This window comes from Leptonotus elevatus, chromosome 1 (genome assembly GCF_054856555.1).
Source record: "Leptonotus elevatus isolate MCC_2025b chromosome 1, RoL_Lele_1.0, whole genome shotgun sequence".
NCBI lineage: Eukaryota > Metazoa > Chordata > Actinopteri > Syngnathiformes > Syngnathidae > Leptonotus > Leptonotus elevatus.
In genome coordinates this window covers 8,504,573-8,570,206 of record NC_141239.1, presented here as the reverse complement: position 1 = coordinate 8,570,206, position 65,634 = coordinate 8,504,573, and the positions used below count along the sequence as shown (strand labels likewise).

At 38.9% G+C, this 65,634-nt stretch overlaps 4 protein-coding genes across 5 annotated transcripts; all 4 read right to left on the bottom strand.

The window, feature by feature from the left end:
* Positions 1–17,872: 17,872 nt before the first annotated feature.
* LOC147180588 (alanine aminotransferase 2-like) lies at positions 17,873–45,995 on the bottom strand. The gene is made up of 11 exons (XM_086072784.1): positions 45,366–45,995; positions 36,315–36,404; positions 35,621–35,729; positions 34,532–34,665; positions 33,982–34,225; positions 32,566–32,645; positions 32,360–32,496; positions 27,288–27,462; positions 27,041–27,196; positions 21,336–21,448; positions 17,873–18,339 (listed from the first exon to the last, which is right to left on the bottom strand). Exons 1-11 carry the CDS (start codon positions 45,687–45,689, stop codon positions 18,249–18,251), a joined length of 1,653 nt encoding a protein of 550 aa, XP_085928910.1. The 5' UTR covers positions 45,690–45,995; the 3' UTR covers positions 17,873–18,248.
* Positions 45,996–46,574: 579 nt separating this feature from the next.
* Positions 46,575–50,188, bottom strand: fuz (fuzzy planar cell polarity protein). Its single transcript, XM_086080656.1, has one exon. The coding sequence runs from the start codon at positions 49,219–49,221 to the stop codon at positions 47,917–47,919; it is 1,305 nt and encodes a 434-aa protein (XP_085936782.1). The 5' UTR covers positions 49,222–50,188; the 3' UTR covers positions 46,575–47,916.
* An 882-nt stretch (positions 50,189–51,070) lies between these two features.
* Positions 51,071–54,093, bottom strand: LOC147180586 (guanine nucleotide-binding protein G(I)/G(S)/G(O) subunit gamma-5-like). The gene is made up of 3 exons (XM_086072800.1): positions 52,741–54,093; positions 51,228–51,371; positions 51,071–51,148 (listed from the first exon to the last, which is right to left on the bottom strand). The coding sequence occupies exons 1-2, from the start codon at positions 52,819–52,821 to the stop codon at positions 51,246–51,248; spliced, it is 207 nt and encodes a 68-aa protein (XP_085928926.1). The 5' UTR covers positions 52,822–54,093; the 3' UTR covers positions 51,071–51,148; positions 51,228–51,245.
* A 134-nt stretch (positions 54,094–54,227) lies between these two features.
* ssx2ipa (synovial sarcoma, X breakpoint 2 interacting protein a) lies at positions 54,228–64,937 on the bottom strand. Of its 2 annotated transcripts, none has more exons than XM_086072768.1 (14): positions 64,761–64,937; positions 63,437–63,577; positions 63,140–63,300; positions 62,711–62,917; positions 62,495–62,605; positions 62,296–62,431; positions 61,681–61,756; positions 61,425–61,605; positions 61,003–61,150; positions 59,383–59,510; positions 59,094–59,267; positions 58,880–58,997; positions 54,832–54,991; positions 54,228–54,700 (listed from the first exon to the last, which is right to left on the bottom strand). In XM_086072768.1, exons 2-14 carry the CDS (start codon positions 63,477–63,479, stop codon positions 54,553–54,555), a joined length of 1,791 nt encoding a protein of 596 aa, XP_085928894.1. In that variant the 5' UTR covers positions 63,480–63,577; positions 64,761–64,937; the 3' UTR covers positions 54,228–54,552. The 2 variants fall into 2 exon arrangements, with proteins under 2 accessions (XP_085928894.1, XP_085928904.1); XM_086072778.1 differs by lacking the exon at positions 64,761–64,937 and adding an exon at positions 64,101–64,218.
* Between the last annotated feature and the right edge of the window lie 697 nt (positions 64,938–65,634).

Genomic DNA, 65,634 nt, shown 5'->3' with positions numbered 1-65,634 from the left:
AACACATTACAATTTTTGTGTGTGCAAACTTTAGTTTTTTTGCGAGGCTTGAACAGATGAATGGTACTTACATTCATTTCAATGAAGAAAGATGATTGATTTGAGATAGGAGAGTTTTAGTTACGAGCGTGGTCAAGGAATGAATTTAACCCTTATCTCAAGGCACCATGCACTCAAATTTTGTAATTGTTAACTTAAATTGTCTTCCAATCATTGTCTTAAAAAAACTTTTTGAGGTCTCAATTGTATATTTTTGACAGCGGTTCTTAACCTTTTTGACCTTGAGACCAACCTTTCCTATACAAAATGGCCGCCCATGATTTGCGTTGACTGTTATTATGTTTGTATTCAATAACAATCAAATACACTTAATGTTTAAAAATCTAAAACAATGTCCTAATAAATAAACGTATTCTATATGATCAATCAAAAATACATTTATTGATGTTTTGTAAACTGACACCCAACAAGATGCCAAACAGGAAAAGAATTGCTGAAATAAAATAAGCTTAGAGTCTCAAGCTTATTACCACAATAACTCATAATTTGATTTTAGCTCAGCAAAAAGGATGCCATTTTTTTTGTCTTTTAGTGAGTTTTGCCAAAGCTTTGGTTTCGTTTTTTCTTTTCAAATTCGTGTCCACAACTTTCATGGTCGTATTTCTTCTTCAACTTAATGTGTAAATGTAAAAAACTGACTGATGCCTTATCACCACCTAGTGGCAGAAAGCTATATTATAACTGCGCATCTTGTACTGAATTAATACCGACTGCCCCGTGGCCCAAAGGCGTTAAAAAAACGCAACATTTTTAGCGGCCCACTAGTTGGCGCATGGGCCAAGTTTAGGCTACGGCCCTAAAGTCAAGAATGACTCATTTGAAGTGTTAACACACTCTTAAAACTGCTTGGTTAAAAGTAACCCAAATTGGGTGAAGTAGCTAACCGAGCGCTAGGTCCAAAATGAGCCAAGCCCATGCTGGGTTATTTATACCCAGCACATTGGGTCGAGGATTTGACCCAGCACTTTGGGCCAAGATTTTGATCAAATGACCCAGAACGTTGGGTCGCGAGAGCCCTTCCTGGGTGGGCCTTCCACCTTACCATGATCAGGATTTGAAACCCAATCCCCGTTTCCAAAGTCAGCAGTGTTACTAACTGAGCCCGAAATGTTACATCAACCGACTTCAACTATATGCAAAACTCAAAAATGGCAACCAGCTTTAGCTCTTCAGCCCACCCAAATCAACCGTCAACCCAATCTGATGGGTTGACACAATTAGCCCAATCTTGGGTAAAAGTAACCCAATTTGCTCCAAATCCACAAGCTACCCTGCGAGTAGGTCAGGAAAACAAGCCAGCATTTTTTTAAAAGTGTTTTACAAAATTGGTCATTACCAATCTGTGAAGGCCTAATTAGGGACATTAAAGCAAAAACTAAAACTAAAAATTGGGGAAAAAAACGGAATCTGTGCTGGTCGTCTGGCACCGGGTCACACCTCAGCGGCTCCCTGAGTCCAATTTATCATGTGAGGAAAATCTATAGACTAAGTGAAAAGAAGGAGGGAGTGACTAGGAAGAGGCAGTGAAGGATGACTCGGCACAGACGTGCGCATGAAATGAAAGTCAAATCAAAAGTGGGCCGTCACTTGATCAATTATGCCACTCAAGTCGGCCCGTGGCTGCTCGCTCGCACCCAAACTCCAACGCGACCACTAAACGCCACCAAATCTCATCGACTTTATACGATGATGCCACCCGCCCACATCGATTGTGCAGATTAAAAACAAACGTCTAAAAAAAAAAGAGGTTTTTTTTGTCTTTGTAAAAAAGTTTGAGTGATGAAGGGCCAATTCTTGTTGAGGAGGGGAAATAATGATGTGCCAGCGGATGCGCGGCCCGTCACTCACCTCGCTGCCAGGTGAGGAGATCGATGGGCACAAAACTTCACAGCACTCGCCACCAAATGGGCTTGAAAAGAAACGCCTGTAAAGTTGCACAAAATGGCAACTAGTCATCAAAATCGTTTTTTTTTGTCTTTCCTGATTTGAATGGTGGTTAACTTCTTTCTTTCTTTTTTATGGCTACAAAGTGGATCATTTTGACTTCTGTTTCTGTATTTCCTGTCGGAATACTACTACTACTGAATGCAGAAAATATCGAATCGCTACTGCCACCTGTGGCTGAAAAACGAAACTGCACACCCACTTCTTCACATACGCAATACATACATGACGTCACATCCGCAGGAAGAGGGCGGGAAATTCAAACCCGAATCCAGTGTGAAGACTATTGGCCAGAGGCATACAGGAGTACCCATTATGAACAGCTAAGGTGTTAATCTACAAATTAGAAAATGTTTGATAAATAGTCAAATAAAAAGGCTATTTTTGTTAAATTGTTACAAAGAGCAGCTTTAAAGATGAAAAATAAGTTTATCTTACATTAATTAAACAAGTAGTATTGTAATAATATGAATTAATTATGAAATAAAATTAAAAAAGTAATTCATATGGTCTTCAACAAATGTATACCCGCAATAAATGAAATCCGCAAAGTAGTTAGCTTTATGTTTTACATTTATTACAAATGTTTTAGGGCTCTAAAACCCCTCACCACACAGTTTATACACTTTTCTCATTGAGGCATTTACATTTTCTCGCATTTCTCTCTTGTTTAAAACATTCTCAACGTTAAAACCTTCATACATTTTACAGAATAGATATATAATTGTTAAAAAAAAAAAATGCATGCAAAATCCGTGATATAGCGAGGCCGCAAAAAGTGAACGCCGTTATAGCAAAGGAAACAATATCCATATTTTTTTTGTCAGAATTATTATTTTTTAGACTTTTAACACAGTATATTTTTCATGTATTATATTTTGGTTTGATGTATTTTATCTTTATTATTTTTATTTGTTATTATTAAAAATTCTTTATTATTTTTTTCTATTACTTATTTACTTCATGTATTTTTAAATATTTCTTCACTTAACTGTATTTTTTTAATTTCATTGTATTTTAACATTTTATATTTGTTTTGTTATTTTACCTTTTATTATTTTATTTGTTATTATTTTCAGTTGTTATTACTTTTAATGTTTATTGATTTTTTTCTTTAGTACTTTAGAATTATTTTCCATTTAATTGTGCATTCAAAACAATTTATTTGATTTTTCAATTGTTTTATTACAGTATTTACATTTTATTTATTTTGTTTTGTATTTTTGGGATGAAAAAAAAAAAGCTCAAAGCAAATTAGAGCATCATTTCGTCTATTAAAGGCTGATTTTTTTATTATTATTATTTTTAAATCGGACCTCATTTGTACCTAATGAAGTGGCTGGTGTCTTTTTTTCCCCACCCAAATTCTGTCACTGCTAATAAGCTTCGTCATCCAGGCTGGTCAAGTGAAGGAGATGGATGCCCCATGAATAATGTAGCATAACTTTTCAAGCAGCACTAATCAATGTTGCATATGACAATGGGAAGAGTTTTTTCTTTTTTTAATGGCCTCAGCAGTGGGCTCCTTGCTTCAAAATGTTTTCACTTTTTGAATCCGTTTTTTCCTCTAAACGAACAGAAACTCGAGTCAAGTTGTAAATTTGAAGGCCAAGTGTGCTGTTCTTTTGCAGACCAGTAGAAATTGTTTGCTTTATGGGCAAGTGCGGGAAGTGCCCCAGTAGGACCAGCGGATGGCGCTGTGGATAGAAAACATGCTTCTTTTACAAAGTACAGTATGTTAAAATCCCTTGTTGCTCGGCAGGTTTCACGGTGCTTGATCATCTCTGCCCCAGGCTAAATACTAGGAACACATATATATTTTATTACTTGTAATGGTTAGTAGTATTAATAGTAAAATTTTTACTATTATGGGTCTTTTATTTATTTATTTTTTACTTTACAACCACTTGTTGCTAGGCAGAATTCACAGGGCTCAATCATAACTGCCCCAGGCTACAAACTACAGGGCTTAAAGTACTCCGGCACGGTGCCGGATTTCCGGCGTAAAAAGAGCTACTAGCGCAATGACAAATCCAGCGAAATAAACCGTTTAACCGTGGGGAATATTTGACACGTCTGGCAAAACACCGGCAATGCGGAGAGAAGGCAAACTTCAAAATAAAAGTAATATTGCGTTGCGGGGCTTTCCCTGGTGTCTGGGGCGGCGCCGTTCCGGTGCGGTCCGTCGCTCGGGGCCCGGCGACGCGGTTCGGGGCCTGTGGGCCGCCGGGGTGCCCGGTGGTTCCCTCTCCCCTCCCCCTTCCTCCCCCTTGCTGCCTCTCCCTCCTCGCCTCTCCCCGCCCGTCCTCCGCCTCCCTGTCCCTTCTCCCTCGTCACCCTTCCTCCTCCTCTCCCCCTCTCTCTGCGGCCCTGCCGCTGCCCCCTGCACATTTCCGAATGAACAATACTGAGCTCTTTAAGAAAAAAAAAAAAAAAGAGAAAAAAAATAAAAAATAAATAAAAATAAAAATAAAAATAAATAAAAAAATAAAAGTAATATGTGGAGCGCAATGCCAATGAACGCTTGCCACCAAAGTCAACAAAACAAACTTCGTACAGAAATCACGTCCGATCGCCAATTAAGGGCACTAAAAGAAGACTTAATTACGCTGACATTGTGTTGCACGGTGCCTGTTGCCAGTGTTTAGGGCATCTTCGGTGTTAGTGTGCTAACGATGCTAGCGGCTGCAGCGAGACTCAATCGGACTACTTTTCAAAGGCAGTCTAATAGACGTGATGATTTGCGCACTTTGATGCTGACAGCCGGACACAGTTGCCGTTCCCGGAGATCAGTTTATTAAACCGAGCTCACTCAATTGTGCAGTTGACGGTCGGCAAAATCACAACTGTGGTTCTGACGTGACTTTGTCTCACAGACCAAAAAAACTACTCAACTCGGAATTTCATTTCATACAAGATGCTGCTGTAAAAATCAGTAACGGAATAAAGACGGGTAAAACAAAAAAACACACCGAATCAATTAATAGTTATCTTATGTGGGTAAATGCATAAAATAACACAAGTAGTTAAGTAAATCAAATACATAAATTAATAACAAAATACAGCAGGCGCCATAAAACATTGAAACAATGATGAGGCTCATGCCGAGTCAAACGCCAAAGAACAAAGATGTGTTTTAAGATGGATAGAGAGGGAGGTTGCCTAATATTTAACCGAAGGTCATTCCAAAACCCATGAAGAGAGATTTGTCTAAAATCAGCACGTTGGACACTGCACCACTGCTTCCCGGACAAAGTTCAGGCTCAGGATTTTTTTTTTGCTTTAAGCCCTAAAACTATGAAAATTGTAACAAAGGGTTTGGCAGTGAATAAGTTAATATTAGTCATAGTAGTCACCGTAGTAGTAGTAGCAGCAGCATGAATCGCTAAGGAGCCTTTTTTTTTCCAGTCACTTGTTGCTAGGCAGAATTCGTGGGGCTCAACCTCAACTGCCCCAGGCTACGATAACCTATATATTATTCTAATTACTACTAGTGTTAGTAGCATTGGTTCTAGTAAAATTAATAGTACATAATAATCTTTTTATGGGCCTTTATTTATCTCATTTCAAAGCCATGTTGCTAGGCAGAATTTGTGGGGCTTTTTAGTACCTGCCCCTTCGGCCTGTGTAAAAAATGGGCCCAATCGTAATTGCTGCTCTACATGAATACAAATCACCTCTTCTGTATGTGTTGAGGTACTGCAGCTCATGCCGAGCTGCTTTCCTAACAATGTTTGTTGACATTTCGGTGTTGTTATCATATAAAAACGGCAACATTAATCACCTTGGAGAAAAGAACACATTTTCAGTGGGTGAGGGTGGCGAGCGAGAGGGAGAATATAGTACATAAAAGGCGCTGTGTGACATACTGCCGTGGCTGTGAGTCAGTCCACGGGCACTTGTTAGCCTCTTTTTTTTTTTCTCCTTTTTTTTTTCTCCTCACGTTGTGGCTCCAGCGAGTCAGGCAAACCTCGTGGACCGTCCGCGGCCGTGTCACTACAATCACACACGCAAAAAAAAAAAAGCAGTTTTCCAAACAGCAGCAAAATTACGGAAGTGTCCATTGTTGACTTTCATGTGCGGCAAAGTGTGCTCCCCTCGGGCCCAAAAGTCATGAAAGATTCCTCCGGCGGCCTTGACAGCCGCTTTTGACGTTCATTTACAGCCAGTCAAGGCAGCGGTCCCTGGAGGAAGGGGTGGGGGTTTGAGGGGGGGGGGGTTGTCTGATGATTCCTGACATCTGGACAAGCAGATGTTCAGAGGACATGAATAAAACATGGAGCACGGATTGTCTAATAGAATGTGTGAGGGTGCGAGAAGTCCACAAGACGCAGATGAGAGGGAGAGATGCTGCATGAAATATGGATGACGTGTATGAAGCCTGTGGGGGGGAGGGGGGTTCTCTCGTTTGGGGGGGGGGCAGAGTTTAGTGGATCTCGAGTGGGTCTTTTATTACACCTGAGAGGTGGACATTTCATTAGGTACACCTGCAAGATGAAAAAGGGCGTCTTTACTAAAAATATGTCAGTTACTATTAGCTATTAGCATTTTAACATTATGAGGGAGGTCAAAATATTAGGAACAGCTCATATATTTTTGTGATGCAGCACAAACACGATCATAAACTTATTGTTGAATGAGCAAAACGGAACATGATCATCTTTTGACATTTATTGTACTTTTATTGTATATGGCATTCAAATAAATTTCCCTTTAAAGTTTAAAAATTCTAGGGTTAAATTAATCAGAAATACAGCCTGAGGTCTGCAGACTCGTTCAAAGCAAACATGGTGTAGCGGCATTTACCTGTTATGCTGCACACAAATGGAATAAGCTGCCAAAAGAAGAAACATTTTACCAAATGGATTCATAGTGTGTGTAAAGTGGATGCGAAAAGTCTACACACCCCTGTGTTTGGGGCAAGAGGTCATCATCCAATCGAAGGGCTCAATTATTCACGCTCAGATGACTATGACTATGTACGCTCAGGAGTCGACTTAGCTGTTGTAATGGTACGTCGTGATTTCTTTGTTATTGTAAACCCAAGAAAGTGGTCGGACGAATATGTACAATATGAATTCACATGTATAACGGAATGTGTGGTGTTCCACAGGGATCAATTCCGAGGCTTCTGCTGTTTTCGTTGCATCTGCTACCCCTGGGTTCCATCTTAGGAAAACGGGGTTGGTCGTTTAAAAGTGCTCTATATGCGACGAAAAAGGCTTACTCTCCCTGGTCCTTTAGTTCTAAATCAATTTTTATATCAATATTTAAACGATCAACAATATCAATGTACTTATCGACAACATAAGGCAAGACGTGTCACACAGTAGCAGGAAGTAAAGTTCTCGCTGTGTACCTAATAAAGTGGCCTGGAGAGAGTCAAGGTGGTCCGCGTTTATTACTGCATGTGATGCACCTGCGGACATGATGACAGAAGGTGTTGGAGGAGGTGGTAGACAACAGAAGGTGACACTGCTGCTCTCTAATAAAAGCGTTGAAAGATGCCGTATAGATGGAAAGAAATTAGTGTGCGTATATTTATTGAAGGGGCGCCGGAGGCTTGTTTACTGTGTAAAATGTGAAAATCTACGATAAAGTCGGTATGGATGTGCAGGGAACGGAGTAGCAGGTGCGTACTCCGTTCTCAGCAACAGAGGTTCAAACTGTTGTCACTATAACTTCTCGGAGCGTTTTTGTAGATAGGAGCCTTTGCTCAGCAATTTTTTTTTTATTGTCTTGAGTTGAGTTACGAGTGAAAAAATATTTATTCAAGCTGTTTTTTTGCATTCCCAGTTTAAGTTTAACATGAACTCATTCACTGCCATTGACGGCTATAGACATCAAAAATTTATTTGAACTATTTCTATTAGTTTCACATTTTTTTCCCCACTTTTGTTAACAAGAGTATGAAAACCTAGATTTTTTTTTATTGTACATTTAGAACAGATATACAATTTGTGATGAATCGTGAGTTAACTATTGAAGTCATGTGATTAATTATAATTTAAAAAAATTAATCGCCTGATGCCCCTAATTAAAATAGGAAAAAAAAGATTATTACAAATTAGGGGCATCAGACGATTACATTTTTTTATTGTAATTAATCGCAAGACTTCAATAGTTAACTCACGATTAATCACACATTTTATATCTGTTCTAAATGTACAATACATTTTTTTCTCTAGGTTTTCATACTCCTGTTAACAAAAGTGGAAAAATGCGAAACTAATAGAAATAGTTCAAATTCTTTTTTAACGTCTATAGCCGTCAAAGGCAGTGAATGAGTTAAAAGAATACATGATATAGCTTAAAGCTAACACACAATGCAAAACAGCATAGAAGCTAACATAACTAGCACTAATGTGCTGATACTTATAAAGCTTTTTTATAATGGTGCAGCAACATATATTGAAACAATTACTGTAACAATACTCACACGCATGATTCTTTATGTTCTGTGAAAAATGACTGATAGTAATGAAGGTAATTATTTGTGTCTTTATGTAGATCTAGTGAAAGTCTATGACAAGGGAAAACATTGGTAATGCACGGGGAAGTCAGAAATGGCAAATAATATAGTCCAGGACATGTATGAGAATAGCAGAACATTCATGAAGGGTGACAGAGGAGTTTAAATTGGAGGTGGGAGTACATCAGGGATCCATTCTAAGCCCCTTCCCTCTTTACATTAGTGATGGCAGTTGAGGTTCGACACGAGTCCCCATTTACCATGAGGTTGACAGATGGCATTATGATGTCCAGAGAAAGCACAAGGAGCAGGTGGAAGAAAAAAAATTATAATAAAAATAATTTATTTTTATTTTAACAAATGTTTACTTTGCGTTATTGTTAACTGCCTCATATGATACATTGTATTCATTTCCAAAGTGATTTAAAAAAATTAAATAAAATTATGCAAAGCACACCAAACAACACATCATAGGCGCGATGTAGCGCCGTGTTCTTGTGTCGCATGCTACTCTTTCATAATTGTCCTTAAACCCCCCCCCCCCCCTCTCCCTCATCCCCTCTCTTGTTCTGCTGCGTGCAGAAAGGCCAAAGCAAAAGGCTGGACTCGACAGCGCCGCTCCGCAGGGGGGAGAACAGATTGCGATATCACGCCGCCCACTCAAAGCTGCTCCTGCGTCCTCCGCCGAGGAGCAATCATGGCGGAGGTGGAGCAGCTTTAATGATGAATGTTTTTGCTTTTTATATTTAATTATTTGTTCATTCCAGAGGCAAATCAAGGCAATTGTGTTTGCTCCACATGCTGGTTTATATCCAACTGCTACATATTTTGAGGAGTTCATGTGCACACAATGACCCTCTTCAAGTGAAATATGTGAAATAATGATTTCTTTAATGAGGTCTCATCAAAAGTTGAATGATTGAGCATAATTATTTTTGCAAAGGCACATTAGATAATTTTTTTTAATGAAATAAAAAAATATGCTGTATTTGCAGTTTTTTTAAAACTTAAAAAAAATTATGAATTAATAACATTTTAATAATTGCATTGAAATATAATTTGTTGTATTTAATTATGCATTATTTTAATTATGAAGTAAATATTAGCTTGTTAAAGTATATTTCAATTATTACTTGCATCTCTTCTATTTATTGTTATTTACATTATTAGCGTTATTTAATATGTTTTGTTATTGTCATTAACATTTTACTTACCAATATTAATCATGATGAGAATGTTTTAATGGGTATATACTAATGCGTGCAGAGCCTGAATGTATTATGCAAGATCAGAAATGAAACAGAAATAATGAAATTAGTAAATTACATTTTTCTTTCTAAGCGCCATTTTAAATGATTTTTTATGTACACTGCTACGGATTTGATAAATGTGTTCATTTAAACCACAGACTACACAATTAAACATAATACTAAACACATTTACTAAATTAGACAATAGATAAATACATACAAATAATGCATAATGCATTTTTTGCCTGAAAAAATTTAGCATTATTTTTCCTTCTAAAGGCAGAATTTCTGTTGAATGGATTCTTCGCATGTTTTCTTTCTTAAAAAAAAAAAATCTATCCCACATTATTTAATTTTTTTAGTATTCAGGCCAAAGCAATTGAAGTCAAATTTTGTCGCCATTTGACGGAATGTCGCTGTCGGTGCGTGGGCCATTTACTGCCCACGTCAGTATTTAAATTTTTAATTCTAAAACGCTAAAAAAAACTTTGAAGATCTTTTCTAACAAGCAGAGGTGGCAAATCCAGGTCCAGAAAATAAAACCTTGCCACCGTTTGGCTTTAGCCCCAGGTGCTAGCTAGCTAGCTAGCTCCCTAGCAGGTAAACGAGCACCATGCTAGCTAGGTCCCTAGCTAGCACCCATGGTGCTGAGCCAAACAGCTAGCTCCCTAGCAGGTAAACGAGCACCATCGGAGCTAGCTAGCTAGCTCTCTAGCTAGCTCCCATGGCTAGTTCCCTAGCTAGCTCCCAGGGTGCTCGTTTACCTGCTAGGGAGCTAGATAGCACAAGGGGCTAAAGCCAAACTGTGGCAGTGTTTTTACTTTCTGGACCTGGATTTGCCACCTCTGCTAACAAGTCACCCAATTATGTTCGTAATGTAAAATACTAAAGATTGAATGGCCCTTGAAGGGCGTCCATGTATAAACAAAGGTTCTCCTTCCCCACTATACACACTCACCGACAATGGCACTGATTGCCAGGAAAACTGGGCCTGCTTTCTTTTTCTAGCCCGGCCGGCTCCAGCAAGCGCGACTCACGTGGTGCTTCCAGTTACAAACCGAATTAAAAGATCAAGTTTTTTGCTTTCTCCAACCCGCGCGTGTCATCTGCCTGGCAGGGAAGGTGAATCATGCGACGCACTTACACGAATCTGGCGGCACCGCTCTTATCAATGAGCCTTTTAAAGTCACGTGGATTATGAGTCACATTTTTTTTATTGAAATAAGTTGACTATGATTAAAAAAAAATCAATAAATAAAGAAGAATAAAACTGGTTAGCAACCTTAGATACTCAAAGAGCCATTTTGACCGACGTACCAAAAAACAAAATGTATAGCCATTGTTTGACGTTTGATTCCTGTTCAAACTGGTTAAGAGCCTGCTGAAATCGAAAGGGTCCGCATTAAAGCACTTCATCATCAAATCCTTTGTGTCAATGTTGATCGGGTAAATGACGTCGCTCGACGGGGGCTCGCTCGGTGACCACAACAAAAAAGTTTGTGTCGCACGATATGACCACAAAGGATTATGATAAGACCGAAAAGAAGACAGAATAAGTCGATTGATTTTCATGGAGATGTCAATCGATGGCTTGTTTGGTTTGACGGTGTCCGAGGGCACGGTGTCACAATCTGCCGCCGGTGAGATTGAGCAGCGTCGAGGGGCTTAGTGGCAAACACAATCGAGGAGTGTAAACATACTGAGAGGGCTTGCGAGGGGGGGGGCGATCAATGGCCGCAGTCTGGGATTGATTAATTACCCCTGGAAAGAGAGTGAGGGGTGAGGGCACCAGAGAAACCTGATCAGAACAAGATTTATCACCCAATCTGCCGCGCATCCCTCCCTTTCTCTCCACGATTTCACTTCTATTTCAACCGTGCCCTTCTCGCCTTAAATTGTACACGGACCCCCGTCCCAGATCAGACACCCCCCCCCCCCCTGCCCGCCCCTTCCTAATAAAAGTCACATATGAGCATCTCATTGGACCGCCTCTCAATCGCTCTTGCGATTCATCACAAATCAATGGCGAAGATTCTCATGAATCCATTTTCTTACTACTTTTTTTGTTTGACTATTTTCATTGTTAGCATTTTTAGCTTTCAATGCTAATAGTAAGTTTTATTGTAATTTTTAGCGTTTATAAAACCCCGCAGTACGGCTATTCTGCAGATTTTTTTGTACAGTTAGTAACAATTTTGTTTATACTGGGTGTAATTTTACTGTTGACCACAACATGGCGGCGTGGGACACTGTTAATCTGAGATGGTGTTAATTTGAAAGAAGAAGAATGAAAGCAGGAAGTATTTCAGCACATCTTAGTTTTGATTGAAAATCATAAATGTAAATGTGTAAAGTCGAAACCTATATTTTCAGTCCATCTCTACTTTCAAAAATAAGAAGGCTATCAAAAACTTAAATTTGTGTTCTCATTTTGGTGTTTTTAATATTTCTTAGTTTAAGACCCCTGGCATATTTTTTATTTTACTTTATTTTTTTATTATTATTTTTTACTTTATTGTTATTGTGAGATTGTTGTGTACTGTGATGATGTTTGTTTGCTTAATGTTTGCCATGTTTGGCTTGTGATTTAAATTGTTTAAATAAAGCATTTTTTTAAAGCAAGTTTTGATTGAGAATTATAGAATGTCATCCTCTGCAATCCTACTTTTTACGCCTACAATAACAACTGTAGCTTCATTTTGTAATCAGAACTAACTTTAGTTAGTCAATTTATAATAATTTAGAGTTAGATTATAATTAATGTAAATGTAATGTAAATTATATTTATATAATAACCAAATTCTTGCCCCCAATCCTTAGGACACATATAATTATTTTTATTTTGTTTTATAATTGGACCAAACGCTCTAAACTCCTACATTTCATAAATGCCCCTTTTCCACTGCACTCCATTCACATTTATGAAAGGTTCTAAGAACTGCTGGTCACTTGTTGGTCAAGCAACATTTGAAGACATGCGGACATAAACAAAAAGGCTAATGTTAGCTCCAATTTTTTTCTGTCATCAAAAAAAGACAATTAATCCATTATTATGTATGATATTTTACACTACATATTTTTGTCAGCTAAAATGTAAATATAAACATGACAAGAAAAATTTTGATATCAGCATTTATAGTCAGCTAATCTAAATATGAATACATGTAAAATTATATCCAAATTATACTTAAAAATAGCCACCTATAAAATCCACCTAAAAAAACTTTATACCCATCAGTCCAATGGAAATTCCTTCATCTTCGACCGATGATGATCATGCCATGAAAATTTTTGCTCGACGAAGGTGGGAATGTTGTGGGTGCGCCCCACTCAGGTGGCTACCCTGGGCATTGTCCCCTCCCTCTGCCCGCCCATGTAGCCACGTAAATTAACTCATTCACTGTTTTCACATTGACGGCTATAGACGTCAAAAATTCATTTGAATTATTTCTATTAGTTAAATATTTTTTTCTACTTTTGTTAACAAGAGTTTGAAAACCTAGATTTTTTTATTGTACATTTAGAACAGATATAAAATGTGTGATTAATCGTGAGTTAACTATTGAAGTCATGCAATTAATTACAATAATAAAAATTAATTTCCTGACGCAACTTATATATTATTAAAAATTCCGGGCGTCAGGCGATAATTTTTTTTAATAGTAATTAATTGCATGACTTCAATAGTTAACTCACGATTAATCATGCAGTTATGCAATTAATTACTATTAAAAAATATATATATCGCCCGACGCCCGGAATTTCTAATAACATATAAGTTGCGGCAGGCAATAACATTTTTTAATTGTAATTAATCGCATGACTTCAATAGTTAACTCACGATTAATCACACATTTTATATCTGTTCAAAATGTACAATCAAAAAAATCTGTTTTCAAACTCTTGTTAACAAAAGTTTAAAAAAAAGTTAAACTAATAGAAATAGTTGAAATGAATTTTTGACGTCTATAGCCGTCAATGGCAGTGAATGAGTTAACGAGGTGATAATGTTTTTATCACAACAATGAACAACTTCAGGGCCTTTTCTCCCGGCTGTGCGTGTCGTTGGCATGGCGACCATTGGCAAGTCCAAGTCCCCTTCCTCCTAACACACACACAATCCGTCAGAAAAAGGAGTGCAGAGCGAGTAGAATTGCGCTGGTTGTCATAGCGGAGACAGCCACATGACAGCGCTGTCTCTCCCCGTGTGTCCCCTTCCATCGGCAGGCCCGCTAATGATGACCTTTGGTGTCTGTGGGCGAGCCACCCCACTTAATTCGGCGGGGGCGGGAGGGGCTTCGCTCGGAGGGCCTCCAGGTCCAGAAAAAAAAAAAAGGGCCGACAGACACAATTAGGATTCCGTGAGCCCTTTGTCAACTTTAATTGAAGCTGACAGCCACTGTGGAGGAAGAAGAAGAAGAAGAAGAAGAAGACAGCCCAAAACCCCGCCAAACTATATGATTCACTCTCTCACTCATTCACGCTCTCCTCGTAAGTCTATCAATACACACGGACCGCAGTGCCATCCGTCTTGGCAAAGTGCATCCTGTGCAATAAGGAAAGATGATGGATTCATTAACAACGCGCTAAGTTGTATTTTAATGACACATATTGTAACATAAAGTGTACTTGAGACTTCAGACACCTGACGGCCTCACTCCTGAAAGATACAATACGCAATAGTTGACCTTAGTTAAATAACACGTTCACTTCAAAATCCATGCACTGTACAGGGATTTAAGAATGGAATGTAGATTTGTGTGAAAGGAAGGAAACAAAGATGGTATGAAAGGTCGAATGGAAAGAAGGAAGGTTAACAATATATTCATATTTCATGTCAAACAAAACCTGAAAACACAAAAAGTAGCAAATAATTAATCTATTTTTATTTATCTGCTTCTAAAATATACAAATAAGAATTATATTAAATATCATCAATTTCATTTTCATGGATCTAACGTAAATATGAAAATTAACTAGCAATACAGCATTTTTTAACTGACATTTTAAATATCACCAAGAAAAAATTATATTAAAAATACTAAAATAACAAAATACTGTCAGTTATTTAAAAAAAAAAGTTGTTTTTATTTTATGTCATTAAAAAGACTTTTAGGAAAAAAATCAATATAATTGTTTAAAAATGTTTATTTTCTGTCATTAAAAAATATCAACATATAATAATAAATAAAAACTAATTCTGCTTAATATTAGCCAATTTTTATTTACCAGCAACAACATATACATATAAATAGCTAAATTACATTTTTGCTCGGATACAATACAAATTACATTGGAAAAAAAAGTTTTAAATATTATGCAGTCCACAAAAGTGAACTGCCATGAAAATAATGAATCAGTTGGTTTTTTTGCATTACTTCCTAAGATAAATATAAAAATACCTTGTTTTTTAAAAAATAGTTTATTTTTAATGTCAGCCATGAAAATGGGTGTCACTATAATTTAAGGATGAAAGGAAATTTTAGGCAAGATTTCATTGAAAAGCATATCAGTGTACAAAGTGAAAATATGAAATTGTTTATCAGTTGATATTAAAGGTAGTAAAAGTGTTGACCATTTAAAAACTAATTTCAAGAATGAAACATTTGGAAAATATGGATTGGATAATTATACATTTGGGGAAAAAAATTGTAATAAGTACAGTAAATGTTCATAATTAAGTTGCTATTGATGTTTTTAGATCCAGACGTTGAAATTGTATGCATGATGTATTGGCAAATGCATATGCAGCATGTTTACGTAAAAAAAAATGTTTTATATCAGTAATGATGAGGGAGTATTTGACAGAATTGGAGAATATGGAAATAATGGTGTGGAGTAAAGTCCGTTTAGCCATCTAAAATATACATTTATTTCTAATAATGAATCAACATTTATTTTCTGCTTTCTAACATAAACATAAAAAAATATATAAAAAGATAATAGTGGAAAAATTAAAAGTAGTCAATTGTCATTTTATACGAGCCCAAAAATATTTTAAATAATGAGTTTCATTTTCTGCTTTATAAAATAAGAAGAACAAAAAACAGCTTAAAAATTGAAATGGAATGAAAAAGTGAGTATTTATTGCATATCACAGGTGATTTTCTTCACTGAAGAGGTCAATTGGGGCTAGAAGCAGGTCACGCCATTACTTTGGTTACACGTACGTCCGCTAGCTTAAGGCTGAAAGTCGGTTTAATAACGCTTGCAAGCTTTAAGGTGTGCAGTTACGCAAACACTTTCAGCACTCCATTCGCCGCTATTCAAATGGCCGCTTTAGTTGGTAGCAAGTTTTTTTTTTTTTACTTGATTTTCACGCATGCGCACTTAGAATTAATTTGGTAACTTCATTATTTTTCATGTACAATTAATACCTTTAAAAATACATTTCACCACTTGCTGTCGACTGAAAATGACATCACAGGTGCTCAGGGCTCAGGTATCGAACAATCAACAACAAAAGCTAAAAGGCATGTGTTAAATATGTTAAATTGTTTATTTAAATAAGGACCATCACATTTAATGTTATTCATAATTCACGTAGTTATAATCAATGAAAGAATTCAAAGGGATACATAAAATGTAGATATGTTTTTTTAAATTGTAATTCTCAAAGTGTCCTATACTTACCACTTTTGCCATGTGGGCTCCCTCTAGTGGTATGCAAAAGAATTACTGAATTTTGTGTTCAAACTGCAAAATGGGTTAGCAATTTTTTTTTTTAATCCAGTGCTGCACTTTTGTTACACACAGATTAGTTGTTTTTAACTTTAACAAAACATATACATTTGCATTTGAAAACATTAAGTTAGGTGCAATCTCTGTTTAACTTTTATGCGCAATCCATTTTTAATTGAATCATTATTTAAGTACTTAAAATAATATTTTAAGCCCATTGTCAGGGGCGGTGTTACATGGTGGGCAATGGTATTGATATGTCAACACACGAGTATCGAATACCTACTTTATTTACTTATTTATTATTTGCTATTTATTTACCTATTCATATTATTTATATGAATGAGTAAACCGTTGATCTGCAATTTGCAAAATGACTTGTATCTTGAAAAACACGTAATTCTGGCCACTTGTAAATCAAGGCACAAGTGCATTAATGGAATTTTAGCTTGTCATTTTAAAGATTTTAAAAAAGAAAAAAAGAAGGATGTGATATATTTCAATTGACGAGCATAAAGTAATTAAGAGATAATATTTTTCAAGAATCAAGTTGCATTATGTTAACTCATTCACTGCCATTAAAAATTAATTTGAACTATTTCTATTAGTTTAACATTTTTTCCCACTTATGTGAGAAAACCTATAATTTTTTTTATTATACATTTAGAACAGGAATAAAATTGGTGAATAATCGTGAGTTAACTAGTGAAGTTATGCAATTAAATATGATTACAAATTAATCGCCTGATGCCACTAATTTCTAATAATCTTTTCATTTTTTTAAAAAGAAAAATCAAAAGTTTATTAATTAAAAAAAACGTTTTAATTAATAAAAAAACTCATGATTAATCACAAATTTTATATCTGTTCTGAATGAACAATATTTTTTTTTAGGTTTTCGTACTCTTAACAAAAGTGGAAAAAAATTAATATAAATAGTTCAAATGAATTTTTGACGTCTATAGCCGTCAATGGCAGTGAATGAGTTAATAGTCCAAATATTTTGATAAAAAGGCTGAATTCCACAAGAAACTAGTTGTCATTTGTCATCAACGCATTTGACATTTTTCACCTTTTTATATAATTTTGGTTTAATATTATTCTTTTCAGCAGTGCTTTAATGCTCCCTTTTTTCTATGACTCTATCTTACTTTTTCTTCTTTCAAAACAACACCATAACAGACAAAGTTGAGTTTCCCGTTCATTTGCACAACATTATTAAAATAATAACACTGAAACAATTTTGGCCCCAGTGAGACTTACTACAAAAACAGAAAGTAAAAAATATTCACTTTTGGACCAACTTTGCATATAATATAAGCTTGATGGATGTATGATTAGCTTATTCCATTTTGTCAGCGCTCTGCATGCTTTCTTTATTGCTCCTAGCTAGAGGAAAATGACCCCTTTGTCATGTTATAAGTTCTGCTTCTATATTTTTGTTTAAAAAAAAAAGAGGCAGGCATATGCTGGAGAATGACATTTATTTTGGTCATGCAAATTTACTTGCCGCGCATTTCCCCAGTCCCGTCCGGCCTGCAGCGATGAATACTTCATGGTTTGTTTCTTTAAGCAGCATTAATTGCATTTTTCTTTTTAATTAAAAAAACAACAAAACCTTGGCACGTATTCTTCCATACTCACCATCCACACTGTACAACAATTTTGACGCCAACTTAAGTTTTGAGTGTCCTTGTCTAGACGTCAGCTAACGTCCACGTGGAGGAAGGAAGTGCGATAGAAAGAAGAGTCAACGTGAAGGCACTTAAAAAAAAAAAAAAAAGAGGATCGGGAATTTGAATTCAAAAGTTCTTGAGCACGTGTGGCAAAAGGTAGGGGACTTAGGAGTACTGCTTGGTGAACCTCTGGTGGAACTCCTTCACTTTGCTTAGGAGGATCTTCAGCTTGTCGGCCGGAGGCAGGATTGTCATCCTGTGCAAAAAGGGGAAAACCTTTCAAAGGCATGAAGATAAAATATTTCACATATTTTCTTGCCGATTCCATTGACAAGGGCAGCAAATAAAAATAAAAGATTATTCACATTTTCATAGTAGATTACAGTTTTGCCTTGAGAAACGGATGACGTGACTGCAGACTCAACTCACTTCACGACAGTTTGTATTATTAAAAATGTTGACGCCAATATTTTGTTCCTTTATCAGCCTCCTAGATTGTTAATAATCGCAACTGGCCCTGAAAAAAAACAAAACTAAAACATATTGGTCTATCTCTACTCACAGGCATTTATTCTTCATCCTCTGCAAAAACACATTTCTGTTGATGACGGAGTCAGTTGCAAAACTCTTCTTCGTGTCTTTCACTGTGTCTGTATTATACTGCCACCGGGTGGCCAAGACAGGCACACCAGGAGCAGCACAATGTCCATTGATTTGAAGCAAAACATTTGGCATCAACTGTTACTGTATATTTTTATAAAGTACAATAAAAAGAGACTGAAGGGAGAAAGCCTCAGAAACAAACAAGAACTGAAAGAGGCCGCAGTCAAGGCTTGGAAAAGCATTTAAAATGATTATTCGTTTTAAGTGTATTTAATAGGGATGTAACGATTCACTCAAGCCCGATTCAATTCAATTTTCAATGTCATTGTTTTTGCTTTTTTTTCTTACAAAATTATTCATTTTCCAACCAAAATTTGTTTTGTTTTTTACATGTTGTCCTTGTTACAAACATTAAATACCATTTAATATTTCGTAACTTTATTAATTTTTTTACTTGAAAATATTATTATAAAAATAATATTCTGCCCTCGCAACACATTCTTTGTAAATAAAGTTGAATTGAGTATTCACAAAATTCTTAACTCATTCGCTGCCATTGACGGCTATCGACGTCCAAAATTCATTTGAACAATTTTTATTTAACATTTTTTCCCTTTTTTTTTTAACAAGCGTATGAAAACCTATAATTGTTTTTGGTACATTTAGAACAGATAACTTTGTGATTTATCAATTAATTAAGATTGCAAATTTTAATCGCCTGATGCGACTAATTTATGATTTTTTTTAATAATCTTTTTTTTAAAGAAAAGATTATTTAAAAAAATGTTGTAAATCGTAATTAATCGCATGACTTCACTAGTTAACTCACGATTAATCTTTATCTGTTCTAATACAATAAAAAAAAATTCTAGGTTTTCAAACTCTTGTTAACAAAAGTGGGGGGAAAACATTTACTAACAAAAATTGTTAAAATTAATTTTTGACGTCTATAGCTGTCAATGGCAGTGAATGAGTTAATTTACTTAATGAGTTTAGTTTTTCTTTCTTTTTTCCCATTTTTCCAATTATACAAGTTTGTCATTATCCTTGCGAGGTAATTAGAATATCAAGCCCTTAAAAAGCACTCCAAGTCCTTTGATTATAAACCTTTGTGACGCGAGAGTCTTTTTGGCCCGCCTTTTAACATCCGTAGGAAGCCTGTCAGAGAGCAAGCACGTTGTTAAACCAAGCCATGCGTCTTCAGCAGCGGAGCGTTTAAAGATTTCCCCCGACTTTGAAGGATCACCGTTAAGAGAAGTGGTTCAATAGGGACGATAAAGCAAAAAGCTTCTCCTCAAACAATCAATCCATCTACTTGCAGAGTCAATTAGCAACTCTGGGCTCAAATACGTAGAACAATTCATTAAGATGCCTTTTGAAAAAGTTAATTTATGAGGACAACATGGCGATTTTTAACATCTTAATCATTTGGGGTTTTTTTTATGTGAGTGACCCCACACATGATGAGGAAAAACTACTGATCTTATAGTGAACGACAGCACATCGCTCACGTAACAATATATGTTGTAGTACCGAGACTGACCTGTGAGAGGCAGTGTGGTGCCAAAGTGCAAACATGTACAAAAAATATAACGGCAGAAATAAACTTGACAAACGTTAAGAAAAGTGCAAAAACATAATCATCAAATCACTATTATTATCATTACAAATTAATACAATGCCGTTAAATAATATATACCCAATATTTTTTTTCATTTTAAGAGATACTTAAAAGTGGGGGATCTTTTAAACCCTTATACGACAATATTTCAACATTTATTTTATGAAATTAATTTTACATAAAAAGAAAAAAAGTCCAAAATAAAATAACCATAATAAAAATATTAACGATAGGGGGAATCAATAATTAATACAATTAACAAAAAAAGACAACAATTTAGAAATCATATTTAATAAAATAATTGTCAATGGTAAAATAATTGTGGGGAAAAAAGATGAAGAAATTGCCAGAAAAAAATAAGAAAAGAGAGACTTGAAGTAGGAAATTGTTTAAAAATGCCTTTTGTGATTAAATTGTAAAATAATCATTGGAAATACTTTAAGTGAAAACAATCACTCAATACCTGAACTACAATAATATTTCAATATTGATTTTACAAAATGTATTTTAGAATTGTAAGAGAAAGTTAAGTCAAAAAATATCCCCAAATCACTAAGATATTACTATAATAAAATGCCATAAATGTAAAAAAAAATCTCATTAAAGAAAAGAAAAAAAACTGCTGAATGAAGAAGAATTAGGAGTAGTAGAAGATGAAACAGATGAAACTAGGCTAACTATTAGCTACGCTGCAGTTGCAAACTCTTGTCATTATTGTGGTGAACAACATGGTAAACACTTCACCCAATTCGTTGCTCCTCCATTTGTAGATTGGTAACAATGAAGCCTCACATCGTTACGTTTCAGGTCACAATCATGGAGTCTGTGGCTCAGCCAGACTTGGTGTTGACCACACACATAAGGATTTTTTATAAGTTGTTTAATATTTACGATTGTCGGCCAGATTGGGTAAAAAAAAAAAAAAAAATCCATCTTAACACAATCAGGCCTTTATTGACTTTGTTTGGAAAGGATAAAAAATAAACACTGCAATTTGGCGTGATTATCGGTATGCGTGATTTTCTTACCTGAAGTGGTAGGTCCCGTCCTTCTGGCCGAAGCCGCTCCCAGGAACAAGGCAGATCCCCGTCTCCTCCAACAGTCTCATGCAGTAGAACATGTCGGGCTGTTGACCTTTTCCCTTTAAAACAAACAACACATTTTTCACAAGTTGGTGTCAATTTTTTAAATAATGAAACAATAATAAAAACTCCAGCACTTGACTGCTTAAATGCCTTCAAGGACATGTTTATTAAACAGCTTTTGCAGATATATGCAACATGTTAAAGGTTTTTTGTTTACAATCAGCTTTTGCACCAACTATAATGTGGCTTCCGTACACTAACTCCCAAATAGCTGCTAATTTGCGGGCTAACTGTTAGCTCGCGGGCTAACTGTTCACCCACACGCTAACCTCGGGATAACTCCCAAATAGCCGCTAAAAATGGCTATTAGGTTAGCTTGCAAGCTAACGGTTAGCTGGCGGGCTAGTAGCCGCTAATTGCTGCTTATTGGCTGTTAGCACTGCACGAGCAACCAATCAGATGGTGTTGTGGGCGGGCTAATGCTGCAGGGAGTCAACAGCCGCTGACTCAGAGCAGACGGAGGAGAAAAATGCCCGTCAGAGCAAAAATAACAGTTTTTAATATATCGGCAAAAAAAGCAGGAACAAAAACATTTGCGAAGTAACTATGACATTTCTAAAAACAAAAGAAGTCCTGAAAATTACCATAAAATGTCCACAAAATTGCCATAATAGTCAGAAAATTGATTTAAGAAAAGGCAGGAAAGAAAATGTTGAAAAAGTAACCAGAAAATGTCCAAAAACAAAAAGAAATCCCCAAAATTATAATAAAATGTTGACAGAATTGATAAAAATTTAAAAAATGTATAGCAAAAAATGTCAGAAAATTGACAGAAAGGCAGAAAATCTAAAAATGTATGAAAAACAAACCATTAAAAATGTATATATATATATATATATATATATATATATATAGAAGAAAATGAATCTCAAAGTATTGATACTGCAAATGTTTCTGTTTGATGCAGCTCTAATTAGCGCTTGGGCCCTCAGTACACTAGCCTGGCAAGCCACACCCACTTTTTTTTTTTTTTTTAAAGACAGTGAGTCTGGACAGGCGTCCATAGACAGCGATTAGGCACCGGCCAAAAAGGGGCCGGCCAATCAAATTTGTCTATTTGCGTGACGTCGTCTTTGTGAGCAACGTGAGCTGCGAGCTTACTGATTTATAACGTTGTTTGAATATCACAACAGAGTGACTCATGACACCATGAATCTTCAAGTTTTTCCCGCAACGACGACATAAGTCATTCACTACTGTCTCTCTTCGGCTAGTAGCCATGTTGGATTTTTACTCCGTCTCCGTGAAAAAAATAATAATAATTCAACGAGTCGCTTTTCTGATGTCACGTCCGCTCTTCGCTCATTGGTTCGTTAGTTAGCCCAGGTTTTCCCCGCCTCAAAAATGCGACTGATAGGCCAAAGCCGCGAGTGAGTCTGGATTTCCAGGCTATCAGTACACTAGACTAACACTAACACGTTGTATCCATCCATTTTTTTAAATTTATTTGGCCTAAAATGGCTGTTTTGACAGCAAAGGTTGCTGACCCATGCACTGTATGAAGCTACTCAACTTACTTTCAACATAGTTCCTTGGTACACAGACGCCACAAAATGGTGCCAAAGTTGTTATATAAGATATGATTATTTGGCACAAAAATGGCAAATAAATGAGGCTTTTCAGGTCCTAATGGGCAATAGTTCATCCCCAAAACAAAAAGTCCATTTGTGAATGTTGAATTGCAAATGTAAACAATTTAAATAAGCACATGTAAATCTTTTAGGTATCCAATCACATTTTGTGGCACCTTCTGACCTGTACATAACCCCCCCACCCACTTTCTTTTTTTCCCTAAATTTTTCTCAAGCTGTCGTGCTAGTCCAGAAGTCCTCTGGTGCTCCCAAACTGGTGGAAAACTATTGCCTTAAGCAATTAAACTGTTTTACAGAGAAGGAGCTTCAGTTTTGTTAACATTGTTGTTGGGATTTTTGGCCCTTTGGCAGAAATTTGAGTTATACCAAGTGCCCATCTTTATCTACTTACAAAAACCTACAAGGGTTCGGGTTAAACATTCTATGGTGAAGTGGGCGCAAATAAAAGCAAATTGACTCGTTTTTTTAAACAGCATTTGAATGAATTAATTAAGCCTGAAAAGCTCTCGAGTCTTATTTGCGATTGTCGTTCAGCCTCCATGCGGGGGAACAGCGCACTTTCCCTCGTCCAGGGTCGCTGGAACGCAGAAGCAGCCTTCAGAGACTTCAGACGGCGACCTCACGCTCCCCATTTGAAAGAAACCAATGGATTCCGCTCCAAGGCGACGGGCAATGTGCGAGGACGCCTAATGGGTTACGCTTTAACGACGTCCCATGGCGTGACCGCTAAACAAGCCGTTGCTCGCTCGGAGAGAAGACGGCAAGCGATCGGGGGCCGCTCGGATAACCGATGACGCGGGGGGGGGGGGGGGGGAAGTTAACGAGGATCAATCGGCGGGTCAGCTGACCTTTTCATGTGGGAAGCTAATCAGATTCTCTCTCTTTGCGGACAACCGCGTCGCATTAAAGAGCTTGCTTAACACGGCTTCGTGTTGCGAAAGAGTGCAAATGTATTCATTTGAAGGTTTTGTGGGATTTATCACTCAAGTGGACATATATTTTAAAAAGTTGTCTTTTAATTGTTTGTATACAAATTGTAGTCAGAACTCACAAACATTAGCAAGTTGAGCTAGCTGCAATTTGAGTTTAAAACGCCATTTTCGAGGGTGGTAGCATGCCACATAGTTAGCTGTGAGGTCACGCATACATCTTTTTGACAGCTATCTGACTCCATAGGCGACCAGCCGAGGGCGAGCACTGACTCTCACCAAAAAAATTCAGCTGTAATAGGCTGTAGCTCACCCTAATGAGGATAAGCGCTACAGAAAATAGATGGATGGATTACATGAGAAATTGCCTGGATAGTTTATAAAGGTTTTATGATGGCAACATTTTATTTTCATTTTCCCTCTCGGGCAAATAATAGAGCTCGGACTTGAAATCGGCGTTTGTTATTCGTGCACATGTGTGTTCACGTTAAAGGTCCCATCGTATAAAAATGCACTTTAGTGGGGTTTTCTATCAATAATGTGCATCCCCGGCCCGTCTACAAATCCAACCAGGTATGAAAAAAGTCAGTCGACTTCTTAAACTTTCTCGGGCAGATTAACCTTCCATGACTTAGTGATGTCAAAAAGACACAGGTTCCGCCCCCTCGGGTTAGTGGCACCGCCTCTGGTAAAGGTTTGTCACGCCCACTGAAATTCGAAAAGCTGACTTGGCCTTTCTTTTTCTCCCCCTGCTCGCAAATGCTCCGTGGAGAGGGGAAACAATGATCAGGAAAACGTGGTTGCTTCCATCGTCCCAAGTCTTTGAGAAGACAGTGGATTATATTTTATTTTTGAAGGACGTGTACCGACATCATTTCTCAAAGGACTGTTTTGTTAGTGAAAGCCTGTTCAGAGCTGTATTTGCAACACATTTAAACATAATGGATCGGTCCCAACAGTGAGACACGACTGCAAACGGGAAAGATGTAAGTTTACCATTTTTTTATTTAGCCATCCGTCCTATCCTTTCTAATAAGAGATGTGCACCTTCTACCATATTACTGGTGTATTTTTAGTGCTTCAAGTGGGAGCAACATTTGTCGTGTAGAGGTTGTTTGGTTACAAGAGGTCGGGTATGATAAAGCAGACGGTGGTTGGGTAATATGAAGCGGTTGCGTATTGTTTTGTCGAGATACAATCCGCGGTGGTTAATTTGCCGTGACTGGCAACTCGCCCCCCAGTTGACTTTTGTGATGCTAACCGGCCGCTAAGTGGTCTCGACGAGACGGCTTGCGCGTTGCGACCGTGCAGTGGCCTAAATGTGCACATGTGTGTTATTCATAACCGCTTGTAAATGTCTACAAGCATTCACGGCAAATCGGGAGACATTCACGGCAAAAATAACGTTCGCGGGAGATTTGCCGGTTACGGCAAAATAACCATTGCCTAAACAATCACAGTTTAACGCTACAACATAGTCTCTGTAGTAACATTATGCTACTTTTTCTTGTGGTAAAACGTTATGCCACTTTTCCACATATTAAAATAGTTGTCAAATGTGTAAAGGACATGTCTGTATTTTCCTTTTTTCTTCTGCTTCCATGGCCGGTCGTTTCCATTCACAACATTAGCACATGGCTACCATGACCGAAATCACTGCCCCTTCGAGAGAGAAGGGTGTGGCCTAGGCGTGGCCTGCTGCAGCTATTTTACATAAAAGTGACACACCCCCTAAAACAGGCTGTTTTGAACAGAGCGTTTTTAGGCTGATTTAGGGACAGCAAAAATATTAGATCCAAAGTCAATTTTGACAAATGCATGTCACAGACATGTCTTTTACACATTTGAGAACTATTTTAGTATGTTGAAAAGTTGAATCATAGGAGACCTTTTAATGTGCAAGTACCGAATGAACTTGACTCAGTTACAAGGTCTGCATACTGTTCAACAAGCCACATTTAAGACTCTTAATGAGTTTTTTAAGACCATAAGAATACAATTCAAGACCCATTTCACATCAATAAAGGAAAAATGTTGTGAACCAAGGTTTGTTGGGAAGTCAGAATATAAAAAAATATATAATAATAATAAAAAGGTCAACTTTACAGCCAACGGCCGTTGAGTATGAGTGTTGCTGCCTTGATCAATTCTGACCGGGCAGCACATGTAGCAAAACATTTAGTTCCGCTTTAATTATGTTATGCCGTCCTCAAAAATTGAAACATTTCAAAGCAAGATTGAAGTTTATGCACGTTATAAATAAAAGCAATGTCAATAGATTTTCAAGACCTTTCATAGTCTTATTCAAGAACTAGTACGAGATTTGGGGAGAATTTTAGACATTTTAAAGGCTTTGAATTCACATTATTGGATTTAAGACTTTTTTTCTCTTTTTTATTCGACTTTTTAAGACCTTGCGGATACCCTGGGTGACTTATTGTACGTTTTTTTTTAAAAATGCTTCATACTCCCAACAAATGAAAAATGTAATTTGATCAAAATGGTAAATGAAGTGCACTTGCGTTGAGCAAAGTTAACCTAAGGAAAGGTTTTCCTTTCTCGTTTAAAATAGCATCCTTCAACTTGCATTATCCCTTTTACTTGTTGTATCCTGACCAACGGTAAGAATCCAGGATGTTTTTCTTGCTTTGGTCCAGTAAACCCGTCTGTATTGTGTCGTACCAGCTAGCTAGCGCTAAGCTAACCTGTCATCTTTGGTCCTGGGCTGCTTAACAGTTGAATTGAATGCTTATTAGCTGGCTAAATATTCCAATACACACACACACACACACACACACAGACGATTCCGGATGTCCGGCTCAAAGGCAGCGTGCTTTCACACGACGCATGTGCCACTCCCACACATACATACATCACACATACTGAGACGCCATTGTGGCCATTCAGCATTCCTCTGTGATAATACACACGCGACAATGCTATGACTCATTCTAATTCGAATATGACAATTCTGATTCAACAGCTAATTGGCATCTCCACCCGAGTCACCCCGATTCCTTCACAACTCTACTAAATACTTTTGAGTTTTGCCCAGTGATAAACTTACCGCTGCCTCTTCGACAGCCTTCTCTGGAATGCTAATACGAGGGAAGGAGTACATGGCGCCTTGCACAGGATTGCAGCTGATGCCAGGCACGGTGTTAAGCACCTCCTCTGTCAGTCTGGCCTTGTCTGCTAAGGCACTTAGGGTGGCCGTGCGCTCCTGAATGGCAAGAAAAACAACAAATAAGCATTCACAGAAAAAGTCCATAAAAACAAATTTGATTCATTTCTTCGACGAGATTTCATTGCACCTTCGTGAATTTGTCATACGACGGCTCTCCGGGCTGCGGCGGGTTGACCACCAGGTCCATCAGCGCCTGTCCGGGAACGGGCGGGCACAGGCGCACCGACACCAACTTGGTCAGTTGGGCCTTTACATCGTCGTCCATGTTGATGATCTCCATGTAGCCGCCACGGAAGCCACATCTGGGGGAGGCAAACATATGAAATGCAGAGTGAGTAGTTTTAACTGGAGGAACAAGTCGAAGTAAAAAGTAGGGGTGTCAGGCGATTACAATTTTTAATCGCGATTAATAATTGCATGACTTCAATAGTTAACTCACAGTTAATCGCATCTATTCTAAATGTACAATAAACTGTACAGTAAAAAAAAATTCCCTAAATTTTCATACTCTTGTTAACTAAAAGTGGGAAAAAAATTATTTTTTTCATCATTAAAACAGTAATTTCATAATAATTCATAAAATTGAGTTAAAATTAAAAAATATGTACTCAACTGTAAAAAAACTAGTGATATTGATTTGTGTTTTTTTCTTTTCATATTAAAAGCTATCTAATCTTTAACATGAAGTATATTGTGAAATTCTGCACATTTTTAAAATTGTAAAATACAACTTGACCCCAGTATTCACAAATATATGCATTATTATTATTATTATTAAATTTAGTACTGCAAAATGTTGACATGGACGTGTCTGCTGCGTTGCGACTGGAATTCCCCCAGTACACGCTTTCCAAAATAAGGGGCGGTCATTAATCGCGCGTTAAAAAATTTGTGCTGTTAAAGGAACTTTAGATTAACTCAAAATTAATTCACTAATTTTGACACCCCTAGTAAAAAGCAACATTTTGCTGAGATCAATTTACTTAGATAATGCAATTTTCTTTACAGTTGCTTTGCTTTTGTCTACTCTTATAGAGTCTACTTCTACCTCATGCACTGATTTGCTAGCTAACAGCCAATCATTGATCAATTGTCGACGCCACAAATTGTCATACTGCAATTGATGGCTCAAATCATGTCTAAAAATAAAAAATCTCTTCTTAACTCATTCACTGCCATAAATTCATTTTTTTTATATAAAAAATTAGCTGTTGGCAGAATCCCCTGTCAAAAAGAGTTTCAACACCCACCGCCGGCAGAGCTTCTCCCTTGTCCTGAGGGAGGCGGGGGACATTGAGTCCGAGTGGACCATGTTCCGCGCCTCCATTGTTGAGGCGGCTGATCGGAGCTGTGGCCGTAAGGTGGTTGGTGCCTGTCGTGGCGGCAATCCTCGAACCCGCTGGTGGACACCAGCAGTAAGGGATGCCGTCAAGCCGAACTAGGAGTCCTATTGGGCCTTTTTGACCTGTGGGACGGGTACCGGCTGGCCAAGCGGAATGCAGCTTCGGCGGTCGCTGAGGCAAAAAGTCGGACATGGGAGGAGTTCGGTGAGGCCATGGAAAACGACTTCCGGACGGCTTCGAAGGAATTCTGGTCCGCCACCCGGCGTCTCAGGAGAGGAAAGCAGTGCGCCATTAACACTGTGTATAGTGGAGATGGGGTGCTGCTGACCTCGACTCGGGACGTCGTGAATCGGTGGGAAGAATACGAAGACCCCCTCAATCCACCAACGCGTCTTCCTTTGAGGAAGCAGGGTCTCCCTATCTCTGGGGTCGAAGTCACTGAGGTGGTTGGAAACCTCCTCGGTAGCAAGGCCGGGGGTGGATGAGATCCCGGAGTTCCTAAAGGCTCTGGATGTTGTGGAGCTGTCGTGGTTGACACGCTTCTACAACATCGCGTGGACAACGGGGAGAGTGGCTCTGGATTGCCAGACTGGGGTGGTGGTCCCCCTTTTTAAGAAGGGGGACCGGAAGGTATAGAGGGATCACACTCCTCAGCCTCCCTAGTAAGGTCTATTGAGGGGTGCTGGAGAGGAAGGTCCATACTTGGAATCTTGGATTCAGGAGGAGCATTGTGGTTTTCGTCCCGGCCGTAAAACAGTGGACCAGCTCTATACGCTCCAGGATCTTCAAGGGTGCATGGGAGTTCGCCCAACGAGTCCACATGTGCTTAGTGGACTTGGAGAAGGCGTTTGACCGTGTCCCTCTGTGAGTCCTGTGGGGGGTGCTTTGGGATTACGGGGTACCGAGCCCCCTGATACGGGCTGTTCGGTCCCTGTACGACCGATGTCAAGAGTTTGGTCCGCATTGCCGGTAGTAAGTCGGATTCGTTTCCAGTGAGGGTTGGACTCCGGTTGCCCTTTGTCACCAATTCTGTTCATAACTTTTATGGACAGAATTTCTAGGCGCAGCCGAGGCGTTGAGGGGGTCCGGTTTGGTGGCCTCAACATTGCATCTCTGCTTGGAGCGGTTCACAGTGTGAAGCGGCTGGGATAAAAATCTGCACCTCCAAATCCAAGACCATGGTCCTCAGTCGGAAAAGGGTGGAGTGCCCTCTTCGGGACGGGGATAAGATCCTGCCCCAAGTGGAGGAGTTCAAGTATCTTGGGCTCTTACTTCACGAGTGAGGGCAGGTTAGAGCGGGAGATCGACAGGCGCATCAGTGCAGCGTCTGCAGTGGCGCGGACTCTGTGGTAAAGAAGGAGCTGAGCCGAAAGGCAAAGCTCTCGATTTACGTTCCTACCCTCACCTACATGGGATGCAAGCGGCCGAAATGAGTTTCCTCCGCAGGGTATCCGGGCTCTCCCTTAGAGATAGAGTGAGTCAGGTTCAACACTGAGAGTAACTAGGCCACATAACATTCACATGCATAATTGCTTTTAAATATGGAAAATGAAGCAGATTGTTTTATACCATTGTTCAGCTCATTCCATATTTGTAAACCTCGATAACATACTGAACGCTAAAACGAGTACATTTTAATTTCCGATATTTCCCTTTTAAATGCAATAAATGTATAGTATTTTGTAGGTAGGAACAAGTTCACACCGAGTATTTAGCTTGTTAACCACGTTATGCATTGAGCATATATTGTGAAAAAGGTTACATTCAGTGTCTTAGTGGTGTCCACCCTGAGACCGGAAGGTTGTGGGTTCAATCCCTGGGTCATACCAAAGACTCTATAAATGGGACATATTTGCCTGCCTGCTTGACACTCAGCATTAAGGATTGGAATTGGGGGGTTAGATCACCAAAATGATTCCCAAGCACGGCCGCTGCTGCTGCTCACCGCTCCCTAAGGGGACGGGTTAAATGCGGAGAATGAATTTTGCCCCACTTAGGCGGGTGTGACAGTCAGTGAATCTTAATCTCTTTATATACACGGAAGACAGCATTTGTAGGAGAATTATATTTAGACCAAGATATTGCTCTTGTGTTTTTTGTTTTCAATATAAGTAATTTGGCAGTATACGTAGAGTAAGTATTATTCCAGATAATAATACAATATGTCAAACGAGGCTCAAATAGCGATCCACACAAGTATAACGACGACTTCAATGGTAGCAATTGTCCTAATTTAAAAAATACTCCTTCAAGTTTTGGTAATTTTTCAACCAACTCATCTCAACGCTTTTTTGAAATTTATAGATTGATCATCCTAGAAGTTTAGTAAACTCAACTTTTTTAATTGGGTCTAGCATCCGTAGTTATGTTAATGTCATGATTTATGCTAATTCATGGAGAAGACAAGCTAATATTCAAAGATATTTTATTACATTTGAACCAAGTGTTCCGTTTACCTTTGCAAGTTGCTCATTCAAGAGCTTTTCATATGGAGGTAAATATGGTGCAAAACTAACTTGTGCAAAAAATTTGTACCTGTAGAAAAAAGTCTAAATTTGTATCTGTAAAAGTCGTGATTTGTATCTGTAAAAAAAATGTGTGCCTGTAAACAAAAAATTTGTGTCTGTAAAAGAAATTTGTACCTGTAAAAAAAAAATGTGTATGTGTAAAACAAATTTGTATCTGTAAAAACAAATTTGTACCTGTAAAAGTCATGATTTGTATCTGTACAAAAAAATTTTTGTACCTGTACAAAAACTATAAATTTGTATCTGTAAAAGTTGTGATTTGTACCTGTAGAAATGACAACTTGTAGTCAAAGAAGTCGCCACTAGGAGTCACAAGTGGGTTTTCTGCTGCTGTTCAGTGACGTGAGTTTTGCCCCATTTGTCGCGCTACAAATGGAGCAAAACTAATTTGTACTTGTAGAGCGCCGTGATTTGTACTCGTAAAGAAGGGGGCGGGCTCTGGTGTAATGAAGGGTTGTTTTGACCAATCAAGTGAGAAGGATTTGAGCGGATTGGAGCGCAACCTCATTGGTTTAGCGAACGACGGTGGCGGGACTCGCGGAAGGATACAAGCAGGACACATCGTCGCCAACCAACATACATATTAAGAATACTTCAGTCGACTGAAGTATTCTACATGTGGTTATGTCACACAAACAAATTTGTGTCATCGGCAAAAATACGTTTCTGAATATCCCCTGAAGAAAAAACAAAATCATTAACATAAATAAATAACAAAAGGGGGCCCAGAATAGATCCCTGGGGAACTACAAATTCTGCTTGCCATTCCTGAATTTTCTGCATTTATATTTACATATTGCTGTCTTCTATAAACCTAATAACTGTAGTGCTATAGGCCTACCAGACACTGTAATGATCCGTAACGATGTTTGCTTGCTTGCTGTGGTGTGAAAGTAATGATTTTGATTGACATTGACTGCAAGAATCCAATGTTTTTACCTAAACATAGATTTATTTTTATTTTTTTAAAGTTTGCATTCAGATCAAATGTGAATTTGTTCTTGGAAATATGCAGTTAATATAAATAAATTGTAGCAAAGTATCAAGGGATCTAAAAAGGCTACATTATGTAAAAAAGGCAGCAATTTTTTTTTTTACTTGTAACACATTTTGTGATATTAATTTTATAGTTATTTAATAGATAGTAAGTCTGACACTTTTCTGTCTTTGAATCAACAATGCTGCCAGTTTAACTTCACCCTACAGAGCAAAGCGAATCCTATTACTTTACGGAAAGGTGCTGAAACAAACAGAATAAAAAGATACATGAAAAAATCCAACCAAAGAGTAGTGCTTGGTAGAAAATCAGCTTAAGAGCCCTCACTTACTCTCCCATGTAACATTTGGAGGTGGAGTGGAAGGAGGCCAGCTCCACCGTGTTTGAATACTCGGGCCCCATCTCAAAGAGCACCTTCTTGAACGAGTGGAACTGGCACCCATCGGCGTACACGTTATCCTGGTACACCTGGAAAGAAGATGGCGGTATGACGGAGGGCGTTTACACGTGTTTGTTTAAGAATTGCCGAGCGGTTACCTCGTCAGCCATGAGGAACAGCCGTTCCTTGGTGGCGAATCGGATGACGTCTTCGATGCACTTTCTGTTCTGAACCTGGCCTATGGACAGGGAGGGTTGATGAGCCAAAATGCTTGTATTGCTTTAGAGCCATCTAGTGGCATTCCTGTTAAACAATTCAAGGTTACTCAATGTAGATATGTAGATCAAAAATAAATAAATAAATAAATACTTCTTCTTTTTTTTTTTACACCAGTTAGGTTAAACAATTCAAGGTTACGCAACGTGGTTTGAAAAAATCAAATACAAATAAATAAATAAATGAATAACACCAGTTGGGAGTTAGACTAGTGGTTCTCAACCGCGGTCCTCGAGTACCCCTTATCCAGCCTGTTTTTCCATGTCTCCCACAAGCAACACAGGTGTTTCAAACGATCAGCTAATCAGCAAGCTCTGCATGAAGCCTGATAACGATCCTCAGCTGTGTTGGCTGGGGAGACATGGATAACAGGCTGGATAGGGGTACTCGAGGACCGGGGCTGAAAACCAGCGGGTTAGACCATTCAGGGGTTATGCAATGTAGTAAAATAAATAATAATTAAAAAAAAAAATTAAACACCAGTTACTCAACATAGTTAGAAAAAATATGATAATATAAAATAAATATAAAATAAACAATACATAAATAACACCAGCTAGGGTTAAACAATTCAAGTTTTACACAACGTAGGAAAATAAATAAAATAAAATAAAAAACACCAGTTCGGTTAAACAATTCAAGGTTACTCAAACATAAAAAAACCACCAGTTAGGTTAAACAATACAAGGGTTATGCAACGTAGTAAAATAAAGAAATAAAACAAACAAAAACAATTCACTCAACATGGTAAAAAGTTCTACCACTAAAAATTTTAATCTTGCTTAAACCCACTTGACAGCTAATGTCTACAAATAATCCACACTTTATAAAAAATTAAAGTCCGCAACATACTTACATATAGGCCACCCACCACCTTCTTTGCACAGTAGAAATAAACAGAACTACCACAAAGTAAAATAAAAAAAAATAAAAAATTCACGTTATGCTATTTACACATCATGATTCATTCAACCGCTCCGCCCACCAGTTATTCATGATGAATGAAATTAATAAAATTACCACCCAGTATTTTAGTTTATTTAATATATTTAGAGCCTCTTTGGTGCAATTTGTTTGAAGGGAATGTGCAGCAAGATCTGACAGACCTAACAAAGACAATCTTTCTCTTGAGTGAGTTTACTCAGTTGCCATGGAGACGCCTCAGCTGTCATCATGACAGCCTACAGTTAGCTGGCAAGCTCTCTATGATAAAAATCCTGAATATTTAGCTCATTTCTTTTTTTCTTTTTTTACCCATAATGCTTTTATACAAAAACAAACACTAAAGGGGCTTTTACCGGTGGGGTTCCCGGGATTGATGATACACAGAGCTCGGGGGTTGCAATGGCCCCGCGCCTCGTCCAGAGCTCGCTGCAGCTCGCTGATGTCCAAGCTCCAGCAGGCCTCCTCGTTGAGGTAGTAGTTGACCTGCACGGCGCCCAGCTCGGCAAGCGCAGCTGAGTAGAGAGGGTACTGCGGGATGGAGATCATGACGCCGGTGCGGGCCGCACCATCGCCGCACACCAGAAGCTTGAGCATCGTCTAAACAAAACAAATACAAATAAATACAGCAAGGAGACATAGCAGTAGCCAGAAAGGTACACCGCTACAATTAACTTAATTTAAACACAACATGCTGATGGTGTCATTATAAATCAAAAACATTCAATCACTCCCTGGTTTAAAACAGCAAGCTCACAAACATGAGTCATTAGTGACCTCTGGTGGTGTAAGCATGCTACTACAATTGGCCAGCCACTTCAAGAGGGTGAAGGTGACTAGTCGGGTTTAGCTTGAGCACTTTTCTTGCAATTGAATGACTGAAAATAAATAACTCGAAATCTTTACCACAATGCCATCGCTGGCCCCCGTGGTGAGGTAAATGTTGTCTGGGTCGCAGTACATGCCGCCGTCTCTTTGTTGGATGTAGCGGGCAACGTCCTGCCGCACACAGTCGATGCCTTGACTGGCACTGTACGAACCTGAAGAAGAGAAAAATAGACAACAAAAGTAGTTGGAGTGAAGAGAGGGCAGTGCCAGGTTGTTATTAATTATTAGGTTTAGCCCCTAAAGTAACCAAAATATCTTAAATGCCTCTCGATATGATGCAGGTTTCTTCCCCCTTATTTGTTTATATTCTCAAGATTTTCCAGCATTTGATATTATTTTCCTTCATTTCTAAAGGCACATGCAGAATTCTGGGACCATTGAAGGATTATAATCTGGTTCTGATCCAAATCGAGATTTTTCAACTTTGCAGAGGGGCTGTTATCGACTGTGCGTCAATTTTGCTATTATAGCTATTTAAGTTAATTTATATTTATTTTATTTTTTAAGTTATTCAGTTATTTAGTACTATTATAACTGACCATATACTAATAAGTGTGAACACTTTTTCTATCGGGCCATTCCAGTTGTGACGTTTTTACTTTTTAAAATAAATACAATAAATATTATTTTATACAAACAGGCATTTAACATTTTATATTCATAAACACTCAATCACCAGACAATTTAATTCAAATGCAAATTAACTACGGATTGATTAATCAATTATTGATTTATTCCAACTCTACCTTCCAAGTCTACCTGGTGCATTTAAAATTCGGACAATATCATTCCACTCCTCCATATTAATTAAACAAATGATATGAATAAAAAATGGTCAAACAAATATTTAATATTAGACATCATGAGCATTTGTGGGTTAAATTTAAGAATTACATAGTGGGCTGGGTCAAAAGTTCATCGGCACCATAAAAATAACCCTCGTGTTTGCCCACCCCTGCTCTAGAAGTCCCACTACAAGTCACCATGACAACGCAGCGCCACAAATTGACCCCCTGCTCATGAGAAGGAGGAGCACAAAAGTGTAAATGTCTGTCACGTATATAAAAGCTTGTTGTTCACGTTGGATAAAATACGACTGCAACACACCCATACTGTTGCCACCACAAGACTGCAGGATGCGGCGCGCTCTACTCTTAGCGTCCTCCGGGAACGTGCTGTCATTGAGCAACTCGGGGTAGGAGCAAAGCGCCAGCACCTTCAAAGCAACATGGAGACAGGCGGTGTTAAAGCGAATGTGGTATGACGTCTACCACATGATCTTATTTGAATGTATTGTGTTTAAACTCATTAATTCATTGCCATTGACGGCTATAGACCTCAAAAATTCATTTGAACTATTTCTATTAGTTTAAAAAAAAAATCTACTTTTGTTAACAAGACTATTTTTTATTGTACATTTAGAACAGATATAAAATTTGTTAACTAGTGAAGTCATGCGATTAATTACGCTGACATTTTTTAACTATTTTTTATTTTAAACTAGTTAACTCACAATTAATCACAAATTTTATATATGTTCTAAATGTACAATAAAAAAAATTCTTGTTAACAAAAGTAGATTTTTTTTTTAAACTAATAGAAATAGTTCAAATGAATTTTTGACGTCTATAGCCGTCAATGGCAGTGAATGAGTTAAAATGCACGGAAAGATTTTTGAACACATAAAAACATTGCAAGCATAAAATGTAGAGGTTAGCGTCTGTGTGTAGATGTGAGCCTTTAAAAATAGTTAAAAAAAAAAAAGAAAAAAGGCATAATACTCTCATTTAAGGGAGCTAACCTGTCGAAAGAAGGTGATTGGCTGTTGGCCCATGGCGTGTGCATCACCAATGTTGGCTTTGATGACCTCCTGGAAGGGCTTCTTCCTCCCCTGTTTGACACAAACACAAACAAGTACAATCCAGGTCATTCAAGTCAAGCTTTTCTTTTGTGTCTCACATTTTTTGGGGGGATTTGGCTAACAATTTGTTGCTAAATTCCAGCACTTGGACAGAACTCAAACCTAAATGCTAGCAGATTGTGGCCCATAAAAAAAAGAGAGCAGCGCAACTGCAGGCATACCACTGAAAAACACATGCTGGGATTAATTAAAGTGGCTGTTAGTTTGCCGCTTTGGCTCACATATTAACCATTTATGTACAACCTACCTTATGTTTTCAAATGGTTATATGAATATGAGGGGTGTCAAAATTAGTGCATTCATTTTGAGTTAATTTAAAGTTCCTTTAAACGCCACTATTTTTTTTTTAAACCCGATAATGACCGCCCTTTACTTGGAAAGCCTGTACTGGGGGAATTCCAGTCGCAACACAGCAGACACACCAACGTCAAAATGACATTTAAAAATGGGCAGAATTTCACAAGTTACTTCATGTTAAAGATTAGATAGCTCTTAATATGAAAAGAAAAATGCACTGAGCGGTCACCAATGTCTTACAAATGCAATTATGCCATCTAGTGGCAGAAAAATGACCTCAACACAAATCAATATCTCACTCACTTTGTTACAGCACAGTGTCGGTCCATCTTTTTTTAATTTTAACTCAATTTTATATATTATTATGAAATTACTGTATCAATGACTAAAAGATGCAGCCATGTTTCTATTAGTTCATTTTCCCCCCCACTTTTATGTTAAGAGTATGAAAACGAAGGGGGAAAAAAAGTTTCTTGTACAGTTTATTGTACATTTAGAACAAATGTAAAATTTGTGATTCATCGTGAGTTAACTATTAAAGTCATGCGATTAATTACAATTAAAAATTCCAATCGCCTGACAGCCCTAATGAATATATATTAGTCTCCTCAAAAGTATTGAAACAGCAAGGTCAATTCTTTTGTTTTCCTATTACCGGACCTTAACCCAATAGAGCACGCATTTGACTTCCTGAAGAGGAGACTGAAGGAAGGGTCGCAGGCTTGAGGCAGTTATTGCAAGTAAGGGTTAAACCTCCCAACATGAAACGTTATTGTCTGTTCCAATACTTGTGCTCACTTGAATAGTGGGCGGCTTCAAACAAAAGGTGCTCTGTCCTGAATTGTTTAACACGTCACTCAAATGTCTTCAGTATACAAAAACAAAGGAATATACCTTGCCGCTCCAATACTTTTCAAGGGCACTGTATAATTGTGAACATCATTGAAAATGTCCATACCTTATTCTATTTATGATGACATAAACATACATTACACAGACAGGCTTTAACCTCCTAAGCGATGGCTGGGAAGGTGGCCCCGGGTTAATGGCACCCATAAACGTAAAGAGGTCTGTTTTCCGGGGCTGTAATGTAAACGTTGTGTTGTAGTCTCGAGCAGCTTTCCGCCAGGAGGGAGTTAAAAGCAACATTAACTGACACGTGTCCAAACAAACAAGGACCCTCGCACACGGTACACACTCGCAGGACGTTCACATTCGACATTCCCCTGGAATCAAAACAACCTGTTTGTCTGATTAAACGGAGCAAATGTGAGTCTGTTGCCGCCTCATTGGTCAGAGAAAAGAAGATTCTGGACCAATCCAGTTTGCCGGAGTGCAGCACACCCCAAAGTCACACCACAGACTCAAACAACCTCCTTGCTTGCCGTCCTTTATCAACTGATAAGTCCGCTGCACAAACTATTTACTAGACTAGTAGTCCAAAATGTTGATAGTGGAACTCATTTATCAGTTTTACTGACATTTAACGAGTCGTTAGTCGTTTTAAAACGCGTTGCCCTTTAAAAGTGAGGGAGGAAAAGAGAGAGTAGTTTCGTGACAGATGTAGCTTGAGTTGTCATCAATGTCAAGTGAGGAAATAAAGGCCACAGCTGCTAAAATCCAGCTGAATGCTTGGAAATTTTTGAAACAAATTCTATTCCATTATTGCTTTTACCAATCAAAATTCATCATTTCCAAATGTAGCACATCCTGAGGTACGATAAAATGGCTCTGCAATTTAAATCCAACTGTGCCAAAGAACTGGTATGTTATGCCCACTGGTTGTTGCTAAATATGAATAAGTCAATGAAGCATCCAAAAACAACAGTTATAATCTAAAATACAAACTGCAAAAGCTGTAGAGCTAATAACATGTAAATTTAGTTGACTTACTATTTTCTTGGCAACCGGTTCAAGTAGTATGACCGACACTATTAACTGCACAAATTACTAAAGTTTCTGAAGTATTTACAGCAAATTTCTTTACTTCGTGTTCGTAAGGCAACCCGTTTAGGCAGCAAACTAATCGAGCCGATACTATGTACAGTGGTACCTCGGAGTTTGAACATAATTCGTTCCTGCTAAGTGTTCAAAGTCCCAATTGTTCAACCTCCGAAAAAGATTTTCCCATAGGAAATAATGTAAATGCAATTAATCCGTTCCCAAGTTCCAAAAACAGAAAATTCCTATTATAATTTCTATTAATGTTTTTTTTTTTACATTTCACCTTGTACAGTATTTAAACAATAAAAAATACCTTAACTTTTTTTGTTGTGGTGTGATGGCATCAGTGGATGATAAATGCTATGTTAATGCTTGCTTTAGGTCAGTGCTGAGTTTGCGTATTTTACATTGGGCATATTGTTAAGACTACTAAGCGGTCCTTGCGTGCGTTGTTTAACGTCAGGCACGTTGTTGAACAGCTAAGGGGGGTCCTCGTGCCAGTATTTACAGAAGTAGTCACGGTAGTTACAACTGCACGATGATCTCCTTCCTAATTCCTCTGTGGTTCGTAGCACTGTATGTTGGTTTTTTTGCTGCCACTGGCACTGTTGTCTTTCTTTGGGCCCATGGCAAAGAAAATTGTCGTGGAAAAGTCCAAATGCACTCGCGAGTATGGAGCACCTGCAGGAGTATTCACGATCTGACTGGAAATGAGCAGTGCATCGTCTCAACTACCGCAACGTGACCCTTCGGCATTGCTCGGCTTCGCTCGGCTACCCGTTTTCAAGGTACATTTGGCTTATCTTGCTTTGTTTGGGTGTTCGAACTCGAGGCCTTTTTTACTCCGATTTTTGGGGTTGAAGTCCGATTTGTACGAGTTCTGAGATGTTCAAACTTCGAGGTTCCACTGTATGTCCTTGGCTGACTGCAGTCGCTCATAGCAGCCTAAAAAAAAAAAGACTGCAGATGAGGAAATATTAACGCACAAACTTTGTTTACAGAACTTTCTATTTTTTAGGCAACCCGTTTAGGCAGCAATCTAATCGGGCCATAACTACCGGTATGTGCATCCTTGGCTGGTTGCAGTCGTTCAAAGCAACCGAAAAACCTTAAAAAAATATTATTATTATTTTTTTTTTTAATACTCAAGTTGAAGAAATATTAATGCACTAACTTTGTTTAGAGTACCCGGTGCTCAGTATTGTTCAGGCAACCTGTTTAGTCAGCAAACTCATTGTGCCAATACTATGTGCGTCCTTGGCTGGTTTCAGTCGCTCAAAACCGCCTCAAACCCTAAAAAAATAAATAAATACTCAAGTTGCCAATATATTAATGCACTAACTTTGTTTACAGTGCTATGTATTTTTCAGCCAAGCCGTTTAGGCAGCAAAGTAACCAGGCCTTGGTTGCTTGCTGCCACTCAACAACAATCATCTCATAACCTAAAGACACAAATTATATCAACTTGTTTGTTTACTCAATTTTTGTTTGTAAGGCAACTCTTTTAGGCAGCAAACTAGTTTGGCCGATACTATGTGAGCTCTTGTCTGCTTGCTGCCACGCAACAAAGAAGCCTAAAAGTTTAAACACACAAATTACAAAGGTTGTAGAGGTATTAACAAGATAATTTCGTTTACACAGCAGTCGTTTTCTGCTCTCAGTATGTGGATTCTACATCGGTGGAACATTTTGGAGTAATGTTACTGAATGTGCAGAAAGGTGTGGGGGGGGGGGGGTTTCCAAAGGGTCTGCATGCCTTCATTGTGTCAGACCGCGTGGGAAGACGGACAAGAAAGGCCTTGTGTGTGTTTGTCTGTGTGCCCCAGTTGATTATGAGCTTGCATGCCCATGAGGACAAAACAAAGGCAGCAATGTACAAAGTGCATGTGCAGGGAGCCTTTAGTGGGATTCTTGCCAACTGGTGGCAGGGAAGACTTTCTTTACAGTTTGATATACATAGACATAAAAAAAAAAAGTATAAAAAAAAAAAGAAGTCTGTTTTTCTTTTTTAACTCATTCACTGCCATTGACGGCTATAAACATCAAAAATTCATTTGCACTATTTCTATTAGTTTAATTTTTTTCCCACTTTTGTTGAAAACCTAGATTTTTTTTATTGTACATTTAGAACAGATATAAAATTTGTGATTAATCGAGAGTTAACTAGTCAAGTCATGCGATTAATTACGACTAAAAACTTTAATCTCCTGACGCCCCGAATTTTTTATTATATTCTCTTTCTTTCTTTCTTTTTTATTTATTCACTGCCGTTGACGGTTATAAACGTCAACAAGTTTTAGTTTAACATTTTTTTTTCCACTTTTGTTAACAAGAGTATGAAAACCTATCATTTTTTATTGTACATTTAGAACATATAAAATTTGTGATTAATCGTGAGTTAACTAGTGAAGTCATGCGATTATACATTTTTTTTTAAATGATCGCCCCTAATTTTTAATAATCTTTTTTATTTTTTTTATTTGTGGCAGTGACTGAGTTAATGAGGTTTTTTTTTTTAACAGCCTTCATTTTGACAGTAAATGTGAGCATTGAACTAAATTTCCTTGATTGATGATTAATTAATTAAGAGACTAATAGTGTTTCCCCCCCTATGTTTACACCTTAAGTTAGAAATCTATGAGCTTAAAAGAGTTTAATGACGTGGCCTGAAAGTCAAACAAATGGCATAGCTTCTTTTGCGTTTGTGCTTGCAATTTGCAATGCAATCCAATACTATGTGAAAACAATAAAAACAAGCCTTTGACCCTGGCTTTTGAAGACCGGGGGAGGTTGCCTGCAGGTTCAATGGTCACAGCTGTTCCTGCAGGATGGTTGGTCACTCAAGGGGGTGTGTGTGGGGGGGAGGGAGGTGGGGGGGGGCGTGTATTTTCACAGCAGACTGCACTCTGTCCCGTCAGAGGGTTGCAATAACCAGATCAAGATGTGAAAATAGGGACGCGCTCACTGTCAATCAAGTGGTGACATTAAATACAACCTGGGCTGACTGCCAGCCAATCACATGACACATATGCAACCATTCAATGAACCTCACATGCATGTTTTTAAATGTTAGGAGGAAGCGGGAGTACCTGGAGAAATCCCATTCGAATCTAGAGCTGAGAGGCAGAGACGTACTAACCACTAGTCCACCAGACTATTTCACTAGAGAAGATGATAGTTTGACACTATTCCCAAAGACTTGTAAGATAAAAACAAGCAACTTTGCTATTTCTCCATAGGGGAAAACTGCTAGATAATTTCCAAATCAGTAGTCGAATAGATTTTGAAACATCCCTCGAGGCCCCTGTTGGGATAAAACCTCAATGATTAACCAACAGATGGACTTTGCCAAGAGGACATGGGCGCAAGCGTCCAAGTGATAACCCGCCGAGTCATCATCGGGGGTATTTTTGAAGTGGCAATGAGATACGCAAGAAGCTTTTAGCAGGAGAGAGTAAATATATCTCGTCCATTTTCACCCCAGTGAGTCAGTCTTGAGATTGCAGTTCAGGTGGCACATGAGCAAAAGGGTGCTATTCTTCACGAGGACGTCACATTATTGTAAACGTTATGTAAGCATTGTTAGGCTCCTACAACACTGACTTCATGAAGATGCAGTGCAAAATATCAGAGGCCCCGATACTCCATTAAAACAGTGGTATCGGCATCGGCAAGTACAAACAAGTAACATGCCGATAACCATTATTTCCGACGCCAATATAGGACTTTGGATGCAGCATCTTGTGTTACGCTTGCGCACGACATTCACTGATGCGTGACGTGTTCACTGCTGACTTCCGAGTTTTACATATCAGCGCCGTTTCCGGCCAACTGTTGGCCGCGTTCCAACACTCGCACCCCCAACCCTGCGCCCCCTCGCTCATCGGCGGGAGGGTGTCTCGGCTATCTGAAATGCTTCGGACTCTGAGACAGACACTACACACTCGCAGGCTCGCACCCGTCGACGGGAACGCGCAACCGAGGGGCACAAAGGCGGAAGCGCAAGTATTGGGACGAGGCCCACACGTCGCAAACTGGAAACGGAAACAAAGTTGATGGGTGAAAACCCGGAAGTCCCGCCTCCTCCACTGGCCCTTGAATGCTCTGAACCAATAGCAGGGCAGCTTTTTCATGTTGAAAAAAAAAAATAATAATAATAATAAAACCCTAGGTGTTGGTACGGTATCGGCCTATCCTGCAAAACTGGATATCGAAATCGGTATCGCGGGCCAAAAAATGGTATCGGAACAACACTAGTGCAAAATAATGTGTAATTGATAAAGCTGGAGATTTTTTTTTAAATTTCACATATTTCATTTGATTAATTATTGATTTCTATAATTGCTTCCACTGCATTTTACACATTGTTCAGTATTTTTATTGGCACATAATCCTTGTTTGTGTTTTCCTTTTTTTTGTATCACACCAAAGAATTTCAATAAATAATCACTTACAATAAAGGCTATTCTATTCTATTCTATTCTATTCTTCTTAAAACGCAAAAGTTACACTGATTCAAATGTAAGGAAGAAAGAGACTTTCATTTTGTCAGATTTGCAAGATTTGTCAAGGCACACTTTTTAAGATCAACTGACCAGTTAATGATACAGTATGATGATCCCAAATAAGTCCCGCCCACTCCGGCTGATCGATGTCGGCTCGCTCTCTGAGGAGGAAGGCGCAAATTTATTGATGCCACCTCAAATAACTTTGTAAACATGTCAAAACAAACTAATCTGTCTAGCCAAATTAAAAACGATGGTTAAAAAAAAACAAGCTATTGATTTTCTTTCGCAAGTGTATGTCAATTGCTGTTGGAGGGGGGCGCCATATAAAATCTCACCTCGGACGCCACATTGGCGTCTATGTGATGTAATAAAGTGAACGCAGCACAGCATCAAAGTTTAGTGATTAGTTGAAAGAAATTTGACGTTATATCAAATAGGTGAAAATCAAAATGTACGCGGACATTGGAATGGATTTTCACACCCATCCCCAAAAATCCTATCCCGTGCCAGGCTCGGACCATAGCGAAATTAAGTAATGAATAAATCGTATCCTGTCCCCCGCTCCCAGTGAAAACCACTCCCAACCCCATGCTGCACCTGTTCAGAATACCTCCCATTCTCGTACCCCTCCCATTTTGGAGGTCAGATTACAGGATAATCCCGCTCCTGTTAATTTTTCATCCTGTACTGCCCCAATCCCATGATTAGAGGTAAAGTTGACTCCCATCCCGTGGGAATCCCGAAAAAAATGTCGGTCTCTACCTCGGAGACCAGTTTTGCTAATCAACATAGAATTTGGTGGACTCTTTTACCATAACAGATCAATTGGGCAAATAAAGGCCCCGAGATATTTAGGGGCCTTCAAATGTCTCATAATAAGGTTGTATTTGATTTAAAGCAATTATTTTTAAGTCTTACTTTACGATCTTAAAAACATTACAACAAAAATGCTTACTCTTTCAGGATTTTTCCCTCTGCTCCCCCTTCGCTTCTAAAGCAATGGAATACTGTATTTCATCTTACTTGTGCTTGTTTACACTTGATTTAGCAAGATAATAGCAATTCACGAAACAAACATGTTGCTGCATTGTGAGAATAATGAAGCGGAGGTTATCCCAGTGAAGTAAAGAAGAACAAAACAAAATTTCTTTAAAAAAAACAAACAAAAAAAAAACAGTTTTCATTAGGGGTTTGCCCAAAAATGGATTCTCATAAGAATTGCGATTCTCATTTAGTACGATTCAGAATCGATTTTAAATGTCCCAAAATCGATTTTATCTAAATTATTTTATACTGTCTTCTCTTCTGTTTGTGTGCACCTTTATTTGGAGCGCTGTTCATGTTGTACCCGGTTTGGCCACTGAGGGGCAGTGAGGTTCCACACGGTCTGATACACTGTTAAATTGTAGCCACATTAGAGAGTAGAAGGAAAAAAATCACGATCAAGTTATTCCAATAAAAAAAAAATTTGCAGCGTGGAGCCGTTCTTTTGAGTAATAAAAGTGCCGCGAGTAGCGCACTAATTAGCCTGGAGTAGATCATTACGATTCCTTGAACATCTATAAATTTAAGCAAAAATCATTGTCAATCAAATCATTATGAACCAAAAATCGTCCTTAATCAAAAATCGATTCTGAATCGAATCGCACACCCAAAAATCGGAATCGAATCGCGTGACCTTCAAAGATTCCCACCCCTAGTTTTCATCAATACAACAAAAAGTTTCAACCTTTCTCAGGGTGCCACGAGATGTGTACATAACCAACAGGACTGCTATTGTCAGTGTCAGTTGAGGAGGAGGATGCAGTAGAGATGAAAGGGAGTATGACACAGGTGCAGCATTTCATCATTGTGCAAGTTAACAGTATAAAGGTGAAAATGGTTAATTTATAATTTATTAAATGTTGCAGTAGTGTGAACTGTGAAGTGACCCATGAGTGAGTTTGCGTTGGGTCCGATGCCACATGAATAAAGAAGCAACCTATCTGCAAACCACAATAAAGTGCCTTTTTTGTTCAACTTCTATGAATAGCTCAGTGACGGTGTCAAATAAAAGTGTGCCTTGATCAGGTGTTTGCCTTTTGAGGTGACCAATGACTACAGCCAATTAAAGTCGAACGTTATTTCATTGCACCTACAACAACCATGGTACAAGACAATTTAAGGATTAAAAGCGACTTACCTCGGAGAGTTCTTTCTCCAGCTCAACCGCCCGCTGCACGATGGGCCCCCGCACGGCGTACTCCACCATCTTCACCGTGGGGTTCATGGTGTCGATGGTCAGCACCTTGCCCCGAGGCGAGGCTCCGTTCTCGGCCACGCTCTCCTTAGGCAGCCCGCAACGCGTGGCGCTCAGGCCGGCCATGGCTCTGGCGGACAGAACGGGAGAGGTCAGTGAACGCACCGCGGGCACACCGCTAACGGCTAACGCTTCACCCCGGCTTCGAGTCAAACTGAGGCGGGCAACTTTTCCGGGTGACAGCCTCCCTATCCTGGCCGCTGCCATGTTTTCTCCTGATAAATTTGAGTGGGGTTAACTAGAGAGAAGTTCAACGACAAGCCGGGCAAGTGCAGCCGCCAACTCCCTTTGGACTTTGATCAGGGTAGAAGTCCAAACTTTCTTACAAATAAAATGGTGGTACAAAAATATATCCCCGAGATGTTCCCGAGCATCCACTGTGTGTGATTTTGTTTTTCTTTTTGGAAAAAAGAGGGGGGATTTGGAAGGAACTCTGCACACATGGTAACGCTTTCAAGCAAAGGGTATCCCTCCCCTTTTTGTTGTGTGTGTGTGTGATATCCCTCCCCTTCTGGCCCGCTATCCAACGGCACCAGGATCGGTTCTGCTCAAATTGTTGCACCCTGGCGTGGCGACGAGGCGGGCTGGAAGCAATTCAAAGTCAGATTGACAGTGAAAGCATCACGGAGGAGACACTGAATGAGTTTTTCCACAATGCAAATAAACAGGGGGGATGCTCCTCCTATTTTGGACTCACCCCCGTTAATTCGGATAAAGCTGATTTTTGCAGTTCATTCACATCTTTTGCGATGTTATTATGGCAATAAATTGTGTTTTTTACCAAATTTGGATCAAGGCATTTCTAAAATGGGTCCTGATCAGCTGAATAACCTTGGAGAAATTGATAAGTGTTTATGGACGGTGTACACACTCTTGTTTAAAAACTTTTTATTTTTAAATTAGACTGCAAATGATTTCACAACTTTTCTCCCCAAAAAATCATGTAAGCTATATTACGTCCAAAATAGTCAACAAAATCACTATAATACAATTAAATAGCCCCTTTCAAAGGAACCAAAGATTCTTGATAACATATGATTTTATATGGGGACTTTCCACTTAGTCCAAATCAGCCATTATAATATCATTAATGTATACATATCAAAATATAAGGATACCAGCCTTATTGTTAAGGTATCGGTACTCACGACGGTGGCCGATATCAGTTCGGCCGCCCTCTTGTGGCCGTTTTACAATCAGGACTAGAAATTTGAAGAATAGAAAATTGCCATTATTTTCATGCACTTTTATGAAAAAATCCTTTATTGGGATATACAGGTCTTCCTTTAAAATTATATCATTATGAAAATTTATGAATCGAAATTATTTGTATAGGTATCTATGACTACTCAAGAGTTGAGTACTCATACTGGTATCGGTCTGGAAAAAAAAAAGTAGCATCGAACGTCCCTATTAAAATAACATAACAAAAACTACTGTCGGGAGAACATATTTAAAATATTTAAATATATATATATATTAACAATAATTTATTGCATTTACGAATCATTCAGCCTTTGCTGACCACTTGTCCATACTAATGTTTCAGATTACATGGTTGTTTTTGTGTCGTCAACTACTACACCTGACATTCTTTCTTATATTAAAAATGCAGAAAATTGCAAAATGAAGAAAAAAAAGAATCAAAAGAAAAATTTTCGTTGCATTTTTATCATAATACTCTTCACATGGTTTCACATACAGTTCATCATAAAGATCTCTCCACAATACTAAACATATTTTTAAATGAATACTTGAGCATTATCATCTTTAGATCAGATCTCATTAGATTGCGGCCAGAGAGTCATATGTGGTCGCCATTTTGGTCAGTTTTACTTTTTTTTAGTAATAGTGACTAGTACACTAGTCTTAGCGATTTGTGAGTTACCTTGCACACTGAAAAAAAATTGGGGAGAAAAAAAATGTCACTCAGAAATTCTACGGTAATTAAACTCTCCTTGTAAAATGTGATTAGAATTTCTGAGTGAATAAAACTTTACTAGGTTTTCTCAAGTAAATATCACTCCCCATTTGTTTCAGTGTATGCCTCCAGACATGATGGGAGAATAAAGAAAACAGTTAAGATGTTAAGGGGGTTTGGTTTAGTTAATTGCTTACTTCAAATCAACAGATTTCCACTGACATTTTGAGACGGATGAGACGGACGAAGAAATAATCCTTTAATTCAGTTACTGATTTAAATTAAGGTGCATGTGTAGTCATTTTTCTCCCCACTTTTGTTTCCATTGTACTTAATTATTTATACTTATTTTTATTTTTGCAGCCCATTGACAAAATTCAGCTGTGTCTCTTTTCTATCTGTACATAATGATATCGGGAGAAAAAAAGTCTACTGGACGTTATAGGTAGCGTAAAAGCGGGAATAAATCATGTTCGGACTTTTAAGCCTTGGTGGAGGTCAGAAATCAGGTCATTAGAAAGCAGTAGCAGCAGTGATACTAGAGAGCGTTTGTTCGCCGATGGTGTTCAGGGCAAATGTCGGCGCTGTCAGCGGTGTTAGCAAGAAAAGTTGATGCTGCGGCGTTTGCAGTGCGAAACTTTTACACTCATCTGTGATCAAATAACACTTCAACGGCTGGTGAGCGAATCCACGTACAAAGTCTTCTGTGTCCCCCTGGTGGGCGCCCCCCTCCTCCTCGGCGGCAGCGGCGGCGGCCTCCGCTTCCTCCTGCTTGAAGTAGCGTGTCGTGCAGAAAATGTAGAAGAGCTTCAGGAGCTCCCAGCAGCGAGCTTCGGAGGGTGGGTTGCCTTGAGGGTGGGCAAACACGCAGGAGATGGAGCGGTGGCTCTCGCGGTTTATGAGGAGGAAGGCCAGGACGTCGGGCCGTAAGGTGACGGATGCGGGGAGGCAGCGTTCTCCGACGGCGAGGCAGTCTCTCAGGGTGTCCGCCAGGGGTGACCAGAAACCCACCAGGGTGCTTTCGGCGCTGTGCAAGGAGGGCGTAGGGCCGCACAGTACGCACACGTCGGCCCCGGGGAGCAGCTGGAAGCGGAGGAGGCGGAGGGCCACGGTAGGGCTGCCCTGAGGGAGGAACACTGGGTAATCGCAGGAAGCGGCGCCGGAGTCAGAAAGGACTCGCGTTAAAGCGGAAAGCAGGACAATTTCCTGAGGGGCCAGGCGCCACCACATCTCAGTGGCGGCAGCGACGCGCCCGTGGATCAGTAGGCAGCTGAACTCGCTGTCGGCGGCTTTGGCGAAGCCCTCCACGGCCTCCTGGAGTGGGGCCGCCTGCGGGGGCAGCAGACAGTCGGCGCAGTGCGTCAGGTGGCCCAGGATGCCCGGGCGCCGCTCCTCTAGCAGCTCGTCGACCAGGCTGAAACAGGCGCGCAGGTCCCTCTTCAGCCGCTCTAAGTTCCTGGCGTTGATGAGCTCGTCCTGGCCCAGCACCATCACCATGCAGCTCCACACGTTCTCAAGAAGACGCTGGAGACACAGGCGCTCCCCTTTGCTGCTGTCCTCGCCCTGACCCGCGTGGTGACTCGCGCTTACGGCCATGAGCATCACGCTGTCCTGGAAGACTCGCCACACTACTCGCCCGCCGCCCTCGGTCTCACAGCTGGACAACACCACTCCTTGTCCGCTTCCGAACATGTGAACGCCATTCAGGGAGCCAATGATTGAGAAGGGGAGCTGCCTGGAGGCCCCCCTTGTGAATAGGGGAACCCCACTGCTGGCTGTGAGGCATACAAGCTGTATGGAACCCTCCTGGAACATCATGTCAGGGCTGGGCGATTCTTAATTTTGATCAATTACAGTAACTCACCAATCCCCACACATGCAGTACACGATCTGCGGTTTCACCTATTTGCGGAATAATACTGTTTTTGCATTCTTTCCCCATTCAAACCCTAACATGTTTTAAAAACGCAGTCGAATAGGTGGTTATAGTAGTATAGGTTGATTTTTTGTTTTATGTTTCTCAAATCATCTATAAGCATTTTTTAAAAGTAGCGTTGTAAAATACATTTGAAATGATAATACGAATTTATAATTTGGGGGGCATCAATTAAGTACTTCTGTTTTTTCTTTTTTTGCTATTCACAGCTGCACTGTCGCTATTTAGCGTCTTTTATAACCCCAATATTAAACAACAAAATAATTTGCTTTCTTTTCTTCTTTTTTTACATAAGCAAGAGACATAAATCGCTTGGAAAATATTTGGGAAAATTGAAACAAAATAAAAAATGTAAGACTATATCGCCCAGCCCTTCATGATGCTTGGTGTAGGAAAGTCATTATGGGGCTAAATAACAGTCATGTAGCTGGCATGCTAGCTCGCTACTCATTGGCGGATGAGCCGGTAGCATCGGCTGCTACCAGCATCAATCTATTTACAGACATCCAACTACGACTATCATGCAGCAAAGGACGCACTTTTTTTTCCTCTCCACTAGCAGCTTTTAGCCATGGGGAACGAACATGCTGGGTGAAGGGAAACGGGTTACCGTCGTTTCCACAGCAACACGGTCCCATGATTCATTTCTTCCACCGGCGTCGGCGGCGAGCGTTTCATTTTGGCCGGTCCAAAAGCAGCCTTTAGCGGTAACCCTCGTTGTCACGATGCCGCCTTTAGGCGCACGACAGTCGGCAGACCGCACTTTGGTCCCTCGTGTAAGCGCTCCAGTGTTTGTATGTGTGTATGTTTATAGCGTGTTCTTTTTTTTTATTATTCAAAAGGATGACATCTGTCTTCTTCGGCTACTTCTTCTTCTACTAATTATACTTGTTCTACTAGGCGGTCGGTGGGTGTGTCCGCGCCATCGTGTGGCGAGAGTGTGAATGATGAACCAACTGATTTTGCTAACCATTACAGAAACGTAGACGTTAAACACAGTAGAAACTAAATTAATGAATTTTTATGAAACTCAATTGAACATTTGGCACACGTTTATCTAAATAGATACAAAAACGGACGGTTCTTAAATTAGTGACGTCACTAAACGGTGTTCTCGTGAGATGTGCAACATCACGCGATTTTACCGTCAAAGGTTATTAGAAATTCTATTTAAAATATGAATGATAACTTATTGAGTACTACTGTGTTTTAAACTAATGGAATACTATTTAAACATGGTACAGTACTTGATTATGGAATAGAGCACTGACCAAAATTAATTTTTTCCTCCACTTCCCTGGCACTCATTACAGAAAGAAACTAAAGAAACCATTTCCAATATGCCATTCATCAATATTTAAGAAAACTCCGTTTTGAGTTACACTGTATTAGAGGTAGTAGCTATTTTTGTTATACTCAGCTCCACGAGAAGGCAAAAAGTATTAGAATTATAAACATGATCTGAATTAATACCTGAAAAGTAAACACACATTTGGAGTAACAAAGAATGTTTTTATTCATTAAATAGAAAAAAGTCCAGAAGAGTGATGACTAAAATAGAATAGAAAAGGCACAATTAATTAAAAATCCACACTGTGCCATGAAAAATAAAACGGCTTCCTTTCATCGTGGCTGGAAATAGATGGTAGTCTTCTCTGACATGGTTCTGATGTATAATACACACAAGAGACCCTAAAGCCCCCTCCCTCCCTCCCATCCCATCCCATCCCTCCCCCGTGGCAGTTTTAATGGCTTGGCATGAGGAGCAGTGTTGAGGTCGACGTTTCCCTGTAGCATCAAAACGAAGGCCTGCAAAGGAATACGAAGCAGATAATAGATTCGGGATCCAAACAGAGAGACGGTGATGTGGGTCGAGGTGTGCACTCACCAAATGAGCACAGCGGCTTCACAAGAAGGAGCAGACCTTCTGCGGCCTGAACGGGTTGGTGCTGGATGACACGCCGGTGAGCAGGGGGTCTTGCAAGGCGTTCTGCAAGCAGAACTGCTGGAGGTCGGCGGCCGCTTGGGACACCTCGACGGCAAAAAGAAAAAAAATATGAATACAATCAAATCCACAAAGTAAATCTAAGACCTCAGCAAGATAAAAATAAATATATATATAACCTCAAAATGTTTTAATCATTAAACATAATGGGGAAAACGAACAGGGCAGATAGTGAATAGTTCTTCCAAAAAGAGGCTAAGAGCAATTTATTTCCCCTCCCAGTTGATATTTATTGTTACACTGAACATAAAAATAAAGCAAACATGTTATGAACGCATATTTTGAAAAAGCTGGAAAAATAGTGAGCATGAGCGTAAGCTGCCTAAAGGCAGTGGATATTTTGCCGTGACTGGCAACTCTCCTGCTAGTATTATTTTGCCGTGATCGGCTCAGATTAGTCAATCGTCCGTTGAGTCATGCACTTGGGTGTGTTTCTTGCCTCACTTGACGTCCTCCTGTGTATTGGAATCAGCTTGTTGGAGAAGAGAAACATCCAAAACCTGCAGGCCCTCGAAGACCGAGTTTGCCCACCCCTGATATAGGCTGTTGTCAAGAAATTATTTATTTAAAAAAATAAAATCTAGTTATCGGGATTCAAACCAGAGACCCCGCACTTATGGAGTAACTGCCTTAACTATTATGCCACAAGTTTGTACACATTCACTGGCGCAGAATTTGTACTTTTAGTTCTCGCGATTCACGGCAAAATAGCGCTAACAGGAGGGTTGCCGGTCAGTCATGGCAAAATATCCACTTTGTTGCCTGAAAATTTCTATTGCGGAGAAATAATTATTTTTGTGTAAAAACTTGAGAATACTGTACATCTGTGTCATCTTGTGTCTGTTCACAAGCACTCCAGTTATAATAAAAGATGCACATCCTACATACTTAGATTAAAACCGAAAAAAGGGCGGAGACAAGCGTTATGGTAACTTCGTCTATTACAAAATTATTTTCACAGGTACCAATTTACAATTGTTTTTAAGTACACGTTTTTTCCCCCGCAAGTACAAAATTATTTTCTACACCTACAAATTGTTTCCTAAAACTACAAATTCTCAAATTTTGTTAGCACGAGTTTTTATTGTACAAGATACTTTCGCACCAATTTACCTCCACACTCCTCAAGCTAATTCTCCCAAGTTGCATTCAAACACCAAATAAAAAAAGAGAAATCCACGCAACCTTAAGTAGATGTTGTAGAACTGACTAGTTATTTTCAAGTGAACATTACAGAAGTTAAGCCAAAACTTCCCCTTCTTTGTCAAAGCAACGCCCTAAGTCTGTGTGCCGGTTGACTAATGGCTAACTTGTGAGAGGCTAACGCTAATGCTAGCACAGGGAAATGTAACGGTCGAGACACTCGGCCCAGAAAACAATCGCGTTAGCTCGTTACCTTCACTCTGTTTATGCTCGCCTCGAAGCGCAGCTGCTGTACGACCTTTTTCATGGCTACAAGGTTGTTGGAACTCGACATTGTTGCTGTGCTTCTCGGCTAGTTGTGGGGCGGGGGGCTGCGAATGCGAGGCTTCGTTTTCTGGCTGGGCTTTTGGATGGAGGAGACGAACGGAACCATGGCGATGACAACTTCCCGTTTGGCCTGTGTGGGCTGCAATGCGCGTTGTGGACACAAGGAGTTGCTAAAAAGAAAAAAATGTTAAAGGGTGTAAAGCCAATTCAAAGTTTTGTTAATACATGATATGTTTGGAGATAATTGCGGTAAACACACAAAAAAACAATGTAGAACCAAATTCCTGAGATAGCATTAAACCCAAGTCACCATTTCAGTTGTCTGGATTTTTTGGGCGGAGCCAAGACGAAGCCCAATGAGTGACACACTTGGACATTTGTATACAAATACTTGGGACAAAATTAAATTCTAAATAATACAGTACATACAGTATATTCTAATTGTTTCAATAGGAGTCATATAGGCCGTTGTGGCGGCCGTGGCACAGGGTGTAGAGACGTTCGGCTGTTTGATACCCGCTCTCCCAGAGTCACTTGTGGTTGTGTCCTTGGGCAAGGCACTTCACACACAGCTGTGGCTACTTAAATAGCTTACCGCCATCAGAGTGTGAATGTGTGAGTGTATGAATAATGTATCCATTCCATTGTAAAGCGTCTTTGAGTGTCTGGAAATGAGCTATATAAATCTAATGCGTTATTATTATTATAGTATAACTGTGGCTACTTAAATAGCTTACCGCCATCAGAGTGTGAATGTGTGAGTGTATGAATAATGTATCCATTCCATTGTAAAGAGTCTTTGAGTGTCTGGAAATGCGCTATATAAATCTAATGCGTTATTATTATTATAGTATAATATAGTTTACAATTTCCACTGTGAAAAAAATAGCCTTTCGACTTCATCCTCCTTCTGTCAATAGTGGTGGTGCTGCTGCTACTACTACTACTACTACTACTACAACTAGAAAACAAATTTGTTTCCCTTTTTCTTTCTCTTGTCCACTCCACTGACACGAATCTTCATTTTCCTGAATCAAGTCTTCACACATGCAGTAAGATGAAATAGTCCATTACATGGCAAGGGAGGGGGCAGTCTATTATTAAATTGATTAAAGCCTGTGAATTAGGACTACTAAGGGCCTCTAGAAATCTCAGAGCACCAGCCAATTGCCTGTATTTGCCACATAAATTAACCCAATAGAGTAACTGACTTCTAATTTATTAATTACTTTTTTAACAGTTTAATCTCATAACTGTAAATGTATTTCAATATCACTTTCCAAAACACTGCAACACACAAAACCAACTTTGTGATGAGTATCAATCGAATGCTCGGGCAAGTTATTGATATATGGTGATGAAAGATACTGGGGTTTGGGAGAAGAAGAAGAAAAAAAAAACACGTACAATGTCTCCTTTAACAAAAAAAATGCTATCAATTTATTCACGCAGCAGATATCTGTATTACACAATTAAAAGTCTACAAATTAAATTAACTCTGATTGTCCATTATATTAACTTTGTAAACATTTAAGCGAAAGAGGGCATCAACTTAAGGGGAAAAAAAGTAAATATCAGAACTCGGTAAAAATCGGACTTGGTCCTTTCAGCGCTGATTTTTTTAAAGTGCTCTCTTGTTCATTTAGCGAGTGATTGGTATGTGCGTAAAAAAAATAAATAAATCAAGTGTTCATCCGCCACATCGGCAGGAAGGAGGCACATGGATTGAGTGGTTCTTTTAAGTGAGGCTGTTATCATCCCCGAAAGAGAAGATACTCAAGTCTCCGCTGTAGACTCTGTTTTTGGCCTTGACTCGAGAGTCTCTGTCATCATCCGTGGTGCTACTGGCCTCCCGCCGGCGTCCTCGATTTGAACACCCAGACGAACTGAAACGTGTCACAAGAATAATTAGCGTGCACGGAAATAGTTTTGCATTCCTGTGGGTATCTTCTGGATTTGTCTCTTGACACGAAGCACAATTAGAGTGTCGTGCTGCTGTTGAGGAATGACAGCGTACCTGGAGTCGGGGATGAGGCGGAGTGTCCGGTAAAGTTCGGTAGTGGACGGCACGGCGGTGCTTTGTGCCGAAGTATGCTTTGGAGTAGAGAACGACGTGCAGTTCGGGGACTTGGACAGCTGGCTTTTCGCGGAAGGCGTCCTTGTCTCTGGCTCACTTCCTAAAATGCAATGCAATGCAATAAAATAAAATAAAATAAAACAAAACGGCAGACAACAGAGAGTGGACCTCGGCTACAGCTTAAAAAAATAAATAAATAAATAAAACTTTAAATAATAATAACAATGCAATTTAAATAAATAAAAACAATATAGTACATCATTTGAGTCACCACCAGCAATTACGTATCCTCATAACATAATAAAAATTAAAAATCAAAATGCATACATAAAAATGTTATATAAAAAACAAACCCAAAAAATGAATACCACTAGCAATCATACATAGAAAATTTGAAATAACTACAAAAATTGAAAAAAACTCAAATTAATAAATAGAAATAAAATAATAATGCAATATAAACAATAAAATCCACACATTTTTCAAAGCCTCATAAACAGTGGTCTGAAACTCATGGCCTGGGGGCCAGCAGGATGATACTTTGCGGCCGCTACTTGACATCAAAATTTAATCTTGGTGTGTCTCCAGCTGTGTTTTTTTTATTTTTATAAATCACTACCATAGCTCAGGTTCACGACGCCTTTTGCCGAAAATCATTTCCCAGTCATGCCTTTTTCCAAACCATAAAGCTTGGTGACAACAGCCAATTTAAAGAAAAAACAGGAAACCGAATGCTATTTTGTTGTTGTTGAACACAGACAGGGGCACCATGACATGTATTGAATGTACACCGAAAGTTGTGTTGAGTTGGAGAGGCCCTCGATGCGCATGAAACAAAAGCCTTTTTTTCCCCCCTCCTCCTGCCACATTCCAACCTTCCAAATACAAAACAATAAGCGGTGACAGTGAATTTAGGGCTCATCATTTTTGTTGTACAAACTGAAAATCTTATGACATTGACTCCTGCAACTAAATAAAAAAATATATTTAAAAAAATCCTAGTCTATCGGTGACATTCACACAGAATCAATCAAGCCAGCTACTGTGACTGTACTAAAAATGTGAACTACTTTTCAAAAACTTTTACATCAGAAATGGGTTCTTTAGTAGCTCAGGAAACAAAATCCAGAAACTTTATGTAACCAAGTGGTGCAGATATCCATGCAAAAGTAAGTAAGGCACATTCCATCTAAAAAGGTGAAAATGTAAAATAAATGAATAAATAAAATTATTGTGCAGTTGAATGCAATAGTAGCTAAGTTTTATCAAAAAGGCAGTCAAATCACACACACATGCATAGTGCAAATTATAATGATGACAAATATAAAAAAAAAAACTCCTGTCAATCAAATAACCGTGACAAAATCTTCAAAACTGAACATGCAATGGTCAAAGCATACAACAATTAACCAATGACAGCAGTACTCAATAAAAGAGGAAATGAAAAAGAAGCAGCTTTATCAAATCAAAACTATGAAGACAAAAAAAAAAATCCATATCCCATCGCGAGTAACTTCACAAAATTGATGACTCACAGTCCACCACCCCAATGAGCCTCTCCTGGATCACATCAGTGACATGCCTTACTACCACAGCGCACTGGTCTGTGGAGGTCAAATCTTGTGTGGTGTCAATCTGCTCAGAAAACATTCCTGCCTCCCTTCTTTAGAAATCAGTTCTTTTATTAACTCATTCACTGCCATTGACGGCTATAAACGTCAAAAATGTATTTAACTATTTCTATTAGTTAAAAATTGTTTCCACTTTTGTTAATAGTATGAAAACCTAGAATTTTTTTTATTGAACATTTAGAACAGATATGAAATTTGTGATTAATCGCGAGTTAACTAGTGAAGTCATGCGATTAAAAACTTTAAAATCGCCTGACGCCCCGAATTTTGTAATCTTTTCTTCTTTTTTTAAATTGATTCACTGCCATTGACGGCTATGAACGTCAAAAATTCATTTTAACTATTTCTATTAGTTTAACATTTTTTCCCCCACTTTTGTTAACAAGACTATGGAAACCTAGATTGTTTTATTGTACATTTAGAACAGATGTAAAATTTGTGATTAATCGTGAGTTAACTAGTGAAGTCATGCGATTATTAATTTTTGCACATTTGGTTGCACTTTCATGAAGCATTTTTATTTTTTTCAATCTTATTTTTTCGGCCTCACCCATTTCCTTCTCACCTGCCTTCTTTGTTTTCGACATTTTTCTTTCTTTTCTCCCTATCTTGCTACACTGCAAAAACTGAAATCTTAAGTAAGATATAATTTCTTAAAGTCAACCTTAATTTGCTTATTCTGATTTGACAAATTATTTTTTACTTAAAATTAAATTGTCAGGCAAGATCATTGTGTTTATTTTAAGATACTTATTACTTAATTATCTTATTTGATCAAGCAGTTTTGGCATTGAGTGTTAACCAGTTTTAAGTACAGTGAGGATTAAAACAAGCATTTCCCACATTTTAAGATGACAACTAACCAACATCAAAGGCCCTGAACTGGGGTTTCATTAGTTTACTTATTTTAAGATTTTGCATAATCTAGAAATAAGATAAATGGAAAAAATACAAGTATGAAAACAGACGAGTGCAATATGGTTAATTTCATTATATTTACTAAGCTCACTTTTCCTTGTTTCACTACCAGCTCAGTGGTCTAGTGGTAGAGGGCCTACCCTTCAGACTAAGGTTCTGGGTTCAATTCCTGGCTGGTTCATGACAAAGAAAATGAGACCTGTTACCTCCCTGCTTGACACTCAGGCTAAGTTATCCAAGCGTAAAAAAATAATAATAAAATACTCATGTATTTTAAGAAAATAGTTCCATTTATTACTTGTTTTTAGTCTGAAAATACTATTTTTAAGACTGCAAGTGGTTGATATGGGCCTAGTATTATGTTTGTTTTTTTAATCTTAAAAAGGTAAATTTAAGTAAAATTTTCTTGTTCTGTTGGTAGATAATTTTGCTTATTTGAAGTAATAATTTTCTTATTTTACTATTTTTTTTCTTAAATTTTCTACAGTCCTTTTTGCAGTGTAGAAGCAAGCTCCTATAACTTAGGGGGCGGGGAGCTGGTGCGGCTCGTGCGCTCGTGTTTGTAGTTAATTGGCTGCTGCAGCGCTGCTTATTATTGGTCACAAAGAGACAATCCGACAAAGCATCAACGGTCAGTTGGTCACGCATTGCTCTGAGTTTGTGGCCAGGCGCTAGCTGAGTGTGTGTACTTCTCGCAAGTGGCGGCCAGTGAGCGCGGCTGCGCAGCCGTTGTTGTGGCTTTCTTGACGGCATCTCGACTAGTCAGCCTGTATTCATATATTTTCTTGAAAGATTCATGTGTATTGTAAAACACGAGGGGCGCAAAAAAAATAAAAATATATAAATAATAATAAATGCCGGTCCAAATCAGTCTTGGACCGAACGTGGCCGTATGGAATTTTTCTGAAGTCCCCAATGGTCAGTCCGCCCCTGCTCACGCAACTAGGGCCGATCTATGCGTTGTTCCTATTTCGTTTTTTCCCTCCTCCGGTGGCCCAGCTCACCGGCCCTCCGCAGTCCCGTGGGTTAGTCCGCCCCTAGCCCACACAGGAACAGTTTACTGCACAGAAGTGCTACTTGTAGTCATCACGTAATTCACGGTAAATGTGCCTGGTCCTTGTTGTAACCACTTGGTATTCATAAATGGATGGATGAACTTCAGATAGGTGATACTAATTTGTTTTATGTAGGGGCGATCGTTTGTCATGTTAGAGAGCTTCTTTGTTTGGCTACATTCCGTTCACGTCACCTCGAACCTCGGCTTCCCCCAAGATTTATATATATATATATATATATATATATATATATATATATATATATATAAATAATACTGCAATAAAATAATAATAATTTAAAATATATTATAAGAATACAATAATAACGTTAATGCCTTATGAACAAATGTATCTTCTTGTAAATGATTAAAAATAAATACTTACTGGTTGATAAGGCACTATAACCATCAGTCGAGGAACATCGACTACGGTTGGCAAAGGGCGTCATGTTTAAAAACTGACTTTTCAGCCACGAGGCACGGTCCTCCTCAAAAGCCCTTTTCTGCAGGAGGAATGAAACGACAATTACAATTTTGACCATACATTTATTTATGCAAGTCTTAAATACAAAACAGCAAAAGTGAAGCAATTAGCAAACCTCTCGACCGAGGCGAATGGCGGCCTCGGTAAAGTACTTCCTCTCCCTCTCAAAGTTCCTTTTCTGTTCGTCAAAGAGCCTCCACTCTTCTTTGAGCCGCTCCTTCTCCTCCAGCGTGTAGCAGTCATTGAGGAGCTCGGCCGTCTCGTCGTCAAATGACGTGTTCAGTTGTTGCTGCAAAATGTCCAGAGAAACATGCATTCATTTTATTACAATTTGACGTCCGTATTCGTGCAGCTTTAAAACTTTTTATTTTATTATTATTTATTTATTTTTTAACAAGACTGACTTGGAGGAGTTGCTGCTGCGTGTGAATGAACTCTTTGCACTGTTGCACTTCGCGCCTCATCCTCTCCATCTCGTCCTCGTGGGTTTCCCTCGGGATCACCTCCTTATTGGACTCTACCTGATTTTGAACTTGGAGGGAGGGGGGGGGCACTCAAGATGATTTAAATTACAGTGCACTCGCCAAATGAAAACATCACAAAAGTGGTAGAGTTAACCAAAATTCAAAAGTATGCCTTTTCACAAGTCAGTTTTGCTTTTTTAGTTTATTTATTTAATGTGTGATGCCACTACAGAAGGTGTTAGTGATTGAAAAGTGTGTTGATAACCATACAATCATAACTTGAATGTATCATAACATAGGAATGAGTCTGTTCATTAGAATGAGCTATACAGTTAATGAAATATAATCAAATTTACTTTTATATGACAGGTAATCAAAATAAAGGCGAAATCAACCTTTTTTTGACAATAATACATTCTGATTAACATTTGTGGAATTTGAGTAATGAAGCAAAATCCAACATTTTTTTTTATCCATCTCAGGGGGCAGCCATTTTGCCACTTGCTGTTGACTTAACTCATTAACTGCTATAGACGTCAAAAATTACCATTAGTTTCACTTTTTATAACATGAGTATGAAAACTTAGAAAAACATATTGTACATTTAGACAGATATAAAATTTGTGATTAATTGTTAGTTAACTATTGAAGTCATACGATTAATTACAATTTTTAAAAAAAATTATCGTCTGACGCCCCTAATTTTTTAATAATATTTTTTCAAATTAAGGGCATCAGGCGATTCATTTTTATTTTTTTTAAATTGTAATTAATCACGACTTCACTAGTTAACTCAAGAGTAATCACAAATTGTATATCTGTTCTAAATGTACAATATTTTTTTTCTAGGTTTTCATACTCTTTTTAACAAAAGTGGAAGAAAAAAAAAGTGAAACTAATAAAAATAGTTCAAATTAATTTTTGACGTCTATAGCTGTCAATGGCAGTGAAAGAGTTAAGATGACATCACAGTTGCTCAGGACTCAGGTAATGACGACTCACAGCGCACCTGTTTTATGAACCTGAGCTGTGGTTGGTTGTTACCTGAGACCTGAGCAACTGTGATGTAATTTTCACTCGACAGCAAGTGGTAAAATGGCCGCCTTCTAATGTTTATTAAAAACGACTGAAATTTGCTGCTCATATTCCACTAAAATAATAATAAATGTAATTTATTATTTATATAAGCCTAAGGACACTTTACAGGGCAAAGAAAACTAAGACTTAAAACAAACCCCTCATAAATGGGCAGAAAAAAATACAAATACATAAAAATAAAAAATAAAAATGGCGTAATATCAATGCAATAGGAATGACTACCGCAATATTAACCCAAATACTGTATTTATACTAGTGGGGCTGCATAGAACACTTTTGGGGGTTGACTTCCCCTTTAAATACTTTATAATGGTTTGAGCCTTGACAAAATAAATTAAATTAACATAATTTCCTGTAATGAAAAATATTTTGAATTTCAACCAGCTTCACTAAACACATTGTGTTTGACTTCGGCGTTTCTAGCACCCATTGCCAGTGAAGGTTATCGTAATTGTTGCATACCTTGGTGGTCCAACTTCTCCATGTGGCTCCTCACTTTCCTCCACTGCTGGCGAATGCTGTTGGTGAGCCGCTCTCTCGCTGGGTCACATGAGCGCTCCAGTATTTCCCTGCTGGAGTCTCCTGTCTTCTCCTCCCCATCGGAATCCAACTGGACAAAAAATAGACAAGTCTCAAAAGCTGGTTACTTACCACAAAAATTACAAGAAAGTCAGTTGCCATAGTCTATTTTCAGACTGGCTGGTCTGTGGCACTGTGCCTCCCACAGGTCAACATTGGTACTACAACAGATTTCTGTTTTCGGGAGGAGCACACAAGCTGATTTTTCCCTCCCATCATGTGTGGGGTCTCTAATTTTATAAATATCACTTAAGATCCTAAAAACTGATGTGTGCAGCTTTTTAGTAGTTAGTATTTTTTTTTACCATCTCCTGGCTGTCATCAGTGCCTGCTCCTCTGCACAGCGCCTGGCGTGGACTCAGCATGTTCACCATTTCTTTTTTCATCTGCTGCAGGACCTTCTTCAGCTGTGCATTTTCTAGCATCAGTGACCCTTGGCTGGCCTCATAGTCACGCAACATAGACTTGTACATCTGCCCTTCGTGGCTGCACAAAAGTACATTTGATATGACAGATTCCACAGGTCCAGTCAAAATGTCACAAGATGGTTGTTCACAATACCTGGCCGTGACTTTGGTTGTCTTCCAGTGGCTCCTTTTACCATCTGCTCGTCCAAGGCAATTTAGCATGTCAATAGCTAATTCGGACCCCCCACCCAAAAAAAAAAAAAAAAAAAAAAAATCTAGTTAAAGGGGAAGTAAACCCCAAAAAATTCTTGACAATAATATGTTCTATGCAGCCCACTAGTCTAAATATGGTATTCTGGTTAATATGGCGTTAGTGGAATATGAACTAAGCAGCAAAATCCAGTTGTTTTTATTCATCTCAGGGGGCGGCCATTTTGCCACTTGTTGTCGACTGAAGATGACATCAATGTTTCGCCCCCTGAGATGGATAAAAATGGCTAGATTTTGCTTCATAACTCATATTCCACAAATGTAATATTCATCTGAATATAGTGTTTAGACTAGTGATGTCACATATAACATATTGTCAATACACGTTTAAGGTCGACTTTCACTTTAAGAGCAGAAAGTTTTTAAAAACAATCGATCAATCTTTGGCTGACTTCCCTTTCAATTGCAAGCATGGGGACCTGGAGACTTTCATGCGAGTCCAGTTATGATCGACATGTACTAAACCAAAAACATACGAAGCATTAAGTGATGTAATCACCCAGTTTTTTATCTTTTCTGTCCACGAGTAGCTGGCCGAGGCGTTCCTTGAGCTTCGCCGACTCCCTCTCCTTCCTCTTGGCGTCATGGCTGTACTGCGACGCACGACTGGCAACTATACTCTGGAGCTTCTGAACCTGCAATTAGCGGCATTTGTCAGCATTACAACGTGAGCAATAAGACCGTAGCGGGACGTCTACCTCTTCTTTTTCTGTCTTCAGGCAGCTTTGCAGAGTCTTGATTTTGAGTTGGAGCTGCCGTTCGGTCTCATGTAAACCTGATTTCTCCCGTATGGACAGTTCAAGCTGATCCTGAAGAAAAGCGTGACGATTAGAGCTCAACTAATTCAAACAATTTAGGCGAGTATGCTTTAAATAGACACAGAAGACCAAAGACACCCATTCTGACACACGTACCCTAAGTCTTGAATTGCTCATCTGCATGTGATCCAAGGTACTGGACTTCTTGATCTGCTCCCTCTCAAGATCCTCTAAAGTGGCCATGGTGCGCCTGTGGATCTGCAGCAGCTCGAAAGCGGCGTTTAAAGCCGGCGCCGCGCTCAGGCTGCCGCTCCCTACTGAGCTCAAAGCCATGCATGAGGAGAGACCCATGGAGGAGAGCTCCTGTGTGTGTAGTTGGGGCATATTGGTCAAATCAAAACAACACAAACTCACCAGCCACACTATTAGGCATTTAATGAGGGCCAATCCAGATTTTTATATAGACAAAGGACGAGTATACAGCTACAGAGAGGTGTCAAAATATTAGAAACTAAAATCTCCCAGTATGAAGCAATGCAGTTCTACAATACACCACAACAATTCCTCCAGCTCTTGTAGTCATACCTGATTGATGTAGGAAACACACTGTGGGATGTTGTCATTGGTGCAAAAGACTGTGAGCAGATGATAGGAGTTCTTGGACAAAGGCTGCAATGACACAAGGTTGTTCTGCCTTGACGGGGACATCGTCACGAGTGATATGCTGGAGATGTCGTCATAGTTTTCTAATGAAAGAAATCCCAAAACGACATTAAATCTGGAGTGTTCTCTGAATTGAAATAGGCTGCTGCTCTAAATCGAGAGCACAAATCTGGGTCACCCTCCAATAGCAGAAAGAAGTGTTCAAAAGAGGAAAATTACCCATAGAGGTGTCTCCTGGCACTGTCGTCCACCGCTCTCCCATATCACCAACACGTAAGAACACAAGGATGCTAGGTCACGAGATACCAGCCACAGAGGATTATCTGTCAGCCGGCGGATCACAAGCTGCCGCTGGACGCTCTGCAATAGAGCATGAAACCGTGAGGAGTGGCAATGGATAATCTGGACGGAAGTATAGCCCACGGTGTCTTAAACGGCAGATGTGTGCGCCAGACATGGTGGGATTGGGGTTTTAAAGTAAAATTCACAAGGCAGTGCATAAACAGAAAACATTAGGGGCGTGGCAGTATTTTCAATAACGCTTATCCCCATTTGGGTCACGGGTGAGCTGGAGCAGCTGACTTTGGGTAAGAGGCGGCATACACCCTTGACTGGTCGCCAGCAAATCACAGTGCACATGGAATCAAACAAACATGTTTTTGAAATGTGGAAGGAACTTGTCATACCAGGAGAAAACCTACGCAGGCACTGGGAAAACATGCAAACTCCTCACAGGGAGGCTGAAGCCAAGATTTGAACCCAGTCCCCAGAACTGGGTCACAAATGTGCTAACTCACCTCTAGTCCACCGCGCTACAAAAGTAAGAAAATCTTCACATTGCCCCAAAAAAGTATTTTGTTTTCTGTACTTTTTCCATACTCACCCTTCAGGGTAGTAATATTTGGATGCCTTACACGCTAAACGAGCTATTCCCTCTGTTTTATTGCAAAATCTGCATGTGCTCACATGCTGTCCTGCGCGACGCATTAAGGAACAATGGGAAAATCAATACTTCTTATCAAGCGATTCCCTTCGAAGACCTTCTTCAAAGCAAACAACTGCAAGCAGCCCTGTTACCTACACGTGCGGCATCTGTTGTGAAATTGCCATTAAATAACATTACGGGCGAACGTTAGAGTGGGGAAAAAACATGCTCCTCGTTTATCTGGTGCAAACAGCCGGGGAACACCCAAACGCAACGCACTATAGCCTCACCTGGAGAAAATGCTGACGTCGGCCATGCTTCGAATTAGCAAAGTTACTTGACACAAAACAAGGCTGAGTGGCATATAAAGAGCGCAAACAATGTCAGGTATTTGGTTTATGTAAAGCAAAGCGAAGGTCTTAAAATTCTGTCTTATCTTCATAACATCGTTTGCCCGGCGCGACAAGGTTAAGGCGGTCGCTCTCGAGCAGTGTTAAAACGCACTGTGAAACAAAACTGAAAATAAATATATACATGCAAACATAACAAAATTTGTTTTTCTATATATATATATTGCGCAAAACTGCAGCAAAATGTCACACAATTAAATGCACTTACCACTGCGGCGGTGTAAATGGGTCAACACTTGTGACAAAGTCCCTAAAGTCTACTAAAAGGAAACAACAACGGATTTAGCTTTAGTTTTTTTTTCGCTAAATTGTCAGAGAACGACAAAAATGTTACTTAAGGAGGGGAGAACTGAGAAGAGAGCACGTATGTTTTTCAAGTCTCGAGACAGATAGCCCCGAGCAAAACGCTAATATTATTGGAGGAGCCGTTGCTGTGCGACCAGTGCGCTAGCCGCTGATTGGTTTGGACGATTATGTAAATGAAAAAAGGCATCAGGTGCAATATAATGACGTCAGGAAGAAAGTAGTGATATCACATGTTTTAAAAACTTTATTAAAGCCACGATTTTACAGGGAAAAATTCAATGTAATTAATTATTATTTTCTGAACATACAAGTACTGATTATGAGAGCTCTATTTCTGACAAACAGAGAGGTCCATATAACATACAGCTGCACTTGCAGGAGCGTATAGAAGCTATTAAAAGGTTACATGCTGAATTTTTGCCACAGTGCACAATCAAGATGTAACTATTTTTAGCATTATATATAATATATATCGACACTGAATATGCTCAAAAGCTGTTGTCGACAAGCAGTGCATAAATGCTTAATTTGACCAAATCATCTGCGTATTATTAACAATTCAGACTCTTGGAAAAAATCATTCATATAAATACTGAACAAAAAAAAAAAATGGCAGAATTCTGCCTCGGCGAAGTCCATTGCACACATGAAACAAGTCAGAGGTCAAATTAATTGACCCATTTTACCCTCGATTTACTTATTATATACAATATTTTAAAATATGTTTGCCAATGTTTAATTTATTCTATTTTATTATAAATTGTATTCTCTACATC

Bases quoted from the DNA above. Each gene is read 5' to 3' on its own strand.
- LOC147180588 (XM_086072784.1), bottom strand. From the start codon at position 45,689: ATGGCAGCGGCCAGGATAGGGAGGCTGTCACCCGGAAAAGTTGCCCGC. The intron at 32,646-33,981 runs GTAAAAGCCCCT...CCCTGTCCATAG, and splicing joins CAATCCCGGGAACCCCACCG to GCCAGGTTCAGAACAGAAAG. The intron at 27,197-27,287 runs GTGCAATGAAAT...CTTGCCATTCAG, and splicing joins CGTATGACAAATTCACGAAG to GAGCGCACGGCCACCCTAAG.
- fuz (XM_086080656.1), bottom strand. From the start codon at position 49,221: ATGATGTTCCAGGAGGGTTCCATACAGCTTGTATGCCTCACAGCCAGC.
- LOC147180586 (XM_086072800.1), bottom strand. From the start codon at position 52,821: ATGTCGAGTTCCAACAACCTTGTAGCCATGAAAAAGGTCGTACAGCAG. The intron at 51,372-52,740 runs GTAACGAGCTAA...TTTGCCGTCGAG, and splicing joins CGAGCATAAACAGAGTGAAG to GTGTCCCAAGCGGCCGCCGA.
- ssx2ipa (XM_086072768.1), bottom strand. From the start codon at position 63,479: ATGGGAGAGCGGTGGACGACAGTGCCAGGAGACACCTCTATGG. The intron at 61,151-61,424 runs GTAAAAAAAAAT...TTTTTTGTCCAG, and splicing joins CTGATGACAGCCAGGAGATG to TTGGATTCCGATGGGGAGGA. The intron at 59,268-59,382 runs GTCAGTCTTGTT...GACATTTTGCAG, and splicing joins CGCAGCAGCAACTCCTCCAA to CAACAACTGAACACGTCATT.